Below are 71524 nucleotides of genomic sequence, written 5' to 3'. Positions count from 1 at the left end.
GCTGCAAGCAGCCCAGCCCAACCGAGAGGCAAAGACTAGGGCAACAGTATCCCTTGCTCACTGGGCCTCATGAACCATTTTAACATCTTGGGACATTGAAAAGGAAGGGAGTCCTGGTTGAAAATTTGATCCTTTCAAATGCTTGATACCAAACCCCAGGTGTGCTCTAGAGAGCTGATTAGAATTCCCTAAATATTTGACCAAAGGCTTTGGGAACCTGAGGGAAGTGGGCACTAGGATTTCTAAGCCTGGTCTTCAGACTTAGAGCCAAAGGCTGGGCTCTGATCTCCTACACTTTCTGGGGAGACTGGACTTGGGCGGGGGGAGACTTGACTTGTAAAGGTCCATTTAAAGCATCTAGGGAAGGACAGTGCTTGGGAGCCTGGTCCAGCCTGGGCAGAAGGCTGACAGCCACTGCTGTCCCAGGCAGAATGCAGGGTTCTCTGTGCTGGAGTACCTGTGGGTATCCTGGAGTGAGGCTCTGGGGATCACTGCTCTGGGGACCCTAAGGGGAGATGGATGGAGGACAGGAGAGGAGGGCAGTTGGGGGCTGTTGGTCTCTTGCATTCCATTGGTTTCACCAGGACCGCTGGGAAGAGGGGGTGGTGATGACACTGTTGAATTCCATCTTGTAGCTTGAACCCTGTGCTGACCATGGGCACAGCCTTCCTGGTGCCTGGAAACTGAGGTGGAGCTGGTTTGGGAAGAGCTTAAGCAGGAGCTTCCTAAACAAAGAGCTGTGGCTGATTCATCTTCTCCTGGATCTTTGTTGTAAAGTAAATATCAACCCAAATGGCAACTTGGAACAGAGGTTCAGGAACTGAGCTCATCTGGGCCTCGCGAGTCCCAGGCCAAATTAAAAGGCATCTGGTGCTTCGTGAAGTGGCTTATGCTGGCTCCCCCAGGATGCCTCTCCAGCTGCCAGCTTTGGGGGTCTTCTAGGACCTCACCCCCAACCTGCCTCTGCTGTACCTGGGCCGGGGGCTCTTTGAACACGGCTGGCAGCCCTCTGGCCACTCCTCCTGCCCTCAGGGGTGGCCAGTGGTCTCTTGCAGCCTGTATCAGGCACGAGCGCCAGGTTCGGCCCTGGTGCCAAAGCGCATCCTTGGAGGGGAATAAACATGTTCTAATCAAAACAAAACACTTCCAAATGGGAGTTTCCTCTTGGAATTTCCTGGCAGCTCCCAAGGCAGTGGTGATTATGGAAACACTCACTGCTTTTTTTCTTCTCTACGGGAGTGGAAGGCATATACAATATAGTCTCAGCCTCCCCTTTCTGGACAGAGATGACAGTCATGGATGTCAGAGGAGGCAGCCTGAAATCGGAAGGTAACCAGAGGAGCTGCCGCTCCCGGCCACAGGAGAAACCGAAGCGTGCCTGCCCGCTCACCGTGATGAGTGCGCTGCATTTTCCTCTTCTATAAATTGCAGACACTTAGAATAACCTACAAGGCGCATCTAGGCATGATATGCTCCTCTGCCCCCTCACATGCCATTGGTGACAAAGCCCCATGCATTTACCTGCTCAAAAATTTCCCCTGAGCCTCCATCACCTTCCAGATGAAACTCAACGTCCTTAGCTCAGCAAGCAGGGCCCTCGGTGATCTGGCCCCTACCTGCGTCTGCATCTCTGCTCCTGCTTCCGCATCCATGCCTCATGCCCCAAACTCACCAGCCCACTTCATACCGTGGTGTTTCCCTGGAAGAGCCTTTCCCTAGGTCTACTTACCATATTCGTTTCCCAGGGTTTCCATAAGATAGCACGGCAAACTGAGTGGCTTAAATAACAGACACGTATTGTCTCACAGTTCTGGAGGCTAGAAGTCTGAGGTCAAGGTGGCGGCAGGGCCATGCTCCCTCTGAAGGTGCTAGGGGCAGATCTGTTCCAAGCCTCTCTCCTAGCTGGTTTGCCCACAATCTTTGGCGCTCCTTGTTGAAGCCCCACTCTAGTCTCTGCCTTCACGTTCACAGGGCATTCTTCCTGTGTGTGTCTGTGTCCAGATTTACTTTCTTTATAAGGATACCCATCATATTGGCTTAGGGCTCACTCTAATCTCATTTTTACTTCAACCCCTCTATAAAGAACCTATCTCCATATACGGCTGCGTTGTGATGTCCTGGGCATGGGGGAGGGGCACGATTCAACCCATAAGAATTTCCTTTGCTCATCTCCCTTCTGTCCTCTTTCTGCCCCTGGTAGAACTGGTCATCCCCGCCTTTGTGCCCTCACTGGATCCTGTCCAGAAGATCATCAGAGGACCAAGAACTTGGCTTTTGGCCTATGTGCATGTTTCTCTAACTTATTAGACTGTGAGTTCCTTAAAGACAGGGACAGTGCCTTACTCCTCAGTACCCTCGGGGCTCAGAAGTATGCCAAGTGCACAGGTGGTGCTCAGTATTTGCTTGCTGAATAAGTAAATGACTGAAAGCATGAGATTCTTTTTTTTTTTTTTTTTTTTTTTTTTGTGGTACGTGGGCCTCTCACTGTTGTGGCCTCTCCCATTGCGGAACACAGGCTCCGGATGTGCAGGCTCAGCGGCCATGGCTCACGGGCCCAGCCACTCCGCAGCATGTGGGATCTTCCCAGACCGGGGCACGAACCCGCGTCCCCTGCATCAGCAGGCGGACTCTCAACCGCTGCGCCACCAGGGAAGCCCTAGCGTGAGATTCTTAGTGAAGACCTGAGTTGGCTCACCTTTCTCCCACCTGAATTTGCTGTAGGCGCCCCCTCTCACCAGCACCTCCCCCCCCGGTTTGTTGATGCTGCCTGGTCTCCCTTCTGTCAATCATTTTCACATCTGACTGGGTAATCTTTATAAAAACTGATTACGTTATTCCCCGGTGTCCACGGCTTGCCATCCCTATTGGATTAAATCTCTACTTCTTACATTGTAGCTATTAGTTAGCAAAATTATTATACACATTATGATTCATCCACTTAGTGGAACCTTATGTAGTCATTCGATGTGTGAAAAAATTGTTGTTGGCAGAGAAAATGCTTAGGAGTCTGAGCTCTATTCAAAATAGTAAACAATTGGCCAATCAGAACTGACCAATCAGACAGGGTATGGCCCCAGCAGCTTCCAGCAATAGAAAACCAGTGTGATAATTAACTCTTACTGTCCCTCTGGTGTTAGCAGGAGGAAAGGATACAAAACTGAATACACAGTGTGTGGTGAGAGGAACTTTACAATGGCTCCCATGACCTTGGGACGTGGTGTTCCTCCTGGGATTATGTTATGTTATAAGGCAAAAGGGAGATTATCCAGAGGAGCCTATCTAATCACAAAAGCCCTTAAAAGCCAAGAGTTTTCTCTGGCTGGGAGTAGAGGGAGAAGTCAGAGATTGGAAACATGAGAAGGATTTGACCTGCCCTTGCCGGCTCTGAAGATGGAGGGGAGCTCAGCAAGTACTGGAGAGAGGCCTCTAGAAGCTGGCAGAGGCCCCCTGCTAACAGCTAGCAAGGAAACGGAGACCTCTGTCCCACTGCTATAAGGGACTGTATTCAGCCAAAACCTGCACGGTCCTGGAGGATAATCTTCCCAGCCTCTAGATAAAGGCCTGGCTGACGTCTGGACTTGGGCCTGTTCTCTAAGCAGAGAACCCAGTTGAGCCCAACTGGACTTCAGATGTAGCAGAACTGTGAAATAATACATGGGTGTGGTTTTAAGCCACTGAGTTTGTTATGTTATTGTTATAATTGCATAATTGCTATACAGCAGCAGAAAACTGAGACAAAGTGAGATAATCACTTTAAAAAAATGAAACTGAAAACTGAAAGAAAATCTGCCAACACGTTAATAGCGGTTTTGCCCATGGTGATTATTTCCCTGCTTATTCATTCTTTAGCGTCCTTTCTAAGTGCTCTATAATGTGCAGGCTCCACTTCTACAATGAACAAACATAGTTGTCCCTGCCTTCTTTTTCTTATGAAGATCTAGGTTTCTCAAGGACAGAGGCTGACTGATTGTTGAGTCTTGGTCAATAGATATTTGTTTGTTTGTTTGTTTTGCGGTGCGCGGGCCTCTCACTGTTGTGGCCTCTCTGGTGGCAGAGCACAGGCTCCGGACACGCAGGCTCAGCGGCCATGGCTCACGGGCCCAGCCGCTCCGCGGCATGTGGGATCTTCCTGGACCGGGGCACGAACCCGCGTCCCCTGCATCGGCAGGCGGACTCTCAACCACTGCGCCACAAGGGAAGCCCGGTCAATAGATATTTGAATAAACAAATTCAGCTTTCCAAGCCAACATGGGTTTGCATTTCCAGGCATGATCTCTAATCCCAATAGTACCTCTGAAAATTCAGTATCATCATGTCCAGTTCACAGGTGTGGAAGTGGAGACCCCGGGTGGATGAGTGACTTGATCGAGGACCCCACACCTCGTTTACATGGAGTCCGCATTTGAACCCAGGTCTGTGTGTGGACTCTAGAGGGACCAACAACTGCTTCTCTTTGTCTCCACATGCTGCTCGGTAGCATTTGCTGATGTGGTCTCGGTGTCCTGTCTGGAGCCGGGAGCTGCGGAGCCTGGAGCAAATGACCAGTTCTTGTTCTTGGGGGCTCCCAGCCTGGTGCAGCCCAACACCTATAGCTCTAGTTCCCAGTTCCCCTCCCTGCCCTGCTCCCAAGGCCGGACCTCAGGTACAGGGGCACGTTTCATCTCTGACGGTCTCTGCCCAGGACCAGGTCAGCTGTGCCCTCCAGAGGCCTGAGATTCCCCTGTATCTTCACAATGTGGACTAGCCAGCTGTGTGGAAAGGACCCTGATGGCCCTGGGAGGCCCTGAGAGAGGGCGCAGCACCGCTGCCCATAATTCTATGCCTGTGTTTACAACAGATTTTAAACAATTCTTATGCTGTCGACAGCCCCCCACCAAGAGGCAGCTGCAAAACGCCTCCTTCCTGAGCTGACATCCCTGTTTAGAGAGGGACATCCGGGTTTTTCTTTTTCCTCTCTCTCTCTCCTTTAAAGTGAGATTTCAAAACAGCAGAGAGCTCTCCCAGCCCAGAGCCAAAGCTGGCCTTTTATCACCGGGAGGTCCTGCGAGAACCATTTGGAGAGTCTACTTCCTGTCCAGAGAGGAAGTGGCTAGGTCTTGACCTCGGACATACTCCCATTCCCAATCATTTTCCAGCCTGGAATGCAGTGATTCAGTTTCCATTTATAAAGTGAAATTAGTGCCTGTTGAGTACTAGGCATGAGGGAGGGGGTGGGAAGAAGGAAATGAAAGCCCCTTCCAAACAATTCTCCCCTGTTTAGCTTGGAGCCGGCTCTGTTGTGGAAGGATTTCCTTATGTTCAAGGTGTTAGCAGCCTCTCTCAGGAAGAGCCCTGCTTCATTCTCTTCTGCAGTTAAAAAAAAAAAGAAACTGGAGTGGCCGCATGACTCGGCAGAGAACTGGCTATAATTGAATCTCGTGTTTCCATAGCACTTTATGCTTTGCAAAGAGCTGTCACATGTATTGTCTCTGCAGGTCCCCAGAACACCTCTGGAAGGGAAGCTGGGAAGGCATTAATGTCCTCATTTAACTTTCTTTGCAAAGTGTGTTAATTCCGAGAGCTTCTGTGTGAAGGCCCGGGAGACAGCGGTGGTTCGGGTCACACGGCCAGGTCAGGGAGTCAGGTGACCTGGTATCTGGTCCTTGTTGGGTCTCTATTTCCTTGTGTGACTCTCTGGACTTTGTTTACTGATCTGTGACATGGGATGATAATACAGAGTCATCAGGAGTGTGGAACCTACATGTGTGAGGAGATAGGTTAATAGTTTGGTAGCAGTCGTTTGTTGCGTGAATACGTGGTTCTAGATGAGCATTTCCTTGGAACCCTGGAGGAAATCCTGAGAGAGCAGAGGGGCGGGACTAGAGGGGCCCACTCACTGCCAAGGCTTGGTTGACCAAGGGACTGATAGGTAGAGTGGAGGTACCCAGGGGCGCACCAAGAGACCACAGGAGCTCTGAAATCAGGTCCAGAGTCCCTGCCCTGCCATCAAGGATGTGTCCCTTGGAGGCTGTGGACAGTGGCATGTGGAAAGGTCTGGGAAACAAGGTGAGGTGGTTAGGTACTAAGAAAGGGGCTCAGATATGCAGAAGAGCCCAGAGACCCCCAAGGAGGACGGTCATCAGCAGGCCCTCCTGTAGGGCCTGGGCAACTAGGGAGAGGGGATTCAGAAAAGTGGGTAGTTGGGTCCCACCAGAGCCCACGGCTTTGAGTAACTTTCCCGAGGTTTTGGCTAATAAGTGGTGGATTCGGCGTTCAGAGATCTTTTTGCCAGTCCTCGAAGTCTCCTCTCTATGCCCCTCTAAAGCCTACTAACGTGAGGGCACTGATAAGATGTGCTTCTCGATTGCATGTTCATTCCTGGAGGGTGGACCACGGGAGGGGCACTGTGGGGCCTCTTCTATGGCCGCTTGCATCGTGCCACTAAATGTATCTTCAGAAGGGCCAGCCCAGCAGGTCGCGTGGGACTGCAGACCCTTTTGGTAACTGCTGTGCCAACCTGGGAGAGCAAGATGGGAGGGGGCCCAGACAACCAGCCAGGTTGATTCCAAGGCCAGGGCTCTTCCAGGCTTGCTCCCCACCCTTAGGCTACCGGGCTTCCCCACCCTGACCCAGGTTCCTCTTTTCTCATAGACCAGCTACTCAGAGCAGGGAGCAAAAGGATAGGCAGCGATCAGGCAGTTGTGGGATAGGGCAGGGGACGTGTTTTAGAAGGCCCAGAAGCCCTCGTCAGAGACCAGATCCACCAGCTAACAACCTTCCCCCTCCCCAGGAGGAGCACACCCATCCCCAGGGCAGGTCCTTAGCACCCCGTGCTCCAGCCCACCTGACCTGGGCTGCTCTCTGGTCTTTGTTCTTCCAGGTCTCACGGCCTGGAGCCCTGCCCTTCTTCTTTCTTGACTTCCTTTTCTATCTTGGGAAATTCAGCGTGTCCTTGAAAATACAGGCCAAGACACGCCACCCTGCCTTGCCCCGCCCTTCTCCCTGCTATCTCTCGGCCAGTCCTTTCTCTTAAAACTTGGCACTTGGGCCTCCCTGGTTGCGCAGTGGTTGAGAGTCCGCCTGCCGATGCAGGGGACACGGGTTCGTGCCCCGGTCCGGGAAGACCCCACATGCCGCGGAGCGGCTGGGCCCGTGAGCCATGGCCGCTGAGCCTGCGCGTCCGGAGCCTGTGCTCCGCAACGGGAGAGGCCACAACAGTGAGAGGCCCGTGTACGGCAAAAAAAAAAAAAAAAAAAAAACCCTTGGCACTTCACTGTGACTTTACATGTATGTTTCACTTCTCCTGCCAGGTTCAAGGTGAGACGTGAGGACCAGACCTCTCTCACGCTTTACCTACTCCATTTCTGCTTCCCTTTAAAATTGACCAAATAAAACCAGGGGGAAAATACTTGGCAGTTTGCTAATACAGCTTTTATGGGAGTAGGGGCTGGCCATAGGATTAGACGCAGAGCTTTGGGCTGTGCTAACCCCACATCCTCACCTGCTCGAGGACCACCGCTCTTGGGCATCCAACGCTCACCAGCTTGGAGCTTGAACTCTGTGGGCTTGGACTATGCCTTAGCACCGGATTAAGTGTGACAGGTGAGGAAAAAGGAGTGTCTGGGACACCTTGTGGGTTTGGGGCCTGGGTACTGGAATGGAAGACGGTGCCATTCTCCAAAGACAGGAAATCCGGGAAGAGTAGCAGAGGCTTGGGGTGGGGAAGAGAAAGAGCCCTGGAGTATCTACGGTCCAAGTCCACCTTTCTGCCACACCTCCTCCAGTGCTTCTGGAACCGGAGTTCCTCTGATGGAGCTCATTGGGATTTCTCCGTAATATGCACACTAACTCATACCAGTGTGTAGCGTTCATCACACATGCCGAATTTACCTGCCCAAGTCCTACGGACACCTTACAGAATGCCGCTCCTGTACGAAGTCATCCTTGGGCCACTTTTGTCACAATGTTGCCACTGTCCCAGCAACTAACGTTCACGCCCGTCTAGGCACCTGAGCTGAATCAGAGGACAAGAAGACAGTGTGTTATGTGTTGCTTAAGTATGTGGCTAGATTTGAAGGGCTGATTGAATTTAGGGGTGCGCCTTAAAGAATGGGCTGGATTTAGGTAGGAAGAAAGGTTGAAAAGGTCTGAGGATGAGTTACCAGGAAGATTCTGAAATGCCTGACTTCTGCCCTGCCCACTGTGAGGGAGCTGGGACAGGCAGGCTTGGGGGGATTCTAGCTGCAGTGACTGGCCCAGGATCCCAGTACATTTGATGGTGTTTGCTGTGTAAAGAGGAAAGCATCCCACCGTCCTGCCCATCACATGACCTTGGCTTAGGCTTTAACTACAATTGCAAGAACTGATCGTATTTACGGACTGGTTTTGTCTCTAAATCGTAAATAGAATAGAAATCTTCCCAATTCATTTGAGTGGGCCAGAAGCTTTTTCTGAAAACATGGAAATATTAAAAGACAGATATATTCTACTGTCTTCCTAAGGAAGAAAAAAATAACTCTTTTTATATGTGATCATTTCTGCCACTGATTGCCTCGTACAGAAATGTCCTGCAAGGATAGAGCTCTAAATTGTGAGAGTCATTCATGCTTATACGCAGCCTTCAGTTGAGTCATTTTGTAGCGCTCTATAACATGCCTCTATTAGAGTTTATTCATCTATATTCATATTGCTTTATAGTGAAGCTTTCTTCCCTGATTTTTCCTGTCTGTGGAATCCATTTATAAATTTTCTCTTTGGAAATAGATAGGTCGATAGATAGATATAGATAGATAGATAGGTAGACAGATAGACAGATGGGACTTCTGGTTCATAGAGTGTACCCATCTTCAATTTTACTAGATATTGCCAAACTGTTCTCCTAAAAGGTTGCAAGCACTTACAACGGTGGAAATGAGTTCCCCTCGCTCCATATCATCACCAACTCTTGATATTGTCAGACGTTTTATTCTTGCCAGACTGTTGAGTGTGAGATGGACACTCTCCCGTTTGCACATAACAGGCAACATGTGTTGGAGTTGGAGTCCCTTTTCGGTGCACCTCTCCTGTCCATGCCGGGCATGTGCCACACCAAGGCGGTACTAGTAGTGCTGATGTGCTGAACTGAATATTCCTTGCTAGCCTTTAGTGAGTGTTTGCTTATGCTGGATGCTCTCCTGTGTTCTTTTCACAAATCGTCTTACTTATTACTCACAATAACCTAAAAAAGGGAGAAACTATTATCTCTGTTTTGCAGATCTATTTCTTCGTTCGTTCATTCATTCAGCAAAACACTGACGATTCTGGACCAGCCACAAATGGAGTAGAACCTCAGGCTTCCTAAAAGAGGCAGCGTCTGACATGGCCTTTGCATGTTTCTGGCTGCCCGGATCCACTACTCTCTCCTGATAACCACCCGATTTCCCTTGGGGTGGTTACTTTTCCCAGAAGGTATGGTTTTGGTGGAAGGATGAGTCCAGGTAAAGACCTTCCACCCTGGAAGATTATGAGCTGGGTCTTCCCTGTCCTTCCTGTACAACAGCGAGTTCGGCACTGCCTCCAAGGTCTTTGAATCCAAGTGGCTCCTGGTGAGGGCAAAAGAGAGAGGTTTCAGGTCACTCTGGTGGCCCTGGTGGGCAAAGCTGCGGAAGGGCGGCCCTGACCTTCTCCATAGTAAGGGAGCCGTTGTGTGTTCTGCTTAGTACTTCCTGAGCCTTGGAATTCCCTTGGCTCGTTCCCCAGTCGCCTGTCCTTTACCTGAAGCTCCTGACATCCTTCTAACAAAGTCCCTTCTGAGGTTCATAACAAGACCCTAAACTGACATAGAAGGTTTGGACCAGGTTCTGGAATCAGCAGCGCTGAGGAACCAGCATGAACTCTTGTCCCTGGGTCTGTCTTCCTCCTGGATCCATGAGCCATCCTGGGAATTGAGATGCCCCCCTGCTGCTCCCTTTTTCTAGGGATGGGATTATTGGGGAAGGTCCAATAATTCACCAGTTCTCTGTCCTCCAGGCATGGAGCCCCTGTAGCTGCCTCCCTGGGTACCTGGGCCTGTGAGGGAAATCTGCCCCTTGGATGGGAGTCAAACCCCCATCGTCATGGCCACAGGCTCTGCCCTCACTCAAGGCATGAATTTCCAACTGGTAAAGACATCACCCTCCAAGGAATATTGCCAATGACCTGCCCAAGCCAGAGAGGTTTTTCCTAATACAAATAGATTTTTCTGGAATTTCCTAGGGCAAAATAATTTTCCCTCAGGGTACGCCCATAGACCTGTATCTGGGAGGAAACGCCTTCCTTCTGCTCACCTCACAGCGTTGTCCTGGGTCCTGTGACCCTCTCCCTTGCTCAAGCCAACTGAGAGCTCCCCAAGGCCTGAAATTAAGTTGTTTTTGCCTCTCTCTCCGCGGTGCCAGACGCGGGTCTTGACACTGAGATTTCTAGCTGGATATGTCAGTGCTGCTTTTACCTACATGGCACGGATTTGACTTGGAGATGCTTTATCTCCAAAGGAGGTGGTGGCTGGGAATCTGGGCCGTAAGAACTTTTGGGTGGATGGGCATTCGCTGAGGATTCCTCAATGCTGACAGTGTGCTGGGTGCTGGGACAGGATCGAAAATTATACCGTCCTTGGCCTTGGGGAGCTCACAGTCTAACAGGAGAAACGCACGGATAAACAAACCATTTCCACGGAGTAAGAGCTTCTGCAGAGGTACCAGGAAAAGGTTTTCAGAGACCAGCACTTCATTTTGCAGGAAACCAAGGTGAGGAGAGAGCCTCAGTCATTCAGTGAATGGCAGCGCCAAGGCTCAAGTTCAGACATCTGTACTCAGAAGACAGACGTCTGCCCACCATTCTCTCTTCTCCTTGGGGCTATTCATGAGTTATTGTGTAATTAATTCGGATACTTATTGAGTGGCAACCATGCATCCGGCACAGTGCCTCGTGGTGGGGATGCAGACGGAGGACAGGTGCACGCAGACACTGGCTGTGTCTTCACAGGGCTTATAGCCTGGTGGGCGGACAGACACGCAAAAGACAACTTGTGAGTTATTACGCTGTGAGGAGGGGATCAGGGTGTTGGGGGAAGGGGGCTGCTAGCATAGCCCGAGGGTCCTCTGCATTCCTTCACTCACTCATTCATTTCATTCCTTCCACGACCATTTAGTGAGTCTACCATACGCCAGGCGTTTTCCACAGTCCCTCCCAGCATGTGAATCTCCCAGTTTTGCACTCATCTCGGCTGAAAGGGAATTTGCATGAACAAGAGCAATCGATTCTGCAGTGGAAAAATTACCAAAACTTTTTAACAGGGATCTACTTGCACGTCTTCACACCTTCCGTCACCAGCTGAGCATTCCATCCTGGGCTCCAGATCGGCACTCTTCTGTGTTGCTGTGGTAGAGGGAACCCAGCGTGGCTGCTGCCAAATTTCGTGTGTTTGGGAACAACATGGAGACAGCAGGGGTACAAGACTAGGGAGCTTGGTGCCGTCTGCCTGAAGGATCACTCCCTCCACATGGCCCTGAGCCACTGCTTCCCGCCCCGGGGCTGGTGGCGGGGTGGAGGTAGGGTGGTGGTTCCTGAGAACCAGCGCTCTCTGCAGAGAGTCCCTGGGAATCTTCGGTGAGAGCAGTGGCCAGGGTAGCAATGCCCTGCATGGCTTAAAACCTGCAAGGGATACAAGAGAGGAGCGGTGATGGGGTCTCGGCGAGGGGCGCCACTGGAGGAAGCTCAAAGCTGAGGGTGGTGAACTTCGCCTGAGGTCAGGGAAGGTTTCCTGGAGGAAAAGGGAATTTGTAAGACGGCCAGGTGATAGCAACAAAGAAGGGGGAGTGTCTTCTGGGGGAGGAAGCCACAGGTGCTGCAGACCCCGGTGTGGGTTGTTTGGGTCAGGGAGGGGCCAAAGTCAAGGGAAGCGCCGGGAGCTCCTGCCTTCAGGTGTTTGCTTCTGTTTTAGCCTCTGTTCCACACATCCTCCTGGATCTTGCCTCGGGTAACCCGGACGCTTTGCCTGCTGTCCCTCCCTCCCTCTACCTCCTTGACCCCTCTTCCTGCTCAGAGGAGTCAAACCTTCTCCTCGCCTTCGAGCCACTCAGAGCCTAGCAGAGGAGAAAAGGGCTCTTGGCAACCCAGCGTGGTGAGTTATGAAATGATGGAAAAATCCAGAGAAAGCAGCTCTTTCTACCCTAGAGTTTCAGACCAGGCTCCTAGAGCGTGGACAGCAGGGTGGGAAGGTGTTAGGATGAGAGGGGAGATGTTTCTGAGCAGAGAGAACTGGCTTTGCCAAGGCCAAACCTTGGGAGATTCAGGGCCTGGAGGAGATTCAGCGGGGCTGGAGGCTGCTGAGGTTTTGTTTGAAAGGGTCGGGCCGAGGGTGGGGGGACAGTGATGGAAGTCGATGCAGAAGGACCGTGACCCCCTCGCTGGGCACTTACCATGTACCTGCTGGGGCGGGTCTGAGGCTGGGGTTTTCACCTGGCTCTGGCAGGTAAGGAAACCGAGCCTCACAGCAGCTCAGAGCAGATCCTGAATCTCGGGGCTTTTTCTGCCCGGGTCCCATCACTGGCTCCTCGGCCTATGGCGGGTGGCAGCTGGGGTGGGGGTGGGGAGGTGTTGGTCTTTCTTCTGAGTTTGCTGATGCTCCCTGGAGCTTTCTAAGCAGGACCCTCTGGCCTCCATCTACCTGGTCGGGGCTCTGACATGCACTGCGTCCAGGACTCCGGGCTCTCCTCACCCACAAGTGCTCTCCTCCCCTCGCCCTGTAGACTCGCTGCCCCTGGGCGCCCTGCTGCCTGGACCAGGCCAGCACCCCTCCTGCCGGGCCATCCTGTGGCCACCGGGCCCGGGGTGCGATCACACTTTTCCGCTCTGCACGAGGGTGTTTACGTTTCTGCTCCAGATGGCCTCGCGCCCCTCCCCGGCCCCGCCGGCTTCCAGAGCATTTATCAGGGCCGGTGTATGTTTTTCTTGTGTGGGATTTGAAATGATTTCTTTAAACAAGGTCTAAACTGGGATTGATTTCCTCTCTTTATTTAGAGTGGTTTGTTTTGTAATTTGGTTCTTTTAACAGTCTAAATTGTGGGAACTGGGGGAAAAAAAAGAGAATTTGCTGACTTCATATAAATACAAATTACTTTATCTCTCTTTGAAGACTTCCATGTCTTTTCCTTGAAAAGGCTGGAGCCAGATTCTTTGGGGGTCCCTTTCTTGTCAGAATTGTTATGATGGGAAGGATCCACTGGCCTCGAGACTTCCATTCCGGGGCTGAGCGTTAAAAACAACTCTGGTCTTTACACGGTGCCTTGTACTTTTCTCTCAAAGCAAAATTCGTACCCATTAATTAGATCTTCATGACATAAAATTCTCTTTTAATGTGATGTTCATAACAGCCCCAAGAGGTGAGGAGGGAAGGCAAAATCCCTCCCAGTTGGTGGAGGAGGAAACGGCTTGCCAGTCAGATTGTGGTCCTGGCCTGGGAGGTACTGGGTCCCTGGCTGAGCAGCTCCATCATGCATGTGTTTTATTCGATAAATATTTTTGAGTGCCCGCTGTGTGGCAGGCTCTGAATTGGAAGTGACCCTGAAAATGAGCTCTGTCACTTTCCCCATCAACTGTTTGAAACCTCCTGCCCCGACAGCATGCAGGCTGTAGTTCCCCTGCTTGTGCTTGCATGCTTCCAGTGACAGGGAGCGCACCACATATCGAGGTACACCGTGCCAGCTGTGGATGGTTCCAATCATTAGAATCCTCGCTTGCATGGAGCTGAAACCGCCTCCCTGTATATTTCACCTGTGCTGCCCCCTGGGTGTTCCAGTTTCCCCACCTGGTCCTCCCTTCTCTGGGGGAATCATCTTTGCTCGGCTTGGCGCTAACCTCTGGGTCCCTTATCACAGGTGGGCCCTGTTCACACTGCCTCTGGGCGGGGCCATCTCATCCCTTACTCTGGGCATTATAACTCAATCGATGCAGCACGTGCTTGCCTTAGCTTAGTGTCACCTCACTCCTGTGGACGGACACTGGCCTCATGATGACGGAAGCCCCCTCAGCCTCTCCCCTACACCTTCTGCTTGGATTCTTAGACTAGACCGAGGAGATAGATTCCACATTCGCAGTCACTTTGTTGAACCCATCACCAGCCTCCACAGATCCGCTGGATCCTAACCTCATTATCCCTGACATTACCTTTCCTCTTCGTCCACATGCTGGACCAGCCCACGCCCCGCTTCCTGTCCAAGCAACTGATTCAATCGTTGCTGAGCACTGAGCCCAGGAGAGGCCCTATTTGGCTTGCTTTGGAGCACTAGCAAGTGAATCTTGCAGCCGAGCTATTTTCCAACTTGTCCATAAGGAGAACATGACCTACTTTGTCAAATGTCTAGCTGGAGTATGGGTTCATTTCATCCACTGAATCTTACTGCTATCCCAGGCCAGGGAGCCTCTTGGGAGGGGAACAAAATATAAAGTAACTTATTCTTAAAGCTCACGTGCTGGTTCCCAGGGCACAGCGCTCACCTTGCTTCTCTCCAGCTGTTCACCAGTCGTCTGTGTACTTACCCATTCTAAACAGGATTAGGGGAACGCTTTTTCTGGTCTGTAGCTGCATGGGATTAGGGAAAGAATAGTAGAAGAAATGAGAAAAGTCATTCACGGCCTTGAATTCATATCCACCACCACCACCCCCCCCCCATTTGTAGAAAGTTTCCGAATAGTGGCTTAACAAGGTGTGAAGCTGACAGCCTTGGTTTCCAGGTTACAGATCCTGTAGAACAAAATCCTTCTGGAGAGGGTGACCATATAATATATCTGGCACACTACCACAGAGAGTGAGCGGGGTGCTGTTACTAATTATGCCAGGATGCTAGGGGTAATGGAGGACTTCTCTGGACAAATCCCAGTGAGTCCCACTCAGCATCTCTCTCAGACACTCCGGGATCCTCAAGTCTCTGACTAGGAACAGATGGGAATCATGTGTCACTCTGACCCTGCGTGGGGCTGCAAGGGTGAAGAGAGGGGGCTGAGGGTTTGGCTAAGAAGCCAAATGTTTTGGGTTTGCTAAAGTCTCAGCCACATTCCGCCTGGAGCATTTCCCTCTCACTAGCAGAGTTGTGTATTTTCAGGCAAAGTCGGTTCATATGGCTCTGGTGCCTTCCCACTCAACTCATTCAGACCATGCTCGAACAAGCCTCTTGCTATCGAGTGAGCTCTCCCTGTGGAAGGCGCTTCTCTTTGAACTTGTAAGGCTGTTTATTTTTGGACTGGAAACTGGAAACCTAGAATTCCCCAAAGCCACAAGCTCAGCTCCTTCTTTGCAGTGATAACCTGTGGAACTTAGGGAATGATAGACTCTGGAAATGTCCCAGAGGGGAGAACCCGACAGGTCATTTCATCTGACCGGCTCATGTTACAGATGGGCAAACCCAGGTTCAAAGAGGAGGGAGGGATTTAGCGAAGATCACCCAGCATTTTCCTCCCTGTGCCTGGTATTCTGTAAGAAATGAAGCCATGCAACGCGAATAAAAATCCATTTTATTATGCGCGGCCTCAAGGCACTCATGATTCCAAGGTGTCCCAAGGCTGTGTGCAGACCCGCATCGTTTCTCCACGGTCAAGTGCACAGCCGAGTTACGCAGCATTCATTGTGGAAGCAGAGTGAGGGCAGGAAGAGTCGACTCTGGCTGTCCACAGAGCTGGAGGAGGTTCTGGTGGCCCCTGGAGATCAGCAGTGTAGCCCCTTGTGATGCCCTCTGTGAAGATACCCCCATCCCCTCTGCACATGATGTCCCCTCAGCTCCGTCCTCCTGGGAGCACGGTCACGGGTGGCTCTCCCTTGCCGGGACCCTCTAAGGAAGGCCTCATCATGTCTATACCTGCTCTGGTAGGCACCATGGCATAGAGAAGGAGGTTGGGCTTTGGCTTCCACAGATTGGGTTTGAAATCCGGTTCTTTCACCTTGGGCAACTTACTTACCATGCCTGAGACTTAATCCTTTCAATGTAAAAACCACCATAATTCCCTCCAGGTTAGTTGTGATTATTACATGGCATGATGTAGTCAAAGAGTATGTGCTCTATGTGCCTAGCAAAATCCCCACCCTACTCCCACCCCCAGATGAGAACTTTTGCTTTTATTATGTCAGAGACATAACACGGTACCTGACATCATAATGTAGTGGGAAGAGTAGGGATTACGAGCCAGGCTGATATGAGCTTAAATCCAGCCTCTACTGTTACTACCATGTGGTTTTAGGCAAGACCCTTAATCGGATCTAGCTTTGTTTTCTCATCTGAAAAATGGGCATGATACTGGCTCTTCAAGCTTGTAGTCAGTCAAATGAGGTGATTTATGGGACTGTCTGGCCCAGAGAAGATCCTTGACATATGTTCATTCCATTTGCTTCCCTCTGGGAAGTACTGATGGTGGGCAGTAGGGGGGTGGGTCACGGGGTATTGAATCTCTCGTGTCCCTACGGCGTTGCAAGGGGATGGACGCTTCAGAACGCCTGAATCTGAAGAGTGTTAAATTAGAACTAAAAGTCCGAAGTGTTTAGAATCTTAATTTTTTGTTCCAATTCCTGAAATATCACTTTCGTTTGTTGAAAACAGGAGTTAGCTAGGTGCTGTTCACTTGTTGGAATGCATTTGGTAACTCTTTTTTTTTCCTCCCTGTAGGCACACAAATAACTGCTCCCTGCTGTGATTCTTTCACCCTTTAACAAATCACTGTCACATCAGAATTCAGGGTCATTCTCATAACAAGCCAGGTAATTAATACCTTGGTAGAATTTGGACAGCGAAAAGGCCCAGAGGGGAGAAGTGAGTTCCTCAAGGCTACACAGCAAGTCAGTGGCTTGCTTGGCCTAGAACCAAGTCAGCTGGCTCCTGGGAAGTCCTCTTGCTCCTGGTGCCACAGGAATTGGTGGTGTCTGTGGTGGCATAGCCGTGGGGGTGGTGTGACAAATCAGGCTTGGGGACGGAGAGGCGAGGACAGGAGTGTATTAGTTTGCCAGGGTGGCTGTGACGAAGTACCGCGAGACAGGTGGCTTAAAGAGCAGAGGTTTATTTCCCATAGTTCCGGAGGCCAAGCTGTAGGGCTGGTAGAAACCCAAGGCCTCTCTTCTTGGCTCACAGATGGCCGTCTTCTCAGCATGTCTGCATGTTACCGTCCCTCTGTACACGTCTGTGTCCTAATCTCCTCTTCTCATAAGGACACCAGTCATATGTGGGATTAGGGCCCGTGCTAGTGACCTCATTTTAACTTAATTACCTTTTTTTTTTTCTTTTTTAAATTACCTTTTTAAAAAGAGCCTGCCTCCAAATACAGTCACATTCTGAGGTACTGGGGGGTTAGTGCTTCCACATACGAATTTTGAGGGACGCAATTCAGCCCATCACAGGAAGGGAGAAGGGAGTCTGGGAAGATGCTGGAGGAAACTGAAAAAGGAGACAGCCGAGGAGGGGAAATAGAGTGGAGAGGTTTGGGACACAGGATGGCCTGAGGTGAAGGGTGGGAAAGCCCAGCGGAAGTGCTGCCATGTTTCCTTTTCTCTCACCCACCTCTTGCCTCCTCTCCAGCCCCTCCTCACTTGATTTCTTTCTCTCTCTCTCCGCGGTCGCCTGTCCCTGGCTCTCTCTTTCTGCTGCTTTGATTCTATCTCTCCAGAACTCTCTCTGTCCCTTCCTCTCCAAGAAAGCAGAAAGCCTGGGGGAGTAGTGTGGGACACGAGGAGAACATTTTGCGCGTGATCATTTAGTAAGCTGGTCCAGCTTTTGACACAAAACCCACTGCAAATAAATGCTGTTCGATTAATAAACAGGGCTTCCCTTCTCCACACAATTAGCAGAGAAACTGGAGTTGCCACAAAAGGGGCCTGTTGGTCCTGGGTCTGCCCGATCCTCTCCCCCTGGCTTTAGCTCTGGGGGCTCTCGCCCTAATGTCTCCTGATGGGGAGGCCATGACCACGCTGTCATTCCCATCCTGCCGTGGGGCTGGCACACAATCTCGGGGCTGAAGGAAAGGAAGGATGCCTTCTGGGGGTATGTGCTGCCCTCAGTAGCAGGCACCGTGGGGCTTTGGATGTCACTCGACACAGCTCCTTCTTGGAGAGACGGGGAGACGGAGGCCCAGAGAGGAGGTGTGACTGGCTCAAGGTTGCACAACTTAGCGGTGTAGAGCTGCATCCTGACAGCAGCCCATCCCCTTGCCAAGGCCCCGTGCAGCGCCCCAGGTCACTGTCCCTGCATAGCTCCACCCCGCTCCCCCGACCCCTTCCTCTGCTTGTCCGTGGGCGTGGGTGTGGGCTGCCGTGTTCTGCAATTAGCACCCAGCGTTTAGGGTCCAGAGCGCTGGGGTCAGACTTCCAGGAACATCCTGGGAAGGAAGTGAGCCTTGAAGGTCCTTCATTTCCTGGGACTTGGCGCCCTGAAGTCACTGCTTCTCAGAGAAGGAGAGAGGGGACCAGCAAGTGGGAACAGAGATGTCTTTGGGGGAAAAGGTTCGGGCTGGACCGGAAGAACGGATGATCCCAGACTTGCTGAGCGAGATGCAGAGAGAGGCAGGAGACAGACTTGCAGGTGGGGAGGGCAACGAGCCTGTTCAGTCAGGGGCTGCCCTAACCAAGCACCGCAAACGGGGGCCATGAAACAACGGACATTGATTCCCTCACAGATCTGGAGGCCGAAAGTCCAAGATCAATTTGTCGGCAGGACTGTGATCTCCCTGAAGGCTCCAGGGGAGATTCTGCTCCCTTCCTTTCTCTTAAGTTCTGCTGTCACCAGCGATGCTTGGCTAGTAGACGCTTCACTCCGATCTCTGCCTCTGTCATCAAGTGGCTGCCTTCCCTCTGTGCCTGTGTCTCCGTGTCTTCTCATGACAGCAGTCATACTGGATTTAGGGCTTGTCCTTCTCCAGTATGACCTCCTGTTAATTAATTAACTATTCCTATAAAGACCCTGTTTCCAAATAAGGCCACGTTCTGAGGTTCTGGGAAAGACTTGACTTCTGGGGGGACATAGTTCAACCCAGCCCAGGGTCTCAGGGGAGCTAGGTGGCTCAGCCTCACTCAGGCTTCCCAGGCCATAAGATGGAAGATGTAGCTAAAATTGATGGTAGGCTGACCTCAGAGTCTGGACTTCCCCTGGCAGCAAATGGACACCTATAGTTTCTGTCGGCCTCTGAAACAGACACAGACACGTCAAGAAAGGTTCTGGGGCTGCGGCATCTCCATGTAACCCTTTATGAGAGGTCGGGGCTAGATGGGAGTCCCCTGTCTGCCATTTGCCTCTTGGAATCCAGGGGATTAGAGCTCAATCTGTGCCTTGGTCTGGTTTGGTGCCAACCTGCGGGCTCAGGAGTGTCTCGGGGGGTCGGCTGAATGCACTCAGTGTATTCCTGGCCAGGGTAAGACTCACAGCTCCCCCAAAAGAAAAACAGCTCTGGCCAAGGCTGTGTGCTGCCACACTTTGCTGAGAAGCCTGGGAAACTCACCGGTGTTGACAGAGAGAGTAGCATCTGGCAAATGTCGAGGAGGAGTCGACACGGTGAGCTCTGTGGCTCTGGGTGTGTCAGCGCCCCTCTCTGGCCTTCCTTGCCTGGGGTTCTGGGCACAGCTTCTAAGGTTTCCACTGATTCAGGTATTAAAATATTTAATCACTATAACTACCATTTTTTCTTGTGCAGCAAGAGTTTGTGTTCCTTTTACAAAGCCCCTCTGGACAGTTTATCTTACTTAATCTTCTCACCCTGCTGGGGTCAGTAAGTCAGGTGTCATGCTCACATTTCACAGATAAAAGGCCTGAGGCTGAGTGATTGAGCAGGGCCCCAGCACTGAGCAGTCAAAGCATTTGAGATTCAATGCATCCTAGGTCCCAAAATAGTTCCATACTAGTGGACTCTTTCGACAGCTATGTGTTGAGTGCCTGTTATTAGCTAGGCCCTGCGCTCAGCACAGGGGGCCATGCAAGTTAACAAACCGATAAAATCTCTGCTCTCTTGGGACTTCATTGAACAGGAGAAAAACAGCAATAAACAAACAGATGGCATGTCAGAGGGGGAAAATAAGGCAGGATGAGAAGGGTAGGGACCATCTCAAGCTAGAAGGGCACTGCAATATTGTGTAGAATGTAGACTTAGGGGGTCTCTCTCCTCAGGTGATATTGAAATAGAACCCTAAAAGGACTTGAGGGTGCAAGCCATGTGACTGCAGGAGGAAAAAGCATCCCAGGTGATGAGGGCGGCAAGTACAAAGGCCCTGAGGTAGGAACAAACTCGATGTGTTCATGAAATACAGGGAGGCCAGTGGGCTCACATTTAGATTCTACATTTGAGACCTCCTAGGAGAACAAGGTGTATTTTTACTACCTTTTCCAAACACCATCTATTTTGGAAATATAAATGTATCAGCCATTGCTTTAAAACAGGTTAATCATAAGATGTTCATTGCCCTCTGGTCCTCTTTCACCTTGAGACTTGGCTGTGGTCCTTGAGCAGTTCTGAGTGAGGACAAAAGGAAGACCAAGCTGAAGGGGGATGAGACTCCTGTAGTTGTGTCATGAACATGGAGTGAGTCATCGTATGTCTGGTGTCAGCAATCATCTGAGCAGCTCTCCAGGGGAGCTGACCATGGACCTTTGTGAGAGGTAAACAGATGGCAGCCTGGGCAGGATGAGTTAACATCCTTCTAGGCGGGGCTTGGAAGAGAGAATCCAGTCCCGGCCATGAGATCCATCCTGGTCCTAGCCCCGGATCCGTCCTGGTGCTTGCCTGGAATAGTCCAGGCCTCCTTCCTCTTTTTGGAGTGGAATTCACTGCGCTCACAGAGTTTATTCAGTGCTATAGAGATGTGGGGTTGAGTAAGGAAATCTGAATGACATCAATCCATTAGTGATGAACCAGTATTTCCTGAGCCCTTCCTAAATGTCAGGACCTGAGTTTGGAATGTGGAGGGATACAGAGATTCATAAAACCTGGGTTCTTCTCTCTTGGGGCTTATAGACAACTGTGGGGAAAAGATTTATGTCCAGGAAAGGTGAAGTGACATGCCAGAAAATGCGCAAAGCAGTGTGAATTACCGTCCCTCTGTCAGATGGGTGCTTCTCAGGCCTGACCATACTAGGGAATCATCCGGGGAGCTTCTTAAACGCGGCTGCACAGTGCGCTCACCCCCAGAGATGGGGAAAGGGGGGAACTTCATGTGTCCTAAATCTTGGGGTGGGCAAAGTGCAGTGGAGGGCTCTGGGCAACAGTTATTTGAAGGGATGATAGAATTTGTGGGTGAGACAGGGCCTAAGATATCAAGCCCAGTAGATAAGGGAGTGAGGCCCAGAGGGGATGTTTCCTGCCCGAGGTCACACTCAGAGTCCATGTCAAAGTGGGACTAGGACCCAGGTCTTCTGTGAACCTTCTTCACGTTCACACCTGCCTCTTGGCTCTGATCAGCTCCTGGACATGGTGGCTCCATGACCCCATGCTGAGCTGAGCTTTTATTTATTTATTTATTTTTTTGGCACTCTGGTCTGTGGCTGGAGGGTTCAAGGGCCTGCTGATTCTGTCCAGAGATGGACTGAGTCCTCCCTGTGCCACTACCTCTAGGGCAGGAAAGGGAGGTGGGGACCGGGTCAGAGACTGTAATCAGGGTATGGATTGGGGACCAATGACAGTCACAGCTGACACCACGGTGGTAACTTTTATGAAAGTCAGGCCAGAGCAGACACGATGAAAGTTAATACGTTGATTGAAGTCTTGCCTTTGAGTATAAAAAGATGAACTAAACAAGCACAGGCTGGGGAAGGGAAGGAGGGGGGAGAGCATGGGAAAAGGGGCCTGGAAGATTCTAGCTAATGCTAGGCTCAATTTTATGGTCCAGCCATGTAGGAGGGCACTCAGTTGGCTAATGTGACCTCAGGCTGTATTACTAGAGATCCAGTGTCCAGAACAAAGGAGGTGATGATCTGACTGTATTTTGTGCTGATCTGTCTACACCTGAACATGGCTTTCAGTTGTTTGGAGATATAGTGGACTAATTGGCAATTTTTGAGAAGATGAGGGCCAGGGGAGCAAAGGGACACGAAAACACTTCCTTTAGAGAATGTTTTTTTTTTTTCCTTTGGAGAACTTTTGAAGGAAATGAGGGTCTCGGTCTTTTTTTTTTTTTTTTTTTTTAATCCTCAGAGGGATCCTTTGTTTCATCCACTTTCTCCTTAAAAAGTAGAATTTCAACCTGTAAAAGTTATTTCTTCCACTTCAGCCAGTGGCTTGGAACACTGCTTTGTCAATTGCATGGTATAAGTGGTCCTGGGGCAGGTCCAAGGGTTGTGGAGTCACCGGGACTGGATGAGATGGGTTCCAGGGCTCCACTAAGCAGGCTTTCCTAGGACCCTACTCCCTACTCCTATCAGAGATCAGTAAGGAAATGGACTGGATTTCTATTCACTTTTTCAAAGATCAGATCTACTTCATTTACATGTCAAGAAAAATTTCTCAAGTATGATAAAGTGTTTACCATTTTCCTATAGTTCTTCAAATGCCTGACATTCATCTTTTCTCCCTACCTTTAAAATTCCTTTCTTTTTCACATTACCTTTCTTAATTGCTTCTTATTGTAAAAAACAAAGACAAAAAACAAAGATGGGTGGATCTGTTGTGCACATTAGCAGGTCCAGACAGAAAAATGCACAGAGGTTTATATGCCATTTACAGTAACAGCTCAGAGTACAGTCAAGGAGAATCTGATATCAGCCTTACTCTGAAAGAAGCCTGTGTAGGATGAGATACCACTGAAGCTTAATCAGAATTTTCCCTCACCAATTATCTAACAGTGGCAAATGTAAAAAATATGCAGTTAAAATACATAGCAGTCACTCCATATACTGCCCTCTCCCCACTCACCCAACTTCTGAATAACAGGGCTTTTTTCAAATTTTATTCCCTTTTAGTTCATATTTCATGGAAAAAGCTAAAAAGTCATGTTTTAGCAATATATCCCCATAGAGCATTGCAATTTACCAAGATTTTAATGTATTTGGACAGAAATCTTACTCAAAGATTAGTGATGACTATTTTCCAGCAAATATTGAGTAAAAAATAATTCTAAACCCAATCTGAGGTGATAAACTTCCTTTTCTGGGGGGACACAACTGCTGAGACAATTGTAGCAATTATCCAGGACAATAAAAGAAAGCTTATGACAGTCTGTCATACTATGGTGAGTGTGCATCAAAGCTCATCATGGTTTTTGGTGAGATCTTCCCCATAATTAGTAGCTTGGCTTCCAACAAACATGTTCCAGTTGTCCAAGATCTCCTCCTTAGTGAGCTTCTCATCCTTGTTTTTGTCCGGCTCGTACACCAGGTGCCTGGCCTCAGCATGCGCGTGGTCATAACCTTGCGGGAGGATCCAGTGGCGATTCTCATCTCTGTCCAGCTTCCTGTCCTTGTTCAGATCTCAGAATTCATTAAACTGCTCCCGTTCTGACAGCACCCAATCTGGCTCAGGGCCATTCTCTTCGTGGGAAAACATATCAGCAATATACTCATCCTGATACACAAGGCCATCCCCGTTCTTGTTGAGGTCCTCCAGAGTTTCCCGAACCACAATTTCCTTCATGTGCTCAAACTCCTCAGGGGGCAGAAAGGTGGTGAACTCCTCCCGGGTGGCTGTCTGGTCACCATTGAGGTCCGCAGGCTTGAACCTTCTCTCATCACATGGCAGCATCTTTTTAAAGGTGTGATGATCTGAAGTCTCATGAAACTCTGTGGGACTACAGGTATATTTCAAGGTGCAACGCAAGTTGTGTTTTGTACAGACTCAGGGGAGAGGGAACTTAGAGCTCAGTATGTGGATTACTGCCTCTTGCGGTTGTGATCTTCATATCCCTGGAAGCAGTCACGTGAAGCCTCTACCAGAGAAGGGATTGCTCTAAATAATAGTGATAATGACAGCTGACATTTGTCAGGTGTTACTATGTGCCATGTACACTGTACATTGATTAACTCATTTGATCTTACCAACAACCCTATCAGGTAAGTACTGTTATTACCCCCATTTTATAGATGGGAAGATTGAGGCACAGAGGGCCACTAAGTTGCTCAAGCTCACACAGGGCAGTGTGGGTCCAGAGTCTGAGGTCCTCTAGCACATGAAGAGGGTTTGAGCAACAAGACCTCTAAGATTTTTCCAATCCCTGAGACTCTCAGGTTTTAGGGTGTTCTCTACTGGGACCATCCTCAAGTCATGTACTTCTTGTGGCTATTTTTTTTTTTGGCGGTACGCGGGCCTCTCACTGTTGTGGCCTCTCCCGTTGCGGAGCACAGTCTCCGGATGCGCAGGCTCAGCGGCCATGGCTCACGGGCCCAGCCGCTCCGCGGCATGTGGGATCTTCCCGGACCGGGGCACGAATGCGCGTCCCCCGCATCGGCAGGCGGACTTTCAACCACTGCGCCACCAGGGAAGGCCCCTTCTTGTGGCTTTCAGGTCACACTCCGCGTAAGGCCCAGGAGACAAGACACTGCTGACTCATTCTTTCCCAGCGGCGCAGGCTGGGAACTGAGCCAGGCCACTTGGCTAGCCTGGTGGCAGGTGCCGGTGCCTGTGGTTTGGCGGCGGGTCAGCAGCCGGGATGTGGCCTCAGGGGCTGACCCGTGGGGAGGGCAGTGGGTCCACAGAACCCAGACTCTGGGACCCTTCAGAGAGGGGTTGATTCGGGGATAGGAAAGAAATACAATTCAGAATTCAACAAGACGGACGTGTGAAACTGAAAAGCCCCAAGTGGACTTTACTCAGTGCCAGCGTCGAGCGTGGCTGATCCATGTGCACCTGGGTGACCCTCCCTGGGGGCTGAACTGGGGCTGCTGACAAGCCTCTCCAGCACTATTCATCCCTCGACATTGACCCAAGGCTTCCTCGGTAGCCAGGGAGGAACAGGGTACCCTGCTGGAGGAACCTCCCTGCCCAGGGCTCCTCAGAGGTGTTCTGGGTACCGGTGCCCAGCAGACAGTGTAGGGGTGCCTGGTCCCACCCGCTGCCCTGAGGGCTGAAGGGGTCAGTATCATGGCCCGTGGGTGCCCCCAGGGAGCTCCTCTTACGTGCAATCGTATAAGGTTTTCTATAAATGGAGCTCATGGGTGGAATTAAAACTCTAGGAGGGCCTTCTCCTGATTCCCTAGGACCTCCTGCCCTGCATCTTCTAAGGGAGGGGTTTGTGCCTGAAAGTCCCTTCTCTTTTGTTTTTGGACACTTGGGTGACAGAGGAGTAGACAAAATCCTGGCACCAAAGAAAGCAGCTGGCCAAACCCTGGTATTCCTACTGATTAGAAGGAATTCGGTTTGAGTTAGTGGTTCCCAAACTTGTCTGATGATAAAACCCACTCGATCAGAACCTTTCTGTGAAGAACCTGGCAAAACTACATTTAAAAATAATAGTCCCTTCCCCAACTTTTATCATGGAGTGAGACCCTGAGGGAAAAAAGTTTGAGCTACAGACTCAATTCACAGCACCTTCATCTTGGACTTGAGAGAGCCTTAAGGAATCTACACTAATGATCTGATAAAACTAAAATGTAAAGAACCCAGTGAATGCGAGAGAATGCTTCAAAACCCCTGAAGATTTTCCACCTTTAATTTTAAAAGTTATTTATTATTTTACAAACACTTTAATAGAACTTACTGTGAGCCAGATATGATGCTTGAAAGATATTTGCTCGTTTAATTTTCATAGAACCCAGAGGCCCGGTGGGGTTAAGTCACTTGCCTAGGGTCGCACAGAAGTGGTGGAGTCCAAGTTCAGACCCGGGCTGTCTGGCTCCTGAGTGTTTGCTGTAAACCACTAAGTTATATGTTTTTTTTGTTTGTTTGTTTGTTTTGTTTTGCTTTGCGGTACGCGGGCCTCTCACTGTTGTGGCCTCTCCCATTGTGGAGCACAGGCTCTGGACGCGCAGGCTCAGCGGCCATGGCTCATGGGCCCAGCCGCTCCGCGGCATGTGGGATCTTCCTGGACCGGGGCACGAACCCGCGTCCCCTGCGTCGGCAGGTGGACTCTCAACCACTGCACCACCAGGGGAGCCCTATATGTGTTTTTAAAACATCTCTTTTCGTTTGGCCACAGAGCAAACCCTCTCTTCCTAATCATTGTAAACGATAGAACAGCTTCATCTGCGTGATTTCAAATATTATACTTCCCCCCTGCGGTCCAATAAGTGGGGCTATTTTTGTATGTGGAGCCCAATCCGACTTTCTCTTTGGATGGAAAACCATGCCTATTGTTATGGCAATCCAAAATGCTGTGTGGAAGCTTTAAAGTACAGATTTGAATCCCTTTGTTTTTCACCCCAAATGTTGAAACAAACCTAAGAGCTCTGCTGATTCCTGACAGTTTTGAGTCTCCGCGTTTCAAATATTTCAGACCAGCTTGGGAGCAAACACATGATATTCTGCTTGTTTCTCTTGCATAGTTTATTTTTAAAAGCATGCATCTGGCTGCTTTTTCGTTCCCCAGAAGGAGGAGGGAAATTGCTCCGAGAAGGCGGGTGTTGGATGGAAACTTCTCCCCAAAGCAGGAGGCAGCTCCATCCGGATCTAGTTCCTTAGTAGGTGCTGTCCCTTGATTGGTCTTGTCCTTCAGCCTCAGGCTCAGAGCTTCCAAGCTCTTCCAAGAATCCTCTGACCTGCTGGGCTCCTTGCACGTGGACAGGAAAGAAGATGTTGGTTACTTGTACGTGTCCACCTTTTCAGAGGAATAGTTTAGTCACCCTCTGATCGTCCATGGTCAGGTCAAATAGAGGACGCCTTTCTGGCTGAGACAGCCCGTTGTCACAGTGTCACAATCATTACTGAGCATTTGCTACGTGTCAGACGGTGGGTAGCTATGCCATGAAGTAGACATTAAAATCCCCCATTTAAAAAAATTAGAAACTGAGGCCCAGAGGAACTAAGTGTCCTCTACGCCCAAGGTCACACAGCTTGTGAGAGCAGAGAGGGGACTGGAGCCTGGGTTTGACACCAGCATCTCTGCTCACTGCACCAGCTCACGGAACAAGGAGTCATTCTTATCGCTCGTTCCTAACACAGCACTGTGGGAGTCTCTGTAGGAGCAAATGGGCAGCAAATTCACATGACCAGGCAGCTGGAGACTGTGTATAGTCTGAAAACTTGGGCCTTGATTATAGCTCTTGCTTCATGATTTTCTTGGAGGAGCCTGAGTCCCACCAAGAAGTGCAAGGTGTGAAATTCACATAGCCTTTTGGGATCACAAGTACACTTTCACCAATAGCCTTAATCAGGGAAGATCACGTTAACCAGTAGGTTTTATGGTTGCTATAGTTATTTTCCGCAAGGAGCTGGAGTCGAAACTTGTGCAGCAGGAGGCAAACTAGCTCTGGCTTGAGATATGGTTCCATTCAGTGTCTTTTCTTCAAGTCCCAGCTCTGCCACCCGTTATTGGTATGACCTGCGGGCATGGGATTTGCCCACACCGAGCCTCAATTTCTGCATCTGTAAATTGGGATCACAGCTTCGTCTGCACTGGGTGGTTTCAAAGACTAAATGACATGGCATACAAAGCCCCTGGCAGTGGGAGGCATGTCTCCTCTGAGAGTCTCTGTGGCCCAGCCAGAGCCCTCACCCACCCCCCCCACCCACCCCCACCCCCAACCGCTGTCCGCTGTGGGCACTCTCTCCTCCCTGTCATCCCAAGACCTCCTGCCTTCTGAGCTCTCCAGTCAGGTTCAAGTTCCTTAACTGTAAAATGGAGATAATAATATATAAACCAAGTGTCACCCTGCCCCTGGGTCCTCAACAACTCCAGCCTGCTTGGTCCCTTTCCTTTAAGATTCAAGTAATGTCAGCTAGAGGCTTTTCACAGATGTCCAGACTGAGGAAGTTCCCCTCTATTTCTAGTTTGCCAGGAGTTTTAAAATCAATCAATGGGTGTTGACCTTTGTCAAATGATTTTTTTTCCATCAATTAATGGGATCATGTGATGTTTCTTCTTTAGAATGTTAACACAGTGGATTACAATGATTGATTTTTGAAAATCAAACCAGCCTTTCATTTCCAGAATAAATGCCTCTTGGTTGCTCTATATCCTTCTTTCTAAATATTGCTGGATTTTATTTGTAAATATTTTGTTGAGGACTTTTGCATCGATGTTCATAAAGGCTATTGATCTCTAGTTTTCTTTTTTTAATACTTTCTTTATAGGGTTTTTATATCAGGATAATGCTGGCCTAATAAAATGGTTGGGAAGTGTTTCCTCCTTTTTTCTTTTCTGACAGACACTGTGTAGAATGGATATTATTTCTTCTTCAATTGTCTGGTAGAATTCTACAGTGAAATTATCTAGCTTGGAGGGTTTTTTTGTAACTACAAACTAAATTTCTTTAGTTGTTATAGAACTATTCAGGTTATTTATTTCATAGTAGGTGAATTTTGTAGTTTTTGTTTTTTGAGGAACTGGTCCATTTTACCTAAGTTAGAGAATTTATGTGTGCCGAGCTGTCCATAGTTTTCCTTTATTATCTTTTTAATGTTTGTGATATCTCTAGTGGTAGCCCCTCTTTTATTCCTATTTGTGCCTCTCTTTTATTCCTGATTTTGATAATTTCTCTCTTAGTTCCTTTATCAGTCTTTGTAGAAGTTTATGAGTATTGTTGATCTTTTCAAAGATCCAGATTGGTTTAACTGACTTTCTTAATTGCTTTCTGTTTTAATTCAATTGATTTCTGTTCTTATCTTTATTATATTCTTTCTTCAGCTTCCTTTGGGTTTATTTTTCTCTTCTTCTTTTATTTCCTAGGGTGAGGTTTTTAGATCAGTGATTTAAAATTTTTCTTTTTTTTAAATTTATAAACATTTGATGCTATAAGTTTTCCTCTAAGCACTGCTTTAGCTGCATGGTACAAACTTTGATATGTTGTATTTTAATTTATGCTCAATTAAAAATATTTTCTAATCTCCCTTGCTACTTCCTCATTGACCATGGGTTATTTAGAAGTATATTGTTTAATTTCCAAGTGATTGGAGGTTTTCCTGTTATCTTTCTGTTGTTGATTTCTAGTTTAATTCCATTATGACCAGAGAACATACCTTATACAAGTTCAGTTCTCTTAAATTTGTTAAGGTTCTTTTTTAATGGCCTAGGGTATGGTGGCTGTTCCATGTGTACTTGAAAGGAGTGTATATTCTGTTGTTGGGTGAAGTGCTAAATGTTATTTAGATCCACTTGGTTGATGGTCTTTTTCAGTTCTTCAATATCCTTACTGATTTTCTGTCTACCAGTTCTATCTATTAATACTGAGAGAGGAGTTTTGAAGTCTCCTAGTGTAATTTTGTATTCTGTCCAGGTTTTATAGATGCATTCATTGAGAGTAAATGTGCTTACTCCACATTTTTCAGAACTAAAGCCCATTTGCCTCTTCACCTAAATCATGTTTGTGCCACTGCTGATTGACTCGGGAGAGACACAACCTAGCAATGAAATATCCGACTCTCTTCACATTTTCAGTGCCTAATCCTAAGACAGGGTTTGAGAAGAACCAGTTGGGGGAGAGTGGGGGACTCAGGCTTCGTCCAGAAGGGGGGTTTGTCCCACACCTAAGAAGGGTCTAGGTGTTCCCTGAAGAGCCCCTTCTATCTCCTTGTCTTCCCACAGCAGGGTTCAGGGATCCGGAGAGGCATTCCAGAGGAGGGGACACCTGACTAAGCTTCCAGGCTATTTTAGGGTCATAAAGGTGAAAAAGATAGGAGGGACGGTAGAGGGAGCCATCTCTGCAAAGGCCTAGAGCCCGAGAACACAGGGTGAGCCTGGACATATCGTCATCTCTTCTGACCACTCTGCTGCTTACTTCTTGGACCCCCCAGTTACAAGCACAGGAATCTTGCCTCTGCAGGCTGCAAAGCACTCTCCCTAAGGTCATCTCACTGTGACCGGGTGGTGCCTTATTTCTTCCCTTAAGGATGAGAACACTGAGGCTTTGTGGATGGACTCATCCATGCCACCCTACAGAGGTGTCACAGAACTGTTTTAGGACTCAGGTCTCCTCACTCCTGTCTAGTCCTTTTTTTTTTTTTTTTTTTTCCCAGGGTGGGGACATGGATTTTTTCCCCCAGCTTTAATGAGGGATAATTGACAAATATAGTTGTATATATTTCAATAGTACACTGTGATGATTTAATATACATATAGATTGTGAAATGATTACCATGATCAAGAATCAAGATAACTAACAAATACATCACCTCATATAGTTAACTCCTTTTTTTTGGTGGCAAGAACACTTAAGAGCTACTCTCAGCAAATTTCAAGGATGCAATAGCATATTATCAACTATAGTCACCATGCTGTACATTAGATCTTCAAAGCTTATTCATCTTATACATTTGACCTATATCTCTTCATTTCCCCCAACCCCCAGAAGCCACCATTCAACATTCTGTTTCTATGAAACAGCTTTTTTTTTTTTTTTGTAAGTTCCACATATAAGTGATACTATTCCTTTATCCACTCATCTGCCGATGGACACTTAGCCTGTTTTCATACCTTGGCTATTGTGAATAATACACAATGAACACAGGAGTGCAGGTATCTCTGCAAGATCCTGATTTGGTTTCCTTCTGATATATTCCCAGAAGCAAGACTGCTGAATCATATCATAAGATAACTCTATTTTTAATTTTGGGGGGATCCTGTTTTCCATAATGTCCTGTCCAATCCTATTTTCTCAGAAAGTTCCTAGCCCTGGGGCCTGCCAGGTCACCTGGGAGATTCTCAAGCTTTTCTATTTTCCTGTTTCCAAACCATTTCCATGTGCAACCACTGCCTGCAGGTGCCCATCCCTGGAGGGGGCACATCAGCGTTTCCAGGGGTTGACTGAGCGGCATTGAACTTCACAGTCTGAACGAGCACCCGTGACCCTGATAGGCAGTTCTCCTCTCCCTGTGCCTAGAGAAGAACCTCTGATTCTGTTCAAAACCTTTCATTTTACAGATAGTGAAACAAGGCCGAGAGAGGGGAAGAGACCAGCTGGGGGATTAGAACTGAGACCCAAGCTGGGGATTTGGGATGTGGATTTGTGACTCTTTAATAAGAAATCAATCATGGTTAACAGTTATCAAGCACTTCCTCGATCCTGTGACACTCTGTTAGTCCCTTTACGTGGATGAACTCATGCATTCTTCACAACACCCTGGGAGGCAGATATCATTACTATTGAGCTCATTTCACAGATGAGCAAACCGAGGCACGGAGAGGTTTGATAACTTGATGAAGCTCATGCACCTAGTGCATGGGGAAGCCAGGGAGCCAACCCAGGCCCTACAAGCTCCAGGCCTTTGCGCCCAGACACGCCCACCTCTTCTGCTTCTCTACCTGTCCCCCTGTTTCTCAGCATCAGAATCCCTCTGCCACCAAACGAACGGCCTTTATTTCCCTTCTAGGGGCACCCGATCAGCTGCTGGGGCTCCTCAGCGTTAGTGATATTCACAAGGAGTGTCCAGTGCCTGCACACAGCAAGGCCTTAGGGGCCAAGCCTCTGCCCGAGTGTCCTGCCCTCACCGAGGAGGGGCCCTGCCTGGGCCTGGCCTCCCGTCCTGCGGACCTGGCCTCCTTCCAAAGGCCACATCCTCTCAAGGTCTGGAGAGCAGGAGCCCTTCCCAGCTCAGTCAGGACCCGGCTGAGGGGTGGCCCGGGGCAGGAGTGACAATGCATCTAAAATTACCCCAGCTGAAAGCTGTGTGTGCTCCACCCTTCCTGCATCCCTCCCCGAGACTGGACCAGCCGATAGAGAGCCCTCTGTGGATTGGGTGATTTGTGTTGAAAGTTGTGCTCCCAGCCTCTGGGGCCCTCTGGGCTGGAGTGCTGGGAGGGGTCCCTAGAAACCCAGCTTGTGTGAAGCAGGCTTGCCATGGGGACCGGTGCTCTAACCCGGTGTCTTCTTTTGAGCTGTGGAGGGTTCTCTGGGCCTCTGTGTTCCCTCTCCTTGGATCACACTTGCCTGGTAATTCCTACTTAGCCCCACAGGTGTTCTCCTAGATGCCTCTTCTTCCAGGAAGCCTTCCTTGCATACCTCCCTCCTGCATCCATCTGGGTTGCATGCCTTTTCCCATCTTACCCCTCATAGAACTTTTCAGTATTGGCCTGTTCATGAGTCTGTGTCTCCAAGTAAAGGGCCAGGTTCACTGTAGTATTCCAAATCCCCAGCACAACACCCAAACCATAAGAAATGCTTAATAATAGGGAACTTCGTTCAATATCCTGTGATAAACCATAATGGAAAAGAATATAAAAAAAATATGTATATGTGTAACTAAATCACTTTACTGTACAGCATTGTAAATCAACTATACTTCGATAAAAAAATAAATAAAATTCAGAATGGAAAGCTGGAAAAAAAGAGATGCTTAATAATGTTTGTTGAATTAGCGAATTAAAACAAAGATGTCAAGGGTGAAGACTGAATAGTATAGTTTTCTTCACGCTGTAGCTTTTGGATATCCATAGACATAAGAAAGGAAACATTCCAATGTTCAGGTATTAAAGGAAGAAACATGCCTTGTATAACCTATTGTTTTAGGAGTTGCAAACCCTCAGTTGTTCCTGCTGGTGTCTAAATGTCTTTCTGAGTGGGATACTTGGGATGAGACTTTAGAATGTCCTTGTTGGCAGGACTCTGAGAGGTCTTTATCCCTATTTTACAAAGAAGGAAGTGGAGACTCAGAGAGGTTCAGTAACTCGCTAGGGTTGCACAGCCAGGAAATGCCATTTTGGGGTTGTCTCATTATTCATAAGGCGTGTGTGTCTCTTACCTTCATGGGCTTTCGTGCAGCATGGGAGACACAGAGGTACTAAGACCATGACACATCGCTGCGAAGAGTGACGGAGGGAAGGGGAAAATTGCAGGGGGAGCCAGCGGGAAGAGGGAAGCGCCTGCCTGGGAGTGTGCCGATTGGACCAGGGTGGGAAGCAATGGGAAGAGCGTGTGCAAGGCAAGGAGGCTGGAAATGCAGGGCGCTTGGGGGACCGTGATGATCTCCCCCTCTCACGGGCAGCTCTTGAAATGAGGCGGACGCTTGGGAAGAGTTAATGTTGCTTTTGCCTGTCCCTAAAGTGAGGTCATGTCTGGCCACTGAACTGTCAGCTTTACCAATCTAACCTGTTCTCCCCAACAACAGTAAACCAGTCAAATCCATTTACCCTCTTCACCATCAAATAAGCCGAATTTTCTGACGTCAGGATTTCTGGAGGTAGAAAGGCTTTGCCAAGAGGTGGAGAAGAGCCCTCCGGTTGGGTCTTTGAGCAAGTCCTGCTCGGCCACTTCCCGTCCCCTCCAGGCAGTGTCTGTCCTTCCATCCGTCCAACCATCTGCCCGTCTGCCCGTCTGTCCGTCCGTCCGTCCGTCTGTCCATCCGTCTGTCTGTCCGTCCTGGCCAAATTGGCAGGTCGGGGCAGGAGCCCTCCATGGCCGCCGCAAGCTCTTTCTCTGAGATGAGTGATGAATGCGCTTGGGGATTAGCCGACTCTCCCTGGCCCTGGTGGTGCCAGGAGTGAGCACATTCCTGAAAGGCCAGAGCTGATGGATGCCTTGGGGGGAGGGGGAGGCTTTAGGGAGAGGAGAGGCTAGAGTTTGGGAGGGGATTCCTGACATTCCCAGGGACGGGGTGGGGGGGCAGAAGTGCCTGGAGCCGTGATGGACAGACAGCTGAGAGAACAGGCCCAGACCAGGTGCGGGGTGGAGGGCCTTGATCCACACCTCCGGCCCTCCCCACCCTCAGTGCCCTGGAATGTTATCTTTCCTCTAATCACCTGCAGGCCAGGGAAGAATGAGGGGATGACACTCGTGTGAGAGAGTGGCTTTTTCTGGGTGGGGGGAGGGAGGGAGAGGACAAGGAGGATGGTGGCCTAACGGGGTGGAAAGAAGATACTAGAGCTTCCTGAATCCCACCTACTTGCATCATAGAGGGCCTGAGTGGGGAAGGATGTGGAACCTATAGAGCTTCCCATGAAGGACCCTAGGGTAACACCTCTTCCACCCTTTATGTGGTGACTGAGGCATCTTAGGGCCCAGGAAACATACCAGAACTCTTGATGTCTTTGGTTTCATAATCAGATACCTCTTGCCCTGAGCCTCAGTTTCCCCAATTCTAGGAATGAAGAAGTTTAATTCCGTGGTCTCTGAAGACCGTCCTGGTTCTGATGTCCTTGGACCTCTGAGAGCGCTCACCCCAGACCACTCACGGGGTGGTGGCTGGTGAACAGGCGAAGAGGGGAGAGACGTGTCAGGCATCTCACTCTTATACTCCAGTGAGGCCCCTGGACAGTACTGGAGGCAGGGAGTCCATGAAATCTGCTTCTTTGGAAGCTGAGTTCCTGAGGCTGCCTGGCAGAGGGAGAGCGTCAAGCCCAGATGCTGCCAGGATCCACCCTCTTGCCTGTGGCTGAATCGCTCCAAGCCTCGCTTCCTAACTTAGAAATCAGGGTGACAGCGGTGACCTCTCGTGGTTAGGGCAAGGCTGGAGCAGGTTTTCCTGATGCTCCCCTTTCTGGCCGCCCGTTGGCCGCCCACTCTGGCTCTCATCTCTAGAGTGTTCTGCAGACCAGGCGGCCACGGCTCTCAGAGTTCCCTGGTTTCTTTTGCGGTTCTTCTTTTCCACAAGGCGCTTTGTTCACTACCTAAATGTAATGTCCTTTTCGTGTCTTTTAATACTTCTCATTAAACAAAAATCTTGCTGATTAGAGGAGGAAAGGACGTGGAAGATCAGGGACGTGATGCCTTTCACCTTCTCTCAGCGGAGCCCCCCACCCCGTGACCAGCACTGGGCCAGGGTGTCTGCCGAGGGGGTACATACAGGCACACCTTGTTTTACTACGCTTCACGTTATAGAGCTTCACGGATATTATGTTTATTACAACTTGAAGGTTTGTGGCAACCCTGCGTCGAGCGAGTCTATCGGGGCCATTTTCCCAACAGCATTTGCTCACTTTGCGTCTCTGTGTCACATATTGGCAGTTCTTGCAATACTTCAAGCTTTTTCATTAATACTGTATTTGTTATGTGATCTGTGATCAGTGATCTTTGATGTGACTATTTCAAAAAGATGAAAATCTGTTGAAGGTTCAGATATGGTTAACATTTTTTAGCAATAAAGCATTTCCAAATTAAGGTATGCACAATTTTTTTAGACATAATGCTATTGCACTTAATAGACTATAGTATAAACACAACTTTTATATGCACTGGGAAACCAGAAAACTCGTGTAACTCACTTGATTGCCATATTGGCTTTATTGTGATGGTCTGGACCTGGACTCCCAGAATCTCCAAGGTATGTCTGTATTTCTTCCCATTTTATAGATGAAGAAACTGAGGCCGAGGGACCTCAAGGTCACACAACTAGTATGAGGTAGAACTGGGGTTGATTCATAAGTAGCTGAGTGAAACTTTGTGATAGTTTCTTCTTTTACAGCAGAGGAGCCCTCTGAACCACAGTGCAAATCTCATAGTAGCCGTATGACGAACAAGAACTATTCTCTTGTGGTTACACAATGATTTACTTAAAGACAAGTGACCTGAACACATAAGTTGCTTTTCAAACCTTTATATTCTAAATAATGCTGCCACGGTCATTCCCATACATCCATTCACAATATGTACCAAATGCTACTGCGCGCTTGACACTGCATTGGCTTCATGATGTGTTTGTGTAAGTTACTGAGGGACTGGTTCCCCTCTCCGTCTTGCGTCCTCCTGCACCGTGCCTGCCGTGGCTCCTTGAACACGTAGCTGTTCTGAAAGTATCCATTACACGCCAGAGACATCACAGAACCCGGGAGAGGCTGGCTCTATTTTTCTTCAACCTGGAAGCTAAAGACTGTATCTCTTGTGGGAAGCCACCTTTGAATGCTAGCTGGAAAAAAAACTGATGGCGCAGTCCCTTATCAGAGCTTCCTGAAACCCTTCAAAGGAGCACAATGTTGGGTGGGTGGTACTATATCCATTACCTCATCTCCTTTGCTGTCCTCCTTTTTCTGGTCACATCAAACAAAAACAAAACCTTGGCCAACACTATCCATAGGGGCTGTTCTATATTAAGATGAGCAATTGTGAGGAAATCTAAAATCAGCCCAGCATTAATCAGCTCCTGTTGCCAACGTGGATGACTCAGTTTTCAATTGCACAAGTCCTGAATTCCAATGGTGCTCTCAGGGGTAGCACTTAGCGACATGGACGAAGCACAATGCTGGGACATCGTGTGGCCATGGGCACTGGTAGGAAGAGTACTAGCTTTTAGAGTCAGGTAGCCTGGGTTGGGATCCTGGCTCTGACCCTCACTAGCTTCAAGTCCAAGGGCACACAAGGGTGGAAGAGGTTTTCTTAACCTCTTTGAGCCTCAGTTTCCCCATATGAAAAGAGGTGATGAAAGCACCTATTTCATAGGATGGCTACAACAATTCAATAAGATCATGTATGTAAAAGTGGACCTAGCATAATTCCTGATGCAACGGTTCCTCCCTGCAAGGCTGTGGTTGCCTACGCAACTCACGGTAGCAGCCTGCACAGCCCTGGAGAGGACCATCTCCCCTTGGGTATCTGAATTCAGCTTCCTCTTGTACACATCCAGGACCAGCCCAACACGCTAGTCATCCCCATTGCTACCTAGCCAGCATGGCAATTGGCACTGGATAAAATTCGATCAGCACTCTGCTCATCTGGGGGTCAGATACAGGAGCCTCTCAACTCCAGAGCATGGCCATTACCCTGGAAGCAAGCAGGAAATGCACCTGGGTAACAAGAAAAGTAACTTCTGCAAAGGGCCACTTTTGTCCACAAAAGAGCCAAGAGAGCCAACCTTGGGCTTTCTTGGCAGAGTTTGGTGGCATAGAATTCTGCGTGGAGTGAAAATTATTGACTTAATCATGATGACTCATGTCTGCTTTCTTCTGGAAAATCTAATTTCTCCCCCTTGTTAGTGGGAATAATGCTTCAGAAGCAACTTAGGACACATTGAGAGATGGAACAGAGAAGTAATAGCCATGGGGAACGGTTCTGGGAAAGAAAATGGAATTAGTCGCTGGAGACAGGTTGGTGCCAGTGAGTGCAGGGACACCCAGCCCTCAGCCTGGTGTTTTCAGAGGACATCAGTGAATCAAAGTCTGTTTCAAGTCACTGATGTTGTATGTGTTATGGGGTCCAAGCTCATACTGCTCGCTGCACAACAGGCCAATAAAGTGAGAGATGGAAACCAGCAGAGAAGAGAGTGGACTATTGTCCCAAGAAGCATCTTACCCGGGTTAGCATTCAGGCTTCTTTGATACTAAAAGGGGAGGGAGTGTGGCTGGTTTTTGCAAACTTCTTGGGGCAGGAATCCTTTGCTCTTGCAGCTGTCCGCAGAGGTCTGGTCACAATGTTCTTATAAACCTTCAACAAGACAATTGTTGTTTTCTGTTCCGCAACTTTTAGTCTCTATTTGAATGGAAAAGTGTTATACCTTTAAAGGTCAGAGGCTTGAGAATGCGCTATCTTGTCTATTGCAGGCTCCAGGCAACATTCTTTTCCAAAGGTGCAGAGCCAGCATGACTAAGCACAGGCGACAGAGCCCAGAGGTTACAGCTAAAGGACTAGATCCAATATGGAGTCAGGTTTGTTCTTCTGTGTTAACACACGTGCTTTGTTAAAGAAGTCAGGAATGCTTCTAATCCATTTATACTCCCAACACAAGTGGCTAAAAATATAAAAGCTTATCACTTCAAATGGAAAATGTCAGTAATCTGGAATATTGGCTTTTATGGAACAGTTTACTCAGCTCACTCACTGAGGGCAGGCAGCGGCTGTGGGGAAGGTTTTCTCTGGCTTCCAAAAGGAGTAACAGCATGTATGGGGGCAGGGGTACAGGGGGAAATCTCTGTACTTTCCACCCAGCTTTGCTCTGAACCTAACACTGCTCTGAAAACTAATGTCTATGGGGGGGCGGGAAGAGAGAGATGAGATTGGCACGGTTTAGTTTTTAATGTTCCTGTTTCTAGCATTGAATAAATGAATACATATCACTTTTGACTTCTGATGGGTGCAGAACGTACCTCTTTCTAAACCTCCATTTCCTTATCTGTAAAATGGGGACAAAACCATCATGTATCTCCCAGGGCTGCAGTGAGGATTAGGCCGGATATGGCTGTGAGGGCCTGGGCACAGTGCCCAGTTCCGTGGAGATACCAGTAGCACCATCGTCTTTGGATTTGAAGGAAAACATCAATTTCATGTAACTGTGACTGCTTTTTGGACAGCACTGAGGAATGAGAGCTTGACTGAGGCCAGAAATAAAGGGCATTCTGAGTCCTCAAGTCTCCGCTCTCAGGAGGAGTTGACTGTGTCTTGTCACGGATCCCATCCGTGATGGAGGTCCCTTTTCTATCCCTTCCCCACCAAGCGGCCTTCCATTCCTTGCCTCCGGAAGCAGTGTGAGTATCTGAGCGCTGGGAGGGAGAGGAGGAACTGTCCCCTGAGCCCACGAGTCTTTAAGCTGAGCAGAAACTGCTGGGCCCCTCAGACAAGCCTGTAACACGTAGTGACATTTTGAGGTATTGGGCTGTGGCCCCTCTTGAGCGTCTACACACACATCACGTGACGGCTTCCACCCCCATTCAAGCAACAGGACGCCTGTGAGCTTCAGAGGGCAGGGCTTACGTGTCCTTCCTTTGCATCCCCAGAAGGTGGGCATGAGGGGTGTGGAAGGACTCTAGGACAAGGAATCAGGCAGACCTGCCTTCTTGGAGCCTCAGTTTTCTGATGGGAAAAGTTGAGTTGATAGTCCCTGATAGCCTTTCAGTGTTGTTGAGAGCCTCAGACAGGGTACTTGGTCTGCAAACCCCTTGGGAATTGCCAGCTGCAGAGGTTGAGTCTGAGGAGGAGAAAGGCCATCTTGGACGCTGAGTGTCTCACCATCATAGGGTGTACCCATCTCTTTCCTCTTACTGGGGTGTGGAGCTTTCGGTCCCTGCTCAAGTCCATACGTTCCATCCTCAAGTCCCATCTGGGTCAGCCTGCCCAGATTGCCACCATGGAGGCGATGCTGGGAGAGGATCCACCTTCTCCTTGTTCCTTCATGCTAAGAGCCTGCCACCAGGAGAGGGGACGTGCCGTGCACTGGGTCACATGGCCTGGGAGTAGGGGTGGGGTGAGGTGGGCTTGACCCCGGATCTCTGGGCTCCCAGACCTGCCTCCACCACTCCAAGCTGGCACTCACAGACTGATGGTTTTCCATCCCTCCATCACTTAAGGCAGTGAGCACATCAACTGAAACATTTTATCTCCTGATACGCAGTGGAGGGAGTGTCTACAGGACACCTTCCAAAAATAATATTTTTGCTCTCTGGCAGCAAAATACACAGAATTCGTTCTTGTCATTTTTGAATCTCTGGCAACAGCTCAACGAGCATTCTTATTTAGAACAATGTAACAATCTGACTTCTGTTTTGGCCTCTAAGTTCTTTTGTCCCTTCCAACAAAGTGTGAAATATGCACTTCCCGGAGTGGGAGGACAGCTCCTGACAATGTAAAGCAATAACAAACTGAGCCAGAGGCAGGGGTGGGCACTGGAACCAGTGATCCCAGCCCTTTTGGAATCCTCTGTCTGGGTTACCAGGAAGACCGAAAATAAGTAGCTGGCGTCAGCTGCCTCGTCGCAATGGGTTGGCGACATTTTCTGGTTCTCGTTTGCAGTCAAGGATGGTGTGATATCAAAGGTTGTCCCTAACCGACCCCCATATACCTCAGTCCCCCGATTTGTTATTCAGTTCGCACAAGGTGACCCCCTCTGCCTGAGCACCTACTACCCCATCTGAATCTCAGAGTCCCTTAGGTATTATGTTTCTTCATTTTAGGTATGAGGTAACTGAGGTCTAGAGAGGGGAGGTGACTTAAGCCAAAGTGATGTTACAAGTGACATGAGAACACAGAGGCTCTAAGAGGCTCTACTGCTGCTCAAGTTGCCATAGATGCCCTGGGTTGCACATGGGGGCAGCTGGTCACCCCCTCATCTCTGCACAGTGGCATGGGAGCCCCAAAGACCTCAAGAGCAGGAAGACACGGTGGGTGGCTGTGCCTTACGCCACGCCAGGGTGTCGGGGTGCACCCTAGATGGGGCAAGAGGAGGTAGGCAGGGGGTTGGGGAAGTGAGGGGTGATTCCAGCGAGAGGTGGTGGAGATCAGGGTGGAGGCACCCCACAGGGAAGGGGCATGGACTCTCCTCTACGAGGGAGGCATGTGGGGCTCCTGGTGGGGGAAGCTGGGCAGGGTGCCTGGGGACAGACCGGGGAGAGGGAGGGGGAGTGTTGACCACGTGAACCTGCAGGCTCCGAGCTGCCCCTTTCCCCATGGCAGGACCTCCAAGCACCTGACGCCCATGTGAGGTGACGTGCTCTTCTGGGAATGGCCAAGTTGCCTGCACAGTGACATGCAAGACTCCTTCACCCACGCCCCCTTCCTCTGCACCCCTCGATGCTTTCTCTGCACCCCCTGCCTTCCCCTGCTCCAACTCTTATGACTAATTCAACTCAGTATTAACCAGAGCTGCTATTTCTTGAAGGCGTTACTTGGTGCCAGGCACTGCAGGAGGTACTTTGGCTAAATTAGATCAAACTTGCAACATCCTGGGCAGGTAGTTATTATTTCTCCCCATTTTGCGGATGAGAAGGCTGAAAATCAAAGAGGTGAAGTGACTTGGCCAAGATCACTCAGCTGTGTCTGGGATGCACACACGGAGGTTACTTCCTGTCTCCACAGAGGTCGGTATGAGCCTGAGCTAGAGTAGAAGGCAGGGAACCCAGACTTGGCCCCCCGGGGTTGAACCCCTCTTCCTCCCACAGGCCAGGCACCTCGCTTCACCTTTCTGGGGCTCCAAAATAAAGACACCAATAATACGCATTTTGTAAAGTTACTTGGAAAATCAAATGAAATGATAAACATAAAATGATAAACAGAACTGATAGTAATTAAAGCAACTCCCGAGATGTTGGACTTCATTTGTATGATGCAGTAACAAAATGATTGCTCATATAGGGAGAATATTGGTGCATTATTTATGAAAATCATTGAGGTTGAGTATGTTCTATCTTTACTGATGGCTCAGCACTTTGAATTTTTCCTTCTCTGTGAAGACTTCCCTCCAAGCTTTTGTGGAAAGAACTTTAATTCTAGTTCTAATCGTGGGACCTCAGTTTGCCCATCTGGAAACTAGGGATAATCAATCTATGGAGATAATCCATGTGAAAGTATTTTGAAAGCTGCCAAGGGCTATAGAGAAGGGAGTATTTATTAATCTAGATTATTAGGCATCAAATTTAAGAATGAAGCCAGAACATTGTGAAGACATCTCTTGAGTTTCACGGCTTACCAAAGCCACTTCTAGGGCCATATTGCCGCCGAGGGCTCAACATCTATTCCTTTTTCAAATTTCTCCTTACTCTCAGCACCCACCTCTGCCCGGTTAGTGATTTTTTTTAGTCATGGACAGAGAGTAATTTCTCCATGGGGTGGCCTCCTCGCCCTGCTGCAGCCTCAGCTACTGTCTGAGGTGGAACATTCATTCCAAACTTCATCCAGCTCTACTTTCAAAACAGGTCCAGAATCTGGCCACGTGTCACTTCTTCCAGTGCTACCCTGAGCCTAAGCTCTCATCAGCTCTTCCTTTGGAAGACTGCAGACCTCCTAACGCTTTCCCCCAGTCTGTTTTCCACACGACCACCAGAGCGGTACTATAGACCATAACTCATTTCTCTAAAGAAGGTCTACAAACGGCCAAAAACACATGAAAAGATGCTCACCATCATTAATTATTAGGGAATTGCAAATCAAGACAGTAAAATATACTTCACACCCACTAGGATGATTATAATTTTTTTTAAAAGGAAAAGAGCGAGTATTATTGAGTATGTGGAGGAATTGGAATCCTAGTACGCTGTCGATGGGAACGTAAAATGGTGTCACAACTGTGAGACACATTGTGGAGGTTCTGCAGGAAGTTAAACACAATTACCACATAACCTGGCAATTTCTCTCCTAGGTATATACCCAAAAGAACTGAAAATAGGCGTTCAAGTACTTGTACATGAATGTGAATAGCAGCTCTAATCACTATATTTTAAAGGTGGGAACAACATGGATGCCCATCAATGGATGAATGCGTAAACAAAATGTGGTGTATACACACCATGGAGTATTATTCAGTCACGAAAAGGGATGAAGTACTGCATGCTACCACTCAGATGAATCGCAAGAATGTTATGCTTAGTGAAAGAAGCCAGACACAAAAGGCCACATATTGGACTTCCCTGGTGGCTCAGTTGTTAAGAATCCACTGCCGATGCAGGGGACACGGGCTCGAGCCCTGCTCCGGGAAGATCCCACATGCCGCGGAGCAGCTAAGCCCGTGCACCACAACTACTGAGCCTGCGCTCTAGAGCCCGTGAGCCACAACTACTGAGCCCACGTACCACAACTATTGAAGGCCGTGCGCCTAGAGCCCGTGCTCTGCAACGAGAGAAGCCACCTCAATGAGAAGCCCGTGCACCACAACGAAGAGTAGCCCCCGCTCACCGCAACTAGAGAAAGCCCACGTGCAGCAATGAAGACCCAACGCAGCCAAAAATAAATAAATAAAATAAATTTACTAAAAAAATAAACTTTACTGAATTTGTACAGTATCTTTAAAAGTGAAATGCATTTTTCTTTTGTAATTGTTAATTGCTTGTTTTAAAACTAAAGAAATGATCAAGAAAACGATTCTAACTGAAAATAATTTGGTTGCATAGAGGAGGGGGAGTTTAGAAAATGATAAACTCTGGATGTCAAATACACTAGACAAGCCACTGGGCAAAAGAATCTTTTTCAAATGCAAGTCTGATATTGCAGCCCCCAAAACTTCAGGCTCAAGCCCCAAGGCCTTGGGGGGGTGGGGATGAATTGGGAGATTGGGATTGACATATATACACTAACATGTATAAAATAGATAACTAATGTGAACCTGCTGTATAGCACAGGGAACTCTACTCAGTGCTCTGTGGTGACCTAAATGGGAAGGAAATCCCAAAAAGAGGGGATATATGTCTACATACGGCTGATTCACCTCGCTGTGCAGTAGAATCTGCCACAACGTTGTAAAGCAACTAGACTCCAATTAAAAAGAAAAAAAGAAAGCAAGCCTCAAGGCCTCAGCCCACGTGTCCCCGCCCGAATGCTCCTCCCCCAGGGGCACGGGCCATCTCCAGGGTGGAAGTGAGTTGATGACTGGGTCCTGCTGGTGGGCTGGCAACGTGCAGGGGACGGGGTGGAGCTCCTTCAGCTGCGAGGCCTTGGACGGCAGGCTCCTCAAGACCCTATGCCTGCCTTAGGCAAGGCCCTGACCCTGTGGAGGCCTCGGTTTCCTCTCCTGCACCGCGAGGGCTCATGCTGGACGCTGTCCAAGGACCCTGCCATGCCCCATGACTCAGCTTCTTCCCAGGCCTGCTGTCAGCCTAGGCTGGTAGAGTTCACTTTCTGGAGAGGAAGGGAAAAAATGTGAATTGCTTGTGATTCGAGAGAAAGTTAGAGCAATCACTGCTTTGTGAAAGTGTCTGTCAACTTCCTCAGCCTGTTCCCTGCTTTGGCACCAAAATAGACCCCGAATTATCTATAGGCAACAATTGTTTCCTGCCCACTAAAATTTTTTTTCTTTTTTCCCTTCTTCCTTTCTTCTTCTTCTATTTTTTTTTTTTTTAAACAGACATTTGTATGGAGGGAAGAAATTGGGCAAAATACGCCACGAGGTCGTAATATCCCTGTAATATCCCCCAAAGAATTAGCAAACTGAGCTCCCTTGGCCTGCGGGGCATATTAAGGGAGGCCATATTTACAAGAGAGGGTTCAGTTAGGTGCAAGGGGAAGCACTTGGGGCTGGAGTCAGAACTGCCCTCGGATGCTGGCTTTGGGCAAGTCCCTTCCCAGGCTGAGACTTTCTCATCTTTCAAATGGAGATTCTGATCCGTCCTCTCTTTTTTACAGGATGCTCTGAGCTGCACTGTTCCAAACTGGCAGGACTGACTATTTCGATCCACTTGGTGCCAGGCCCCGGGCTGGAGGTTGGGGATTTGGAGATGGATGGGAGGGAGCCCCTGGATTCAGGGGCATGGCCTTCTTCTTGCTGGGCTCTTGCAGGAGAGCTCAGGTGGGGAGCTCACAGCAGGTGGAGAAGGAAGATTTGGGGAGGGCTTGGATAGGACCTGGGTAAACAAAAAGGAGGGAGGAAGTGGTCCGTGGATAGATGGAAACAAAGCATTGATCTGCTGAGCAGAGGTTGGGCTAGAGCGGAAGCCAGAAGTAGGAGACAGGGTTGGGAAGGTATGTGTAGTGAAGTTTGCCTCGGTGGTGAAGTGGAGGAATGACAATTGCTTCAGCAAAGGAAAGAGGCAGGGAATTAGTGAAGGATATTGCAGCCTTTGAAGCCATGATCCATGCTTTAAATCCTCGTCATAGAAAAAGAATTCTTCCTCTGACCTGTTCATGTCAGGGGTTGCCACATACATGACCTCGTTTACTTTTCCAAGTAATACAGTGTGTAGGTATTATAATTTGCATTTTGCCAAGGAGGAAATGAAGGCTCCAAGATGAAAGATTAGCCCAAAGTCACACAGATGGTCAGAGTCAAGACCAAGACCGAAACTCAAGACTTTAGACAGTTTGGGAAATGGTCCATCAGGCGGCATCTTTATCAACCAGAGTTCTTAACTGCCAGCAACTGAAATGAATCCCTGAACAGAAAGGGTTTCAGTAAAAGGGTGGTCCGGTGGTTGAGACTCCACACTGCCAATGTAGGGGGCACGAGTTCGATCCCTGGCTGGGGAGCTAGGATCCCGCATGCTGCATGGCGCGGCCAATAAATAGATAGATAGATAAACAAATAAATAAAACAGTGACTGTGTAAATCAACCATACTTCAAAAAAAATAATAATAATAAATTAAGTAAATAACTAAATAAAAGGGTGGTTCAGAGAGTCCAGGAGGGCTGGAGACCTAGGCCTGGGGTGGAACTGGACGTGAGGACATGACCACCTTTGTCGCGAGTGCTAGATGCTGTCACTCGCTCACTGACGTGCCCGGCCTTGGACCCTGGATCTTGGTCGTGGCCACAGCTGCCCACAAGCCTCATCTGCCGCCGGTCCTGCCCCCTCTGCTCCCCTGACTACGACAGACGAGAGTCCCCACTTCCTGCATGACCTGAGTCACGCCGCCGGTCCTGCCCCCTCTGCTCCCCTGACTACGACAGACGAGAGTCCCCACTTCCTGCATGACCTGAGTCACGCCACCGGTCCTGACCCCTCTGCTCCCCTGACTACGACAGACGAGAGTCCCCACCTCCTGCATGACCTGAGTCACGTCTAGGCAGCCGAGATCGATGGTGAAGGCCAGGACAGGAGCCCCTGCTCTAGACTGGCAACGTCAGGACTGGCCATTTTCAGCTTGCACCAGGGGGACGGGCCTTGCCTCCCACCAAGACTCACGGGTGGCTAATATACAGAGAAGGGGTTCAGATTTCTTTTGGCCAAAGAGAATGACAAATGTCCACTCAGCTTCATTCCTGGGCTCTTAGTGTATGTGAGTTTGAGCAGGGGTAGTGGGAGGGTGGCAGTCCCAAAGAAGAAGAAGAAAGCATTGTGGTGTGGAAAGGCCCAGCTTGGGGGCCAGTGCCTGAGTTCTAAACCCAGATCATCCCCCCCCACACACTGGACCCTCAAACACCTCACAAGGTGGACAGGACAGGGCTTCTCGGATGAAGAGATGGAGGCCCCGAGAGTGGAAGGGATGTGCCCAAGGTTATGGAGGTCATGACTGCAAGCTGGTCTCTTGGACCCAGGAATTTGGATTCTAACCCAAACCTCTTTTGAGGACATGGAGACCAGGGCACTGCAGGAAACAGGGCTTTTCTCAGAACTAGCTCTGCCTGTTTGACACTTGATCTGGGCTGGGGAGGTGGGGTGCTGGAATGAGCGTCAGATCAGATCAGAGATGGAGGGCGGGTACCATTCTGTGCATTTATTGTGTCTGAACTGAATCCGCTTCTTGTCTGTGCCTCTTGAGCGGGGATGTTGTGTGGGAGTGCAGTGCGGGGCTGGCAGGACTCAGGAATGCCCGGATATTTGAGCCAGGCGGGCAGAGGATCACTCCTTGTGCGTCGGTTGGTCCCATGGGGACCCTGGAGTGCATTTCTCCAAGGCCACAGCTGGTGGCATCTTTGGCACTGTGGGCCTCAGCTGACTCTGGGTTCAAACCACAAAGTCTCTGCCCCAGAGCATAAGGGAAGGCCCCAGGCTGAGCCTGACTGGTAGCCTGGGCTGTGGTCAGTTTACCGAGGAGGCTGAAAGCAGCAGAATACCTGGGTCCTGGACCCTGGGCCCTGGGAACAAAAGTATTCTGTAAAGGGGTGGCCCGCCCACGTTTTACCTTGTCTGCTTACCTGCCTGAGCCATAAGGAAACTCCCATGGTGACTTTGGCCTGTGAGCTTGGACAGGCTTCTGGTCCTGGGGGAGGAGCCCTGAATTTGGAGTCACATGACCCCAAGACCAGTCCCAGATCTGCTGCAACACCAGCACACAGCTGCGACAAGTCACTTACTTGCACTAAGCCTCAATTTTCTCTCCTCTCCTAAGGGCTAATCGTATTGTGAAGAATGATGGAGCTTGCAGATGCGAACGGCAGACAGGACATTATAGGTCCCTAATGACTGTCTGTGGACGGAGTGGATGATGGAATGAATTCATCTGGAGCTGCCCCAGGAAGCGGTGTGTGTGGTAGGACGGAGGAGAGGATGGGATCAGAGGCACCACATTGCGGGTTTATGAGAGACCTTAAGTATCTTGTCCAACGGCATCATTTTAAAGGTGGAAAAACTGAGGTCTGGAGACAGGGGGGGACTTTCCTGAGGTCACATGACGACTAAGTCCCATATCTAGTCTCTTCTTAATCTCGCTGTGTCCATTCCAGCTTGCCTCCTTCAAACACACAGCGGAGGCCCTGCTGGTCAATGAATTACACAGGCTTTCAAATCATCAGACTCGGGCTTTCAAACCATCAGACTTGGGTTATAATCCCCGGTTGGGGGCTTTGTCAAGGCCAGCTAGCTTTGTGAGCCTCAGTTTCTCTTATCTGCAAAATGGAGATAATAATGCCAACCTCTGTGATGATTAAATGCCTGACTCACTGTAGACATCGAAAGGAACGTGAGGACGAAAGCCCCAGATGTGGCTGCCCAGATAAGGTCAGGCCCCACATGTCCTTTGTTGGATGTCATTGTCCCTGGGGGCTTGCAGGGCAGAGTCCCTCAGAGGGCACAGAGGAGGGGGAAGTGGCAGGCTCTCCTCTCCACGATGACGAAGTCAAACTCAGCACAGCGCCGGGGGGTAGGGACAAGCCAGCTGGTGTGACCTCGGGCAGGGGGTGCCCTTCTCTGGCCTCGGCACTCTCACCCATAAAATGAGGGCGGCTGCTTAGGTGATTTTAAAAGCGCTTCTATCTCTGATGTTCAAACATTCTCTAAATGTATTAATTTCAAAACTCCTGGCAGTATTTCCAGGAGCCACATTTTCTACCAGGTCAGTTTTGAAATGATAAGCAGGCAGCTCATTTGTCTCCCTGCCCATACAGGCGGTTCTAGGGAGGGGGGGTTGACACATTTTCTGCGCTGTGCTCATGTCAGTTTTCCAACGTCTCGTGCTCTCCAATGGCAGCATCCGTTACCCCTAGTAGGCAGCTCACTCACGAATGTCTGCTGTGCCAGGGTGCCTGGGGTTGCAGGCTGGGCCCCTGGATGGGGCACTCTCCTCCCTCCGAGAATGTGGCCACACCTGGAAGACAATTAACCAAATAACTGCAGCGAAAACCGCTTTACATCTGAAACATGTTAACAACTGAGAAGAAAAAAAACTCGGTGGGAGTGTTTCTGACATCGATCCTCTGAATAACTGCTTCAGACATTCATTTAGCCTGTTCACAAGGAACCTCACTAAAGTGAACTTTCCCCGAAACAAGATACACGGTTTCTAAAATTTCTCTTCCAGACCCAGGAAGGTGAATCTTTGTCAGCGGCTTCCTTGAAAATCAGAATGTAGGGAAAAGAACGTGTTCTTGGGGTTCAGGAGAGCCTGGGCTGTAGCTCTGTCACGTATTGCTATGTTCCTTTAAGCAGATCATGTCACTTCCCTGTCCTTCCTGGGGACAAATCAGTGGATGCTTATCCAGTAGCGAGCTCCGCCCTCAGGTGGTCCAGAGGCCAAGTAAGGCTGAGTGGAGCCCCTCTCTCTCCTTGCTGCTCTCTCTTTCACCCTGGCGTCTAAAATCATGGCCCGAACTTTCGCAGGAGCCTCTCCATTTGCCTAGAATGTTCTTATACCCTTGGCAGCCTAGCAAACTGTTTTTCATTCTCTGAGACCTTCAAGTTTCTCGCCCTCTGTGAAGCCTTCCCTGACCCCAGCCTGCACAGCCAGTCTGAGCTAATCAGTCCTTTATTCCCATCTGTGTTCTCGCAGGGCTGGGGACGAGGTAGGTCTTCAACTTATACATGATGGAGTGAGGGAATAAACTGTAAGGTCCTTTTGCAGATGTATGTACACCTGAGTAAATGTGAAGAGGTGAGGCTCCCCTTAATGAATCTCTTGGTGCTCATAGCAGTGTCTGGTGTGTGAAATGTATTCGAGGAATATCTGTAGAAACAATAAATGAAACAGTAAATGAATGAGTGAAATGGAGTCTTCATAATTAGGTCAGAGGCAATGGAAAGTATCTCATTCTTTCATTCAACATTTACTGTGTACACAGAATGTCAAGGAAAAAGAGCAGACATGGTTCTTGCCGTTATGGAATTTACATCCAAGGGGAAAGGGGGTCATTACACAAGAAACTGCAATAAAATTGATAAGGGTAGAATGATGTAGGGGTAGATTGCAAGGGAAGCCAATGTAGTCTAAGGGTCTGGGAAGTCCTCCTAAAATAAGTGGCTCTTAAGCTAAGTACTTAAGTATGAGAAGAAACTAACTGGATGGAGTGGTAGAGATATTTCAGTAACAGAGATACTTCGTAAATGCAAAGACCCAGAGGAGGGTGGAGGGCAGACGATAGTGGAAGCTGAGGTTGATGAGGTGAGTGAAGGACACGTTGTTGTAAAGGACTCGAGAAGCCATATTAAGGAGTCTGGGCTTTGTCAAGGGTAATGGGAAGCCACCCAAGGATTTTAAGGCTATGAGTGACAGGTTTTTAAAACTTAATCTAGCTACAGAGTGGGAAATGAATCGGAAGCAAGCAAGAATGAGGGAAAAGCAGTCCAATAGAACTGTATGCTTTAGGGGAGTGAGGTTCTAAAGACAAAGATGACATGTGGAGTGAAAAGTGTGCGTGGTTAAAGTGATCACTGACATTCCCATTTATCACCAAATACGCAGAATTTACTATCACACTGATCCTTGATTCCAGAAGCTCACAGTGTGACTGGGGAAGACCCCGTTCGCACAAACAGTAAAGGACATTACAGAGCTTTCCCCTGGGCTAGGAAGAGTCTCAGTAACTCTAAGGGAAAAGGATGAAGAGAGAAACCGTGAGCTGAGATCTGGGAAGTCATCGTGTCAGAGGGGAGGGCTGCCCAGGGCACTGACAGTGACACACAGGATATGAGTAGAAGGAGGGAGAGGTTCTCAGGTAGAGGCTGCAATGAGGACAGCATGCAGTATAGATCAAAAGAAGACTTACCTTGAAGGAATTATTGAAAGCTAAATGGCTGGAAATATCAGAAGTGCCATTTTCATTAGACTTGAACTCTCACCTTCAAAAAATTGTTTTTATCTTCAAGGTTTGTCTAGAGACATTTGCTTGTGATAGGGTGGACTGTGTTGTTTGGGGCGGGAAAGCATTTGGCATCTTATCAGTGTGAACTAGACTGACGGGGTTAGCATGGGTCGGGCGGGGTATTTGTTCTCAGCGAGGAGCTGGATTGGGTTGTTCGGGTGCTGATTGGAATATGATGAGATTTGTTGTGAGATGGAAATACTGAGCTGGCACGGGTTAAATTTAATCGAGTCGTGTTTATTGTCACGGATTTCTTTAGTTATTCTAGGCTTAGAGCAGATCATTTGGCTGGCCTGAACAGAATTCCAAGTGGCTGACTTGGAGCCAGTTGGAATGCACTGGATTACATTAGGTCAGCACTGGTTGGCTAAGGCTGGTCCTTTGAGACATTTCTCAAACTTCCTGAGAGTGTGCGCTGAATCCAGTTTGGGGATATGTTTGCGGAGTGAGAGGAGAAGGGAAGTGCCCCTGGCGCATCGCATTAGTGCCGCCGACACCCCCCCCACCCCGGGCAGTCTGGTGCATGCGGTTGCGTAAAGGGGCATTGCCAGGGCGGGACCTGGGTCCCCTGTCCCACCCACACCGTCCTCTTCCCAAGAATGCCCCTCCCCCCCACATCCTAGGCAATGCCCGTTTGGGCCCATTTTGCTCCCTGAGTTCCATTTCTTTCTCTGGGCCTCTATCCCCCCCACCTATGAAATAAAGAGATTGAAATTCCTCGCGGTTCACAGAGCACACCCCTGCTTTATTCCGTGGGATACTCGCTCCATCCCCGGGAAGTCAATGCTGTTGTACTGATGGGGGAGACTGAGGCTTGGAGGATGAGGGCTCTCCAAGGTCACACAGCCGGGGGCGGGGGGGACACCTGCCAGTTACAGAGCTCTTCAGATAAGCTCTGAACCCCGCAGAGCCTCGTTGGGGCTTGGCGCTGGGGGCTGGGCAGGGGTTCCGACTTGCCCATGAACGTATGTGGTGATGTCTGCCCACGGAGTGGCTTAGTTTGTTCTCCTGTGACCTTCGTGTTGACATGACCCAAAGGCCCTGTAATGGAGCAGTCCTGGGTTCCACAGAGAGGCGTGGGAGTAGGAGAGGACTGTGGTCCCTAACAGAGGGGAGGAGGAAAGGAAGGTAGCAAGCCAGCTGGCCTTTCTGATCTGAACCCCCAGGTAGAAGAGGCATAAATCAGTCCCGATCAGTGGAGCCTTCCTGGCCTCTGTGCCTCGGCTGGACTGTGTGATGGGGAAACGCCTGGAATGACAGTCAGGAGACCTTGATGTGGGTCCTGCTTCATGTCTTTTGGATGAGTCTTTCCAGCTGTCAAATCCTCGGCTCCCACCTCTGTAAAATGGAGGCGCTTGTGTCTCCATCAGGACTCTTGTTGGAGCTCAGAACCCGGCGCACAGTAGGCGCTCTATGCGTTATCACTTCTCCCGTCTGCCCGTGAGTCCCAACGCGGAGCCACTTAGCCTGAGCAAAATCAGTATCTAACGTCCGTTCCCAGGTGACCTCCTGTAACCCCTTCCACCCCCGGCAGGTCGAATGACCTGTGACCCTGAGGTGTTGACAGAATCTCTGACCTCTGGGAAGGAGCTGGTCACTTTACTGAGTTTGTGCAAATAGATAAAGAACAAAGTGGCCCATAAATCAGGGCAACAGGAAAAACAAATAATTCTCTCCCCTCTGGGAAAGGAGCAGCAGGGATGTGGCAGATGGGGTGAGGGGAAAGCGGTCCGGGCAAGTTCCCTCAGGGTTTCCCCTGATGCAGGGGACCCTGTTGCTCACCTGGCCATGGGCGGAGGGCCAGTCTTGGGAAGAGGAAGGTGTGAGTGGGGCAGGGGACCCAGGTCCCGTCCTGGCAGTGCCCCTTTATGCAACCACATACACTAGACCTCCAGGTCTCCTCCCGGAGTCTGGCCGCTGCCAGAAGCCTGGCCTGGGGGTTGGGGAGAGAATGTTTCTTTTCTTTACAGGAATTACCAGTTGTCCAGTGTCACCGGAGGAAAGAACAAGCCAGGAATGGGCCTCACAAGGCCTCAATAAAAATGTGAACCAACCACTGACTGTGTGATGATAGACCAACCTGTCGCGGCCCTGAGTCTCGGTTTCCCCACCTGTAAAATGAGAGGTTCATCCCTGTCCTGCCTGCCTCACCAGCGTGTGACGGAGGGACAGGAGACAACACGTGTGTAGGGACGAGGGAGCCATGCAGTGTCCTGCGAGCCAGCCACCCGCTTCAAAGCCTGGCTTACGGCCGGGAGAGTGTGGGCAAGTGATTGAACCCCTCCCACCTCCGTTTGCTTTTCTGGAAAATAAGGCTAGTGACAGTCCTGCCTCCTGGGGTTATTCTGACACACTGTCTAAGACATCACGTGTTATACTAGGTGTTTGCTAAGAAAAATTTCTCCCCATCCTTGTCTCATCAAGATCACACCTTCCTTTCTGGACCCTGAAACATTTCAAGGTGGCTCGAGGGCGTTTACGGAAAGGTAAGGACTGGAAGAGGAAAAGCCCGCACGACGTGTACTGCCCTGGCCAGGCCCCTGCCCGCTGCGCTCAATCTGCCCCATCCACGCCCACTCAAGGCTCTGCACTTCCTGTTCCTAAGGTGACCAGCAACCCAATGTCCCCAGGACTGAGGGGTCCCCTGGGATGTGGGACTTCCAGTACAACCTCTGCTCCTCTAAGCAGAGAAGGCCCTGCCCGAGGAGGCCACGTGGTCCCTTCCGCTCTCTGCTCAGGCCTCTTCCACCACCAGATGTCAATTACACCCCCTCTCACCTTGCTGTCTTTTCTCCAAAGCTCTTCTCACCATCTGGAATATTGTATATGCGCTTGTTTATTTATTTGTCTCACTCCCCTCTAGAATGTAATTTCTGTATGAGCAGGGAATTTGATTTTGTTTTAATTTTAGAGAATATGTCCTTTAATTCTCTAAATAACCCCAACGGGCAGGTACTGTCACCGTCCATGTTTTACAGAAAAGGAAATGAGTCTGGGAGGGGTTCGGTGATTTGCCCATACTCTCCCTGCCATGAGCCAGCATCTGAGCCGGGGGGGACACCATTCTATTTCAGTTTTTTGTTTTTGTTTTTTGTGTTTTGGTTTTGTTTCTTTTGTTTTTGCTGCTGTATCCCCTGGAGCTTAGAATAGAACTTAGCAGGTAGTAGGTACTTGATAACATTTTTATTGAAGGAACAAATGAATGAATGAATCTGTGGTCCTTGGATCTAGATAAAAGCAGAGAAAAGGCCAAAAGGGTTGCTTTTTAAAATGAGGATTAAAAATAAAAGTTTATGGCTGTCCCACGTTGACTAATGAGGTGCGGGCGCTCTGGCACAAAGCAGGAAGCGGGGTTGGATGCTCAGACTGGAAAAGGAGAGACAGGGAAAGTGCAGTGACTTCAAAGCTTCTCGTGGGCTGTGTCTAAGCATGTGAGGCCCAGAAGTGCGGCAATTAATCAGCTAAGTCCAGCCCCCTTCCACCCAGTGGCCTCAATTATCTAGCCAATCAATCAGCTAAGTCCAGCCCCCTTCCACCCAATGGCCTCAATTGTCTAGCCAATCAATCAGCTAAGTCCAGCCCCCTTCCACCCAATGGCCTCAATTGTCTAGCCAATCAATCAGCTAAGTCCAGCCCCCTTCCACCCAATGGCCTCAATTATCTAGCCAATCAATCAGCTAAGTCCAGCCCCCTTCCACCCAGTGGCCTCAATTATCTATAGCTGTTTGAAAACTACCCGTTTTATGGGTAATGAGTGTTAATAGGCTATTATCCGGAAACAGTCTCTCCTCCGGTTTGCTCTTTGGCATTCAAGAGGCCCCAGGCATCAAGAAAGGTTCAGTTCCCTGTTTGAAACTTACTCTCTGCCTCTTTAACAGGAGGACAAGACGGCCTCCTTCAGCAGGATGCTGTCAAAATTAAAGAGTGGGCAGAGCACCTGGTCCAGGGCCTGGAACCCTGGCTGCGAAGCAAACATTCTTTTCACTTTGGTCATCACCTTCATGTCTCTCCCGACCAGTCTAAAGCCTGACCCTCTGACTACCTGCCCTCCAGGTCCACCTCATCTCTCTAGTTCTGCAAACTCCTCCGAGTGCAACCAGAGAACTGTGAGAAGAGCAATTGCTTTCCATCCTTCCTGAATCTCTCCCCCCAGAACAGAGCTTGCCCTCCTGGGGAAAAATTACTGAGCCAGGAAAAAAAAAAGGAGAGAGAGAGATTGCAAAGGAGAGGGGACTCCCATCTCTTGAGCCACTGGCTATGATTGTATCCCAACTATTGTGCTGGGCCCTTTCAAAGCACTTTCTCAGTTAATCCTCACAGCAAGCCTGCCAGGGGAGGGTACCATTATGATCCCATTTTGCAGATAGGGAGACTGAGGCTCAGAGGTTTCAATAGCTTGTCTAAAGTTAGACAGCCAGGAAGTGATGAAGCTGGGACTCAAACTCAGGGCCTATGGAGTCATCAACTCCAGGGCTTTTTGGATTACATAAGTATTGAACCAAGAAAACCAGGGCTGGAAAAGTCTTATGAGATCTTGGAATCCAACCCCTTATTTTATAGGTAGTCGAAGACCACCGGAGAGTGGAAAGAGCGGTGCTAGCATAACGGGAACGGCGATGATACTATTGTAATAGTGACAGCCAGCCCGGAGCACGCGTCTGCTGGGTGTGGCTGAGACTGCAGGCCTGGGGCCCACTGTGAACCGCCATTCCTGGCCCCACTCCCTCTGCCGTTTCTGCCCCCTCCTGAGGTTCCAGCCTTGCTTACAGCGGCTGCGACGTCATCCCCCAAGCCCTGTGGCTGCAGCCGCGAAGGTGGGTGGCCCAGGCTCCTGCTGTAGCCGGCTCTGCACGAGCACCCACCCTCCCCGCCACCTTCCACTGGCTGAGCCAACAACTGTGGGTTTCTGGTCTTTCCTGAACTGGATGAAGGTGCCAAAGGAGGGTCTTGGTGTTTCTGTCTCTGTGAACTAAGCACCCAGCACAGGGCATCTCCCGGACCTCGTGTGTTAGTGGCGAGGAATGAACGAGTAAAGGGGACGTGGCCGCACAGCTCTTTTCCTAGGTGTGTGCTTCCCCCAGCCAGACCCTAGTCTTCCTGAGGGGCACGCGTCCCGCCCAGCTCCATCCTCCCTGTGTGTCTGCATGGGGTAGGAGTGGGGGACAGAGTCGTCTTGGAGAGGGGAGCGGGGAGGTGTGGGGGAGGGATATTCTGACCTTCTCGGGCTGCTTCACCATCTACTGAGAAGCCCTGCCTTCCTGGGAAGACGAGGTGCACTCCTGTGTGTCACCCTGGGCAGCAGTGCTCTCAGCACCCTGGAGCCCGGGAAGGGTGCAAGTTTCCAAGGGGCGAGAGAACCTGGGAGGGGCCGATATGTCCCTTGAGGGACAAATGCCACCACCACACAGGACGGGCGGGACCTGGAGCCCGTCTTCAGCTCAGCCCTGGTCCAGCTCTCCCTGCCCCCAGCCCCAGTGCAGGGGGACGCCCGTCCCAAGGGCAGGACTACCGTGTGCAGAGGGAGGGCCGCTGAGGGGAACCAGGGTGGCGATGGGGGCTGATGTCAAAATGAGTTGAAAAAAATTTTTTTAAGACACTCTATTCTTTATTTCTCTGGAAAACACTAAACGATAAGAAAGCAACTCAATAATCAATGAAAATTGAAGAGCATAATACTGGTATCATTCTAAATAGCACAACTGGAAACACTCTATCAACTCTACTAGGTGTGGTCAATGTTCAAGTGAGCGGATCTTAGCACTGTCACGTGGGACAGTCCACAAGTCAATCAGCGAACACGGAGCAACTACTGCATACTCAGGTCTGTCTCAGATCTGTGCAAACGTCCCTGAGCCTCAGTTTCCTCCTCTGTGAAATGGGGATAACAATGCCCCGCATACCTCGGGCCTTTCTCCGGGAGGGACGGCAGGGGCCAGAGAGAGAGCTGACTCAGGGTGCCCACAGCGGCCACCCAGCTAATGTCTGCTTCTTCCTCCTTCCCTTCCCTGCTTCATAGGGATGACAGCTTATGGGAGTAAGGACACAAAAGAGAACATACACGTATGATTCCATTTACATGAAGTTTTGAGACAGGCCAAGCTAACCTACAGCGATAGAGATCAGAACAGGGGTTGTGCCACGGGGGGGAGGGATTGGCTGGGAGGGGCTTCGCAGGCTGGTGAAAACGTTCTTTATCTTCATAGGGGTGGTGGTTCCACAGGGAGACCTTTTTCAAACTGTAAAAAATATACACTGAAAATCTATACATTTTATAGCCTGCAAATTATACTTCCGTAAAAACATATGATGCGTAATTCATAATAGCTGAAAAGGCGAAGCAACCCAAATGTCCATCAGTGGGTGAGTGGATAAATAAAATGTGTCATATCTATACAATGAAATGTTATTTGATATTAAAAATGAAGGTCTGATACATGCTACAATATCATGCTACCTCATGGATGAAACCTGGAAATATTTGCTAAGTGAAAGAAGCTAGTCCAAAGTCACATGCTGTATGATTCCGTTTATATGAAATGTCCAGAAGAGGCAAATCCACGGAGACAGAAAATAGATTAGTGGCTGCCGAGGGCTGGGAGAACTGGCACTGCTAAAAGATGTGGGATTTCTTTTTCCGGCGGATGAAAGTGTACTAAAATTTTTTGTGATGGATGCACAGCTCTGTAAATACGCTAACAAACACTGAATTGTACGTTTTAAATGGGAAAAATGTATGTGAATTATATCTCAATAGAGCTGCTTAAAAGTTATGCCAATATAAAAAAAAGTCAAAATACCACTCCTCGATAATTTATCTTTTAATTTTTTCTAATAAAATTAAAAATAATAACTTAAATTTGACAGACCCTTATAATTTACCTGGCATTTTGCTCTTATCTCATGGAATGCTCCCAAATTAACCAGTGAAGAGAGAAATCAGCGCTATATTAGTGGATATGCATGGGCTGTGGCCCAGATTGGAACTGGGTTCAAATCCAGTTCTGCTATGTGCTAGCAGTGTGGTATTGAACAAATCATTCCAATCCCTGAACTTCATTTTTCTCATCTGTATAAATGGTGGTGATAACACCTACCATGAAGGGGTGGTGGTTGAGAGAACAGGGGATAATGCACATGTATAGTTAGCACTCAACAAAACGTCTTATTCTTTTCTCCATTTTATAGATGAAGACGCAAGGTCAGGCAAAGCTGATCAGGTAAGGTGCCTAGACCAGTACTCAGGCTACTGGACATGGGTCCTCTTGTCCTATGTCCATCCACACTTGGTCACTTACCAAATGGTCTGGGTTCCAGCCACAGTGACCAAGGTAGTTGTTGGCACAAACAGATACTCAACAAATGCTTGCTTGAATGTAATACAGCACAAGAGAGGAGATTGAAAATCAGAGGAGTTAAATACAGCCCCTCGGAAAACACCTAATTTCTAGTTCAATGTCTGTGGTGTCAATGTGTCGCAACCCCAGAATCTCAGTCCTCATCGACACTGGCCTGTAACTGAAGATAAACACGCTATCATGCTGTCTGCTGGACAAGTCATGGAGGTGGAGGGTCCTACATCAGACACTGTAGAATGGGATTTGCCTTGCTACCAGCAAAAAAAAAAAAGGAATGATCAAATGTCAAGTAGTGGCAAAGAAAGACTACTCGTTTACCAGATTATGTGAATATTTGCTGTGTGGATATATAAGAGGAGGAGGTCAGTGTAGCCACCAGTTCTATTCAGGCAGTGACACATGTTTCATAGGAGCCAGAGAGCTGTGCTTTAGGTATGCAGTTTAATCCTTGCACAGCCAAAACTTCTAGTAAGTGAAAGCACGGTATGGGCCCAAGAAGGTGGGGACCACTGGCTCATCCATTGACTGTACGACTGAAGAGCTTGGAGGGATCGAAACTTCTTCCCAAAAGAAACAAGTGCAAATATTTCATCCACATACAATTTCCCTTTGAGTCTTTGAACACGAAATCCATGCAGCTTCAGAGGGAGCATGTCAACATTCCCTTTCTGTGTGTTGACAATGCAGATAACGTCATTTCATCATACATCTCATTCTTTTGACCTTCCTGAGGCCCCCTGACCTCTCCCTGCTGAACAGCTGGTGGGGCCGACGTGCCCATGGCAGCCCACAGTGTCACCTAACCCTATTGGCCAATTATTTAATCTTCTGACCTGAGTAAACAATCCGGGAAAGGGGTAGCCCAATCCCTTTCGGTCAATCTCCAGCTACAGAGTTTATGGTGAGTTATGTTGGGGAGGGCAGAGTGGCAGAGGAAAGCTGCGCGTTGGCTTTCTTCACTTTCTGAAACCTGTTGCTTCACCAGCACTTTGGTTTTTTGGTGCTAAAATATACATCACATAAAATTTATCACTTAAACTATTTTCAAGTGTACAGTGCGGTGGCGTTAAGTATATTCCCATTGATGTGCAACTGTCACCACCATCCATCTCCAGAGCTTTTTCATGACTCTAAATGGAAACTCTATACCTATTAAACAAAAACTCCCCATTTTCAGCTCCTAGAAATGTCTATTCTACTTTCTGCCTCTATGAATTGCACTATTTTTAGGTACCTCATATAAGGAGAATCATATAATATTTGTCCTTTTCTGTTTGGCTTAATGAAGACTTAGCGTAATGTCTGCAAGTTTTATCCATGTTGTAGTACATGTCCTTTCCAAGGCTGAGTAATATTCCATTGTATGTATAGACCGCATTTTATTCATTACCAGCACATTTTTACCATCTACTATCTGGTTCTATTCTAGGCACTTTGGTGTATGGGTGAGGAGACTAATGAGGTTAACAGCATTTAGACATTCTTAATATAATTGATGATTAAATCAATATGCTACTAAAAGATGGTGGTGATGGGGTTAACAGAGGGAGACATTTCCGAGGACTGGCCTAATCAGAGATTTGGGAAGTGACCTGAAATATACAGTTTCCTGTGTACCTATTGATTCTCCCTTGTAAATTGTTCTTTTTTATATTTGTGTACTTGAGCAGGCTGAGAGAAGGGTGAGTTAGCTGCAATGTGTCAATTTCCCTTTTATTTCTAAGCAGTTTCCTTATCGGTTTCCCTATTTTATACCCTGCTGTTGATGCCTCAACTTCATTATCAGCTTTCTTATTATCATTTGCTATTTTAAAAACTTTTTTCTCCCTATATGGTCAAGTGTCTTTGGGGATGATGCAAAAATAGAAAAACTATACCTTGTCTGTTATCAATCTGTCAACTTGATTTCCTTTTATTTGAAGTTATTGATAAATTTCACCCAACTCTTCCTCCCCCATCCTGCCCTCTGTCATGTCTCCATCTCTCCTGTCTGCAGCCTCTTCTCCTGTCTGCTTGGTTCCTCTGGAGCCGTTGGCACAGCATCACCTGTCTGTGCCCCTTTCCCTCTGGTCAGCAAAGTGACCAAGTAGAGCATGGCCTGAACTCTCCAGGTTTCTCTTATTCTTTTGCTGCTTGGTATTCTTTAGATTTGGTGCTATTTGGGATGTCTTGGATTAGTAGAGACAAACTCTGATCAGTGAGGGTTTCTGATATTTACTGATATTATGATAGTTTATTAATTTCGATTTATAATGAAAAAAAAAATCTTTCAAAGAGTGAGCATAATGACTTCCCTGGTGGTGCAACGGTTGAGAATCCACCTGCCAATGCAAGGGACACGGGTTCAAGCCCTGGTCCGGGAGGATGCCGCGGGGCAACTAAGCCCATGCGCCACAACTACTGAGCCTGCACTCTAGAGCCCGCAAGCCACAACTACTGAAGCCCGCGTGCCACAACTGCTGAAGCTCATGAGCCTAGAGCCCGTGCTCCACAACAGGAGAAGCCACCGCAGTGAGAAGCCTGCGCACCACAATGAAGAGTAGCCCCTGCTCGCCGCAACTAGAGAAGAGCCCGCGTGCAGCAACGAAGACCCAACACAGCCAAAAATAAATAATGAATAAATAAATTTTTTTTAAAAAAGAGTGAGCATAACATACAAGGCTGATCCTCTCCCCCAAGAACGTTCCAGCAGTACTCAACTAACTGCTGTGGTCCCTTGTATATACCAGGCATTACCCTTCTCTTTGCCTTTGCCCAACGGCTCCCATGAACTAGACGTTTAAACAAATATGCCATGCGTCTTTCTGCTGTGGCACCTCTAAAGCTTTGCTGCACGCGTTTGTTTAAATGTCTGCCTTTTCCTCTTGATCTGAGCTCTTCCAGAGCAGTGACGGAGGCACAAAAGTCACAATCCTTTTGCTCAAGCAGCTAACAACAACATGGGAAGCCAAACATATAAAAGCCAACTACAAAACAAAGGTGTGAGGAATATGCTTTGGAGGAAGAAATAATCGAGTGTATAGAGGGGGGTTAAGTGCCGGGGGAGTTTTTAGTTAGAAACTGAAAAATGGGAAAGATTTACAAATGAAGAAGTACTGGGGTGGATTGGGGCCATATCAGCCAGTGGGAAGAGCATAACTGGAAAGTGCATTCAGAAAATGTCACATTGGCTGGTGAGGTAAGAGAAGTGACCTAGGAATTGAGGAAGGCCATGGATCGCCATCCTAGCCATCAGTGCTTGTTCTGGGCCCATGTGGAGCCACTGAGGGCTGTGGAGACGGGTGGCTGTAGTCCCAGTGTGCCTTAGGAAGATTAATCATTGTGGTGAGGGCAGCGAGACCAAGGCAGAGGCTCTTGCAACAGAACTGAAGAGAGATGGTGAGAGTGGGTGGAGACCAGGAGCAGAATGGAACTATGGGTGCTTCCCTGGGTAGGAGTTTCCCGTGGATGTGTCAGTGGGCGGAAGAAAGTGGATGGAGAAGCATTTCTCCACCAACAGGGCAGTTGTCAGAAAGAAAGTTGCTCTCCCAGGCCCAGTGTTTATTGTTGTCTGTCACAGTCTATTTTCTGTTACATAATGCATCAGGCTGACCCCTACCCCACAGACTCTGCCCCAGAGGCCTTTCTTGGCCTCAGCCCTTGGGCCTGTGATTGGGCCGCTGGGCTGACAGGCCCCCCGGCCAGCCCCTCTTCTGTCCCCCAAGGTGGGAGGGCTCAGCAAAGCTGCTAAGCCCCTGCGGGGGCTTCCACCCCTGGTAGGGGCAGAAGAGGCGCAACCGTAGGCGAATCAAGGCAGATCAAAATGTGATAGAAGCACAATTCCCCACCTGATCATTTGCCTTGGGACAATCATTTACCCAGTTTCCTGATCTTACCTGCAAGAGAACAAGATTCTGGCAAAATAAAAAGTGCTAGAAAGAGATGGCTCAACATTGAAGAAAATAAAACAGACATGGGCCATCACCTCCGGTACTGATGTTGTCATGGCCCCTGTTATCGCTTTGGTCTTTAAGGGCTGGAGAAAGACGTCGAAGAAAAGGGGCTGCCCCCCCACCGCGAGTTCTGGACAACTCATAGTGAGAAGAGCCCTGAGTGGTACCCGGAGCTACTCAAGTCCAGCCTGGAGACTGGGCGGGTCCAAGGAATCAGGCCCTGGTCTCCAGATCAACCACAGTAGAACGCTCAGGAGCACAGCGTGTGTGCGTGTGTGCATGCGCGTGTGTGCGTGTGCGTGTGTGTGGAAGGGGGGAGGTGGAGTGTTTCTTGAGCTGGTGCACGTCTGGGCCCTCCCGGTGGGGCCTGGTCTGCCCGGGAGGTGGAGGCTGAGACTGGGCACAGCACCCAGTGGCTGGAGGGGGCAGCTCCCCTGACCCCCAGTGGGAGCAGGGCCCAGGGAGGAGCTGCCAGAGTAGACCGTCCGTCCACAGCCAGAGATGCCCCCCAGGGGAGGCTGTGGAGGGCAGACCGCTCCAGCTCAGGACAAGAGCCTGCTTCTGTACATGAAACATAGGTTCCTCTAGGACCGCTCTGGCAGAGCCCCGGGAGCCCTCAAAGCCGTCCACCAGTTGTGTATGCAGTTAACAAAAATGCGGTATGTACCTACTGCACTCCGTGGGGTTTTCAGGTGCTGGGATGAAGTGAACGTCTCTCCCTCCAGACTCCCATCCCACAGTGAAATGAATGACAGCTCGCGTGGAAGGTAGCAGTTTACAAGTTCTCCCACTATGCTAACTAACGGTGGTCCCACCACAGCCAGGCTACGATCTCCATCTTTGGGAAAGTAAGTGATTTCGCCCAAGTTCAAAGAGCTAATAAGTAACAAAGCAGATAACGTCATCCAGGGGCCCCCTCCACAACCTGACTCTCAAGGAGCTATGATGAGCAAGTAGAATGACGTAAAAGCACTTTGTAAACCAAGATGCACTGAACGAGACTTGGCTGTCATCATGAATATGAAGGAAATTGGAGGGGAGCCAGTCTGGATGGGAGCAGAAGGTGGAAACGGTCCCTCCTTGGTGTGCTTGGGCTTTGGCTCGGGGGTGAGGGGGAAATGTCCTTTGCTCCCCGCCAAATGCCTGTGTCCCACTGTCTTCCTCTAATCTTTTGGCATGAGTCAGAAATGTTTGTTTTGGAAGCTGAAGGACCAAGCTTGTACCAGTTAAGACGAGTCCACCGCTGGACAAAAGGCAGTGCACTCAGACCCCTCTGCATGCAGGAATTCATCCTGTCACCTCTGTGTACCATCCATAACCCTAAAAGACGGTCCTGTCATCTTATCTGGCAAGTGGGGTTTTAGCAGTCCCTTCATTAAGCCCGGAGAACAAAGGCGGCTGGATGAGGGTCCCGGAACGTCCAAACACGCTGTCACCCCGAGTGTGAGGCTGAGGCTGCCTGGGGAGGGCCAGGCGCTGTTTACAGATGGGAGAGATAACCGCAGAGGAAGGTCGTCCAGGCTTCTTTTCCATCCCCCCACCCTGCCCCCCTGGGGGGACGTCCCTGACCACCCTGATGCTCCAGCTGGCCTGGGGGGCTTTCTGAGCTCCTGATAGAGAAATGCAGACAGCCCAGGACCCCTACCTTCATGGCTTGTGAGAGAGGAGGGGATGAGAAGTGGGGGCAGGGAGCCTGCAGGAACCAAGGATCGGATTTGACAATAGCACTGCCATTGCTGCTAAGGGCAGAGCCGGTGGAAAATAGGAACTGAAGCAATGGGTAACAGTTGGAGTCACCCCCTCTGAGCCAGAGTGTTCTGAGAAATCTCTGCTTCATACTCCACCCAGCTAACCTCCTCCCCCTGGAACAGCAGTCCCCTCTCTGTCATCAGAGACAAGGGGCTCCTCAGAGGCGGCTTGGATGCTGTCAGTGACAGGGAGCTCACTCCTCCGGGGGGGTCTGTTCCTTTAGAAGGCAGGTGCCTGAAAAACCTCCCCAGGGCTGAGCTATATCTTCTATTGCCTGTGTCAGCAGGTTGAATGTTTACCTTGGCTTTGTGCTCTAAGACACTCCCAGGAGAGAAACTTTCTAGTGGATGAATTATTATTATTCTCACTACCTCCAAAACTCATGATAATCATCATCATTATTAATGATAACACCTTGCACTGAAAGAGTACTTCTTTTTTTTAACGGTACGCGGGCCTCTCACCGTTGTGGCCTCTCCCGTTGCGGAGCACAGGCTCCGGACGCGCAGGCTCAGCGGCCATGGCTCACGGGCCCAGCCGCTCCGCGGCATGTGGGATCTTCCCGGACCCGGGCACGAACCCGCGTCCCCTGCATCGGCAGGCGGGCTCTCAACCACCGCACCACCAGGGAAGCCCTGAAAGAGTACTTCTTACTTTTCAAAGTACTTTCACACCCAAGAGTTTATTTGCTTATTCTAACAGCCCTGGGAAAGGGGCATGAATTAACCTTATTTTTTCAGATAAGCAAAGTAAGGCTTGGAGAGATAAAGTCACAGGTACAGGCCAGTAAGAAAAAAGGTGGGACCAGACTCCATGTTTCCTCACTCTTAGTTTGTGATCCTTGACTCGAAAGTAGCTCTCACCATCTCTAGACGTTCTTTGAGGGTTAACTTTGTGTTTAGTGGCATTTCAAAGAATCACCTCTGCCCTGAAGGTTATGGCAGTCCTATCCCCACTCCAGAATGAATAGGTGTTGTTACAAGATTTTAATCAATATTAGAAATACACTTGAATTAAAAATAAAATGTTTTTATTGGAGTACAGTTGATTTACAATGCTGTGTTAGTTTCTGCTGTATAGCAAAGTGAGTCAGCTATACATACACATATCTCCACTCTTTTTCAGATTCTATTCCCATACAGGTCATTACAGAGTATTGAATAGAGTTCCCTATGCTATTCAGTAGGTCTTCTTAGTTATCTGTTCTATATATAGGAGTGCATATATGTATTTAAACACTGGAAAAGTTTGTTTTGAGAGCAGTGAGGTCCCCGCGCCTGGAGCTGGGAGCGCGTGAGCTGATTTAAGTATAGATATGATAAAGGACATTTGAGGACCAGGTCAGTGGTTGGAGTATAAGATATCCAGGTACGTTTAAGTTTAGTGGCAGGAAAACTTCTTTTCTTCTCAGGCCCCGCTGTTAGCAGATTTGAGGACTAATGTAGGAGGGCCCACTGGGGGCATGCTGCCGTATGTCAGAGCAAGACGGTACTGCTGCTTCCAGCACAGGGCTGCCGGCCTCCCGGACACTTCGTGGCTTGTTCACAGCCTCCTTGCAATCAGGGAGCCTCCGCACAGACCCACAGGGCTGCCTTTGACCCTAGGACAGAGCTTCTGCGCTTCAGATCTTGCTTCCATGAGTTAAGTCCCCTTGTCTCCCCTCATGACCAGCGGAGCTTTTCGTCCTGATGAACAGACCTACTCCAAGGTCAGCCCCTAAGACACCTCCTCCAAGAAGCTCTTCCTGGTTTCCACAGCCTGTCGAGCCCCCGGTCTTCTGAGAGTCCCGGAGCCTGCCAGTCAGGACCTCCCATTTGGCTTTCAGTGTGGAAACCTAGGGGTGTCAGAGATGCCCCTCTTCCAGCATGTGCTGTGTCCCCGTCACGATGCTCCCAATCAGTTCAGCCTCCGCTCTGGCCCCCTCTGTGCACGAGTCTCCTCTCATCGCTCCCCTACGAAATGCCTCCGGCAGCTCCCCAGCCCCAGCAGGATCAGTCACCCTCTCCTCCCTGCATGCACGGGCCTTTGGGTGTGTTCTGTTCCTCCCTCCAGCCTCGTTCTTCATCTGCCTCCCGCGTGCGGGTCCTCACGCAGACTGGCTTGAATAAGGCGCACTCTCCCGCTGCCCTCTCAGTGTAGAGCGGCCATCATTCCCCAGGTTCAACTGCCGGGAAATCTCCCTTTCCTCCTTCTGATGGTTAATTTTATGTGTCAGCTCGACTGGGCTAAGGGATGCTCAGAGAGCTGGTAGAACGTTGTTTCTGGGTGTGTCTGTGAGGAAGTTTCTGGAAGAGATGAGCATTTGAATCAATAGACGGAGTAAAGCAGATCATCTTCACCAATGTGGGTGGGCGTCACCCAATTTGTTGAGGACCTGAATAGAACGAAAAGGCGGAAGATGGGTGATGTGCCGTCTGGGACACCCATCTTTTCCTGCCCTCGGACATTTAGACCCGGACCTCCTGCTTCCAGTTACTGGGTTTTTGGCGGGTTTTTAGGTTGAATTTTACACGACCACCTTTCTTCGTTCTCCAGCTTTTTGCAGATGGCAGACTGTGGGACTTTGGGGCCTTCATAATTGCATGAACTAATTCTTATAATAAATGTAACAAATGTAAATTTGTATTTATATGGAAAACTTCTATCTGGTCTGTTTCTCTGAGAACGCTGATATAACCCTTGAAGGCTCAGCTCAAACGCTATGTTCTCTAGGAACACTGACTACCAAACTCCTCCAGCCCTGCCAGGCTGGGAACCGTCTTCCCTTCTGTGTGTAACCACTGACCGTGTGCGCCATCCCTTGGTTTATTCTGATCACACAGAAGGGTGCTCATCTGTCTGTGAATATGCTTCCTAGATGGGGTTCTGGGGTCCCTGCTTAGGAAAGCATGTTCTCATGTTCAGAAAAATTCATGGACGAACACTTGTCTGCGTGTCCCAAGACCTTTGTTGACCTGGATGGAATCCCCCAGCACACTCTTAACCTCTTCAGTAACAAGTGTGAATGCACATGCATACACACACACAGAGCACACGCATGCAACGTACGACACGTGCACACAACGCACCTGATACACCACACAGAGATAAAATGCACACAACACATATGACGCACAACACGTAACACACAAGACACAACAAACATACGCTCTTCAGAACCGCTTCCCACGTCCAATTCCAACATGTTTGCAGCTCTTTTTGCCCGACAGGTAACGGGCTGAGTAGACAGAGAATAGCCCTCAGTCAAGTTCTCTGGGGTCTAAGGACCGGGACTGATTCACTGTGTGGTGATGGGCAGGTCCCCTGACTTTTCTGGGCTTTTTCTGCAAAATGAAGGATTGGTTCTGTGATCCAGAAGGTTCCTATTTGGTCTATACGCTAAGATTCTAAGGCAAAGTGAAGAAAGCAGCAGTCTCTGAGTCCTGTCCCTCACGGAACCTGGGAAGTGCTTCCCGGCTTTGTAGGAAGACGGACTGGTGAAGTCTGCATGCACGCCAGAGCAGGAATGCAGGCCTTCAGGAACAGAGGCTGCGGAGGCACAGAGGAACCTCCTGAGGAAGGAAGCGTTTGAGAGGGAGACCTCAGATAGCACAGCGTGATTTGGGAAGTGTCAGGGGGAAAAGTACCCCCCCTTTCTCTGTCACTACGACTTGTCAAGGCGATGTTTGCTTCGTCTACACTTTCCTACAGTCACTGCCCTGTGATCAGCAAAGCGCCCACAGCTCAGACAGGCATCGCTGCACGGGGGTGAGGGAGCAGAGGCCTCACCCCCTGACAGCTGGCAGCCTAAGCAGGGCCTCCCTCCTGGGCTGGTGTGCTGAACCTGCTTTCTGGCATAAGCAGTAGCTTCCCTCATCAATCCCTGTCTGCTGCCATGACACTTTTCATTTGGGATTCCTGATATAGTATCTCTATGTCAATAGAGGGAGAAGGAACCCTAACCGGCTAAGAGGATGCACAGAAGGGAGGATGGCCTCTCAGAGACCTTAGGGGAAGAGCGGGAATGTTCCTGGCAGGGAAGCCAGAAGGGCATTCTGAGCAGAAAAAGCTTGAGCAGAGCAGAGGCACGAGGGAGCCTCAGTCCCTGAGGACGCCCGGCAGAGAGGGGTTGGCTTGTCCCAGCCTGGGTCCCTTCAAACAGTGAGGGGGCCGGGGTTGGGGGGACTGCCAGCCAGTCCTTGTCTCACCTGGACGTTTGCGGACTTGGGTTGGAATTTCCATCACACATCAGGAAATAAGCCCCTTCTTGGGAGAGATCGCAGGAGCTAGTGGGAAACGGATTTGGGGACGTTAGGCTTGATATTACTTCTTCCGATAGAAAGGCGTTGGCTTAACCTTTCTGTCTTCTGCTTAATCACTTTCAGAGGTTCATGAGACTTTGAGGAAGGAAACTTTCAAACTCAAACCACATGCTGTCCACAAAGAACAGAAGCCCCCGACCCACCACCGGCACAGTGAAAGGCACACGGGCTCCGAACTGGGCACCATTCCCGTGGAGGGGACTCCTGCTGAGGGGCCGCCGTGCTCCGAGGTCCCAGAGCATCGTGGTCACACCCAGAAGGGGGTACCACCATTGTCCGCCTGGCACAAACCACGGCCCAGAAATGTTTGGGAACCTGTTTTAGGTCACATGCGGCAAAATGGCAAAGCCAAAGGCCAGACTGCCTGGGTTTGCAGCCCGGCTCTGCCATTGACCTGCTGTGTGACTTTGGGCAAGTTACTTAGCCTTGCTGAAGGGGTTTCCTTCTGTGTGAAGTGAGCATAGGGATCACGTCTGCCTACCGGGGGACGATCGACCACTGGGTTTACCATGGACCTAACACAGGGCCTAGCACATAGCAAGTGGCCGCAAATTTAAGGAATGGCTGAGTAAGTAAGTAAGGTCCAACTGGGATGCCACCACCTTCACAGGGCTTTGTCCCTGAAGCTGCTTGACATCAATCTATCAGGACAGGCAGCGCCAGGAGCTCTCCTCTGCTCTGTTATTTAACCCTTACAGAGAACTTCCTATGTGCAGATACTGTTCTAAGTGCTTTCTAATCTACTATTACCCCCATTTTACAGATGGTGAAAGTGAGGCACAGATAGGTCAAGTGACTTTCCCAAGGTTACACAGCTAGGCAGTGGTGAAGCCAGGATTTGAATCCAGACAGTCCAACTTCAAAGCTCCATCCTTTACTACTGCCCAGTGTTGCTGCCATCCTACTGTGGGTTTATTTGCTTCCTCCGGTGAGCCCCTGGGGGGCAGGACTTCGATGATTTATGCAGATTCCCTGGCTCTTCACATAAAGCCTGGCCCACAGTAAGCAAGGGCTTGGAGAATATATTTGTTCAACTAACGGGTCAATGAGCATCATCGGTGGAGACTTTCACACAAGGTAGGTTTGAAAGTCCACAGGCAGGCGACAACATCAAACAATATTTTTCATGTAATTCTTTTTGGAAAAAGTCCTGCTGGCTGTTCTGTTTTTCCCAAATGCAGTGGTCTGGCTCAAGGGACCAGAATTTATTTACCCTCTTTTTCGGATTGTGTCTGTCGTTTCCTTTCTACCAGGGGCTGGGGTGAGTGGGGAGAAGGTCAGTTATGGAAGGCTCCACAGCGGAAGTGGTGTTTGTCCTGGGCCTTAAAGAATGAGCAGGGGCGATTTAGGCATAAGGAAGCTCGGTTAGATTGCTTTTCATGTGGAGAAAATGCTAAGTCTTGAAGGCAGCGTCTATGCCTTAGGTGTCTTTTTATCTTCTCCTTTTTATTCTCTGTGTCTTTCACAGACTATTCATTCACTGTAACCTCTGGCATCCATCCATCCGTCCACCTTTCATCCCTTCATCCATCCATCCATCCATCCGTCCACCTTTCATCCCTTCATCCATCCACCCATCCATAGAATACTTACTGAGCACTTATACCACTCTGTGGTGTCTTGGAGGCACACTGAGGCCACTGAAGGGAGGCCCCAGAGACAAAATGTTATCTGATTATCAACAAGCAAGCATGTCAAGGTGCTCTACAGCGCAGTTTGGAGGGCAATGAATTCCCAGCCCCTGTAATACCTAAGCCAAGATGGTCCAGATGTGATCATAAAAGGGGGTCTGATTGTCAATAGGGAATTGGATAAGAGGGCACATCCTCAGGTTCTACCAAGTGCAGAGAGCTGACCTGCTGACTCGAGTGTTGGAAAATTCTCAATATCCAATATCCTGATATCTTGTGTCCTTAGTCAGTCACTCAAGACCCTGAAAAACAACTCCCTCTTTGACTGAGACTGGCTCGGCCCAGAAATGGCCCTTCCTTCTGCTCAGGCCTCACATCCCCCGTGGTTGCTCCTTCCTGGCCAGAGGCTGTGGCCCCCGTGTCTCGGTGGCGTGGAGAGTATGCGCCGGCTCACCGCACACACAGCCCCCTTGTTCCAGGAATGCAGGCGGTTGCTTGGAGCCACTGCTGGAAATGGCCTCCCAACAGATGTGCCTTTAATTTGTTTCCGGGTCAGTGGCCCCCGTGCCCCGAGGAGGCCGCCTCCCAGGCAGGAGGCCCTAAAATTGCCCTGTGTGTGCGTCCCTGGATGAGGTTATCCATCACTGCCCGGCCTCTGCCCCCGGATGCCTCACTCTGGTGGCTGGCTCGAATCGGACCGCTTGATGTGGAGAAGGGGGGCAGCCGGCTCTGTCCCCTCGGGTGACGGCCCCTCAAAGGGCCAATTGTAACCACATGGAAGGGAGGCCTTCTGCCCTGGGCCCAGGGTCAGCCAAAGATCTCTTCCGGAACAGAGACTTATAGGAGGGAAGCGTGAGAGGTTTGCAAAGTTCTTAGAGTAGAACCCGTGATCGAGGTTGCTGTGCATTTCTCTATCCAGTGTCCATTTACTGAGCACCTACTACATGCTGGGCACTGTACCAGGCCCTTCCCATGCACCAACTCTGATTCGCTAATTCTCAAGGAAATTCTGCCAGGCAGGTACAATATTCCCATTTGACAAAGGTGGAAACACAGCCTGAGAGAGCTGAGGTTTTCTCCAACCCAAATAGTAAATGGGGAGCCGAGATAAGAACCTAGGTCCGTGTGGCTGAAAAACAGGGGCTTTCCCCAGGACCGCACTGCCTCCCTGTCTAGGACAGAGAAGGTTGCATACAGTAGGTGCTTACTAAATCAGCATGTTTCCTCTATCAGTCTCTTTGTCCATAAAATGTGGATAATAACCAACTGGGTTGTTTTAAGGTTTAAATGAGATCATGTGTATTCAGAGCCTAGTGGAGTGTTTGGTGCTCAATAAAAAAATAAAGGGGAAATGTTCAACATGCATGGTTAGTAAGAGTGTGTGTGGTTTTTAGGGCCCACTGCACGCTCCCTCGCCCCCTGCAATTCTCAGGCCAGTGCACAGGTGGGGACATTGCATCACAGAGGCCCAGAGAGGGTAGAGAATTGCTCCACCAAGCTGGAAGGTGGCAGGACTCAGCCCCCCACCAACACACCGCCAAGGCTTTGTCCCTCCACCACACTGTGTGCAGAAAAGGAATTGTTGGGTGAATGTGTCACCAGCTACGTTCAGGCGCTCAAAACCGTAGCTGCGATCAGGAAATCAACACCTCTCCACAGACAACTTCCTGCGAATCCACGGCAGCTCCCTGTTGCCTGGCAAATAAACTCCAATCTCTGATCCTGGCCTCCAAGGTCTTCATAGTCTGAGGTGCCTGAGTTGCCAGCCTCGCTTTGCACTTCTCTCCTGCCACACCGCAGACCCATGCTAGCTAGGTTATTCCAGGAGCTCGCAACACACCTGTGAGTTCACAATGACGGTCTTTTTCTAAAGCTATTTTCTGGGCCTGGAGTTCCTTCCTCTCTCTTTATTCTCCCAGTTTCTGTCTACGGAACATCCTGCTGTTCCTGCCCCAGAGGTTTTCCAGCACCTCCTTACCACCCCAGTGGTAATTAATCCCCCTCCATTGTATTCCTGTATCACATATTAGATAACCTGCATCCTAGATCAGGGTCAGCAAACTATTGCCCGAGGGCCAAATCTGGCCCACCACCTGTTATTGTAAATAAAGTTTCATTGGGACACAGCCACTCATTTGTTTACCTGTTACCTATGGCTGTTTCCACGCTACAATGGCAGAGCTGAGGACCTCCTTCAGAGGCTGCATCAATAAAGCTAAAATATTAACTGTCTGTTCCTTTACGGAAAAAGTTTGCTGACCCCTCTCCCCGTGTGAGCAAATGATCTGTTTCCGTTTCCTTCATACCTGTCCAGGTGGGAACAAGGTGAGGTCAGGAACACAGGATACTTTCCTCTCTACCCTGGGTGCCCAGTACCCGGGCGAAGATGTGCACGCACATCTGGCCCGTGGCCCAGTGCCTCGTCATGACGTGGTGTGGATACAGCTCCCCCAGGGATTCTGGCAGTGTGTGGTCCAGGGCCAGCTGGAATCTTGGTTCTGTCCTGGGCATCGTCAGAAGCACCAGAGTGGAGCGGCAGGGATCCTGGGAATCAGGGCCGAGTACTGATTGATTGACTGAGAGCCCAGGTCAGAGCTGAAGAAGCCCATACCCTCCGGCGAGGCCGGGGCTTTCCCACATCAGTGGGATTAAGCAGAACATTCCGGGTTTAGGAGTGAGGACTCCTGGATTCTGTTTCCAGATCCCATCTCTGGTTGCCCTGCCTGTGATGGGT

General features: G+C 49.4%; 1 pseudogene; it reads right to left on the bottom strand.

The window, feature by feature from the left end:
* Positions 1 to 22547: 22547 nt before the first annotated feature.
* LOC149747806 (reticulocalbin-1 pseudogene) lies at positions 22548 to 71301 on the bottom strand (annotated as a pseudogene).
* Positions 71302 to 71524: the final 223 nt, after the last annotated feature.

Source organism: Delphinapterus leucas, chromosome 13, assembly GCF_059928025.1.
Source record: "Delphinapterus leucas isolate spDelLeu-1000000601 "Yukka" chromosome 13, BTC_Dleu_Yukka2, whole genome shotgun sequence".
NCBI lineage: Eukaryota > Metazoa > Chordata > Mammalia > Artiodactyla > Monodontidae > Delphinapterus > Delphinapterus leucas.
The sequence above is the reverse complement of the archived record's forward strand: the minus strand, read 5'-3'. Positions and strand labels throughout refer to the sequence as shown.